The sequence below is a fragment of the Triticum aestivum genome, chromosome 6A (assembly GCF_018294505.1).
Source record: "Triticum aestivum cultivar Chinese Spring chromosome 6A, IWGSC CS RefSeq v2.1, whole genome shotgun sequence".
Lineage (NCBI taxonomy): Eukaryota > Viridiplantae > Streptophyta > Magnoliopsida > Poales > Poaceae > Triticum > Triticum aestivum.
This window is the reverse complement of record NC_057809.1, coordinates 607,639,164-607,710,239: the sequence shown is the minus strand read 5'-3', so window position 1 is coordinate 607,710,239 and position 71,076 is coordinate 607,639,164. Positions and strand designations below refer to the sequence as shown.

At 45.9% G+C, this 71,076-nt stretch overlaps 4 protein-coding genes across 4 annotated transcripts; 2 read left to right on the top strand and 2 right to left on the bottom strand.

The window, feature by feature from the left end:
- The first annotated feature begins 35,385 nt into the window (after positions 1-35,385).
- LOC123128973 (kinesin-like protein KIN-12A) lies at positions 35,386-40,023 on the top strand. The gene is made up of 13 exons (XM_044549094.1): positions 35,386-35,799; positions 35,891-36,034; positions 36,554-36,637; positions 36,735-36,857; positions 36,943-37,002; positions 37,093-37,146; positions 37,302-37,397; positions 37,547-37,642; positions 38,210-38,355; positions 38,614-38,766; positions 38,856-38,985; positions 39,079-39,399; positions 39,499-40,023. Exons 1-13 carry the CDS (start codon positions 35,509-35,511, stop codon positions 39,502-39,504), a joined length of 1,704 nt encoding a protein of 567 aa, XP_044405029.1. The 5' UTR covers positions 35,386-35,508; the 3' UTR covers positions 39,505-40,023.
- Positions 40,024-40,207: 184 nt separating this feature from the next.
- Positions 40,208-44,671, bottom strand: LOC123128972 (uncharacterized protein sll0005). Its single transcript, XM_044549093.1, has 13 exons — positions 44,315-44,671; positions 44,031-44,180; positions 43,672-43,839; positions 43,439-43,582; positions 43,213-43,318; positions 42,983-43,131; positions 42,775-42,900; positions 42,459-42,602; positions 42,227-42,314; positions 41,547-41,920; positions 40,984-41,310; positions 40,616-40,831; positions 40,208-40,515 (listed from the first exon to the last, which is right to left on the bottom strand). The coding sequence occupies exons 1-13, from the start codon at positions 44,534-44,536 to the stop codon at positions 40,381-40,383; spliced, it is 2,349 nt and encodes a 782-aa protein (XP_044405028.1). The 5' UTR covers positions 44,537-44,671; the 3' UTR covers positions 40,208-40,380.
- A 272-nt stretch (positions 44,672-44,943) lies between these two features.
- On the bottom strand, positions 44,944-47,026 carry LOC123128975 (uncharacterized). Its single transcript, XM_044549097.1, has 4 exons — positions 46,761-47,026; positions 46,321-46,391; positions 46,054-46,183; positions 44,944-45,350 (listed from the first exon to the last, which is right to left on the bottom strand). Exons 1-4 carry the CDS (start codon positions 47,017-47,019, stop codon positions 45,259-45,261), a joined length of 552 nt encoding a protein of 183 aa, XP_044405032.1. The 5' UTR covers positions 47,020-47,026; the 3' UTR covers positions 44,944-45,258.
- Positions 47,027-47,114: 88 nt separating this feature from the next.
- On the top strand, positions 47,115-51,148 carry LOC123128974 (NADH dehydrogenase [ubiquinone] 1 alpha subcomplex subunit 9, mitochondrial). The gene is made up of 12 exons (XM_044549096.1): positions 47,115-47,340; positions 47,463-47,568; positions 48,555-48,619; positions 48,734-48,819; positions 48,901-48,985; positions 49,057-49,127; positions 49,613-49,744; positions 49,887-50,002; positions 50,139-50,262; positions 50,345-50,413; positions 50,495-50,615; positions 50,708-51,148. The coding sequence occupies exons 1-12, from the start codon at positions 47,220-47,222 to the stop codon at positions 50,854-50,856; spliced, it is 1,245 nt and encodes a 414-aa protein (XP_044405031.1). The 5' UTR covers positions 47,115-47,219; the 3' UTR covers positions 50,857-51,148.
- Positions 51,149-71,076: the final 19,928 nt, after the last annotated feature.

Genomic DNA, 71,076 nt, shown 5'->3' with positions numbered 1-71,076 from the left:
AGATCGGGAGTTCCGCCGCTACAAGCCTCCAGAACCACCAAAAACCAATTGGGACCCTGTTCCGGCACCCTGCCGGAGGGGGGAACCCTCACCGGTGGCCATCTTCATCATCCCGGCGCTCTCCATGACAAGGAGGGAGTAGTTCTCCCTCGGGGCTGAGGGTATGTACCAGTAGCTATGTGTTTGATCTCTCCCTCTCTCTCTCTCTCGTGTTCTTGAGATGATACGATCTTGATGTATCGTGAGCTTTGCTATTATAGTTGGATCTTATGTTTCTCCTCCCCCTCTTCTCTCTTGTAATGAATTGAGTTTTCCCCTTGAAGTAATCTTATCGGATTGAGTCTTTAAAGACTTGAGAACACTTGATGTATGTCTTGCCGTGGATATCTGTGGTGACAATGGGATACCACGTGCCACTTGATGTATGTTTTGGTGACCAACTTGCGGGTTTCGTGACATTGGGAACCTATGCATAGGGGTTGGCACACGTTTTCGTCGTGATTCTCTGGTAGAACTTTGGGGCACTCTTTGAGGTCCTTTGTGTTGGATGAATAGATGAATCTGAGATTGTGTGACGCATATCGTATAATCATACCCACGGATACTTGAGGTGACATTGGAGTATCTAGGTGACATTAGGGTTTTGATTGATTTGTGTCTTAAGGTGTTATTCTAGTACGAACTCTAGGGCTGTTTGTGACACCTATAGGAATAGCCCAACGGATTGATTGGAAAGAATAACTTTGAGGTGGTTTCGTACCCTACCATAATCTCTTCGTTCGTTCTCCGCTATTAGTGACTTTGGACTGACTCTTTGTTGCATGTTGAGGGATAGTTATGTGATCCAATTATGTTAGTATTGTTGAGGGAACTTACACTACTGAAAGTGTGAACCCTAGGCCTTATTTCCACACATTGCAATACCGTTTACGCTCACTTTTATCATTAGTTACCTTGCTGTTTTTATATTTTCAGATTACAAATAATTATTATATACTATCCATATACCACTTGTATCACCATCTCTTTGCCGAACTAGTGCACCTATACAATTTACCATTGTATTGGGTGTGTTGGGGACACAAGAGACTCTTTGTTATTTGGTTGCAGGGTTGCTTGAGAGAGACCATCTTCATCCTACGCCTCCTACGGATTGATAAACCTTAGGTCATCCACTTGAGTGAAATTTGCTACTGTCCTACAAACCTATGCACTTGGAGGCCCAACAACGTCTACAAGAAGAAGGTTGTGTAGTAGACATCAAGCTCTTTTCTGGCGCCGTTGCCGGGGAGGTGAGTGCTTGAAGGTATATCTTTAGATCTTGCAACCGAGTCTTTTAGTTTCTTGTTTTATCACTAGTTTAGTCTATAAAAGAAAACTACAAAAAAATGGAATTGAGTTTGTCTCATACGCTTCATCTTTTTAATATCTTTTGTGAGTATGATGGAAAGGATAATTGTGCTCAAGTGCTAGAAGAAGAGATCTCTAAAATGTTTGGCACTAAATATTTGAATGATGAGCATGATTGCAATGTTGTTAGTATGAATTCTTTGAATATCCATGATGCTAATGATGATTGCACTAGTTATGATGAAAATGCCTCCTATAAACATGTCAATTTTTGTGGAGTAGACTGGGTTTGCAAGTACACACCAAATAGGGAAGATAGATATTGCAAGAGGCATAAGTACTTAGAAACCAAATTGTTGCAAGAAGAGCTAGATGAATGTGCTGAAAATTTATCTTTTCTTAGCCCTACTTGTGAACTTTGCAATGAACGTGATCATTTTAGTACCCAATGCAAATTGTTTCATGAGCGTACCATGTCCAAAAATTGTGATGACTTGATTTCCCTTGCACATCATAATGAACTTAGTTTGCTCTTGGGTTATGAAGAAATTAAACGTAGAACTAAGGATATTCCAAAAATTGCCCTTGATAAAGTTCTTCATTTTGATCTAGAGGAAATTTATATGTATTGCGCGGTGAATTGCATTGAAAATCCTTATATTGCCAATTACATAAAGAAAAGAAAACAAATAGAAGATGAAGAGAATGCTAACGAAAGGGAAGAGACTTCCCAATATTCTCCTATTATTTCTTATGATGAATCAGGTAATGAAGAGGAGCCCTCTACTCAACCAATCTCATTAATAAGGAGCTCCAAAAAGAGGATTGAACCCACACATGATGTGGTGAAGAAGAAGAAAAGAAAAATGAAGAGAGGTAAAAAGGTACCCCTCCCAAATAATGGTGCTCCTATTACTATTGTGCCTCATGAAAATATAATTGTGGAAGATAATGATACTTCTTATGATCTTGAAAATCTTTTTGGCACTTGCTTGGAAGAAAATGATAATTGCTATACTATTGGTGCTATCCGTACTATTAATTACAAGAGTGATTATGCTTATGATATGAAAAGGCCCAAGCTTGGGGATGCTATGTTTGATTAAGATGATGTTTTTGAGAATATATTTGCTGCAATTAATGTTTGTCCCAAGCTTGGGGATGCTACGTTTAATAAAGATGATATTTTTAGCCTCCCAAGTTTTGATATGCAAATTTATAATGATAATAGCATGCCTCCTACCTATGATGATTATTGTGATGATACTTATGCTATAAAAAGTAGTGATTATACTTATAAAACTTATCATTATTATGGTTACCCATTTTCTGAACATTACTCTTTTAATGTGGAAACAATTTATAGTATCCAAGTCTCTTATAATACTCCCACTATTATTCATGAGAAGAATTTTGCTTGTGTGGAGAGTAATAAAAATTCTATGCTTATGCATCATGAAAAGAATGCTTTAGGTGCTGGTTATATTGTTGAATTCATTCATGATGCTACTGAAAATTATTATGAGGGAGGAATATATGCTTGTAGGAATTGCAATAATATCAAGTTTCCTCTCTATGTGCTTAAAATTTTGAAGCTATGCTTGTTTTACCTTCCTATGCAAGTTAATTCTTGTTCCCACAAGTTGTTTGCTCACAAAATCCCTATGCATAGGAAGTATGTTAGACTTAAATTTGCTAGTAATATTCTTCATGATGCTCTCTTTATGTTTCAATTCTTATCTTTTATGTGAGCATCATTGAAATCATCATGCCTAGCTAGGGGCGTTAAACGATAGCGCTTGTTGGGAGGCAACCCAATTTTATTTTTGTTCCTTGCTTTTTATTCCGGTTTAGTAATAAATAATTCATCTAGCCTCTGTTTATATGTGGTTTTATGTGTTTAATTAGTGTTTGTGCCAAGTAGAACCTTTGGGAAGACTTGGGGAAAGTCTTGTTGACCATGCTGTCAAAAACAGAAACTTTAGCGCTCACGAGAATTGCTTCCATTTTTATTTGGAGAGTGCTATTTAGTTAATTCTTTCTGATGCTGATCAATAAAGAAATTGCCCAGGTCGTCTAATTTTGGTAGAATTTTTTGGGTTCCAGAAGTTTGCGTTAGTAACAGATTACTACAGACTGTTCTGTTTTTGACAGATTCTGTTTTGCGTGTGTTGTTTGCTTATTTTGATGAATATATGGCTAGTAAAATAGTTTATATACCATAGAGAAGTTGGAATACAGTAGGTTTAACACCAATACAAATAAAGAACAAGTTCACTACAGTACCTTAAAGTAGTCTTATGTTTTCTTTCTCTAACGGAGCTCACGAGATTTCTATTGAGTTTTGTGTTGTGAAGTTTTCATGTTTTGGGTGAATTCTTTTGATGGATTATGGAACAAGGAGTGGCAAGAGCCTAAGCTTGGGGATGCCCATGGCACCCCCAAGATAATCCAAGGACACCAAAAAGTCAAAGCTTGGGGATGCCCCGGAAGGCATCCCCTCTTTCGTCCACTTCCATCGGTAATTTACTTGGAGCTATATTTTTATTCACCACATGATATGTGTTTTGCTTGGAGCGTCTTGTATTATTTGTGTCTTTGCTTGTTAGTCTACCACAATCATCCTTGCTGTACACACCTTTTTAGAGATCCATGTATGAATTGAAATTTGTTAGAATACTCTATGTGCTTCACTTATATCTTTTGAGCTTGATAGTTTACTCTATGTGCTTCACTTATATCTTTTTGAGCGTGATAATTTTTGCTCTAGTGCTTCACTTAGATCTTTTAGAGCACGGTGGTGGTTTGTTTTAAAGAAACTTGATCTCTCATGCTTCACTTAGATTATTTTGAGAGTCGTTAATAGCATGGTAATTTGCTTAATGTTAATATACTTGGTATTCAAGATATGTGAAACTTTCTTTTTAGTGGGTTGAATACTAAGATAAGTTTGATGCTTGATAATTGTTTTGAGATATGGAGATGATAATATCATAGTCATGCTAGTTGAGTAGTTGTGAATTTGAGAAATACTTGTGTTGAAGTTAGCAAGTCCTGTAGCATGCACGTATGGTTAAAGTTGTGTAACAAATTTGAAGCATGAAGTGTACCTGGCTTGTGCATCCTTATGAGTGGCGGTCGGGGACGAGCGATGGTCTTTTCCTACCAATCTATCCCGCTAGGAGAATGCGCGTAGTACTTGATATTTGATGACTTCTAAATCTTTGCAATAAGTATATGAGTTCTTTTGACTAATGTTGAGTCCATGGATTATACACACTTTTACCTTTCCGCCATTTGCTAGCCTCTTCGGTACCGTGCATTACCCTTTCTCACATTGAGAGTTGGTGCAAACTTCTCCGGTGCATCCAAACCCCGTGATATGATACACTCTTTCACACATAAACCTCCCTATATATTCCTCAAAACAGCCACCATACCTACCTATCATTGCATTTCCATAGCCATTCCGAGATATATTGCCATGCAACTTCCATCATCATCATCATCATGACATGCTTTACTTTTGTCATATTGCCATTGCATGATCTTGTAGTTGACATCGTATTTGTGGCAAAGCCACCATGCATTATTTTTCATACATGTCACTCTTGATTCATTGCACCATCCCGGTACACCGCCGGAGGCATTCATATAGAGTCATATCTTGTTCTAGTATCGAGTTGTAATCATTATGTTGTAATCAATAGAAGTGTGATGATCATCATTATTAGAGCATTGCCCAATCAAAAAAAAGAGAGAAAGGCCAAAAAGAAAAAAAGAAAGGCCCAAAAAAAGAGAAAATAAAAAGGGCAATGCTACTATCTCTTTTTCCACACTTGTGCTTCAAAGTAGCACCTTGTTCTTCATGTAGTGAGTCTAATATTGTGCTTCAAAGTAGCACCATGATTTCATATAGTGAGTCTCATAAGTTGTCTTGTTCATACTAGTGGGAATTTTTCATTATAGAACTTGGCTTGTATATTCCAACGATGGGCTTCCTCAAAATGCCCTAGGTCTTCATGAGCAAGCAAGTTAGATGCACATCCACTAGTTTTCTTTTGTTGAGCATTCTTGGCTCTAGTGCATCTGTTGCATGGCAATCCCTACTCCTTGCATTAACATCAATTGATGGTCATCTCCATAGCTCATTGATTAGCCTCGTTTATGTGAGACTTTCTCTTTTTTTGTCTTCTCCACACAATTCCCATCATCATATTCTATACCACCCATAGTGCTATGTCCATGGCTCGCGCTCATGTATTGCGTGAAGGTTGAAAAAGTTTGAGATTATTTGAGTATGAAACAATTGCTTGGCTTGTCATCGGGGGTATAGAAGTTGGGAACATCTTTGTGTGACAAAAATGAAGCATAGCCTAACTATATGATTTTGTAGGGATGAACTTCCTTTGGCCATGTTATTTTGAGATGACATAATTGTTTGATTAGTATGCTTGAAGTATTATCATTTTTATGTCAATATGAACTTTTGTCTTGAACCTTTCAGATCTGAATATTCATACCATGATTAAGAAGATTTACATTGAAATTATGCCAAAGTATCACTCCACATCAAAAATTCTCTTTTTATCATTTACCTACTCGAGGACAAGCAGGAATTAAGCTTGGGGATGTCTGATACGTCTCCAACATATCTATAATTTTTGATTGCTCCATGCTACTTTATCTACTGTTTTGGACTATATTGGGCTTTATTTTCCACTTTTATATTATTTTTGGGACTAACCTATTAATCAGAGGCCCAGCCCAGAATTGATGTTTTTTGCCTATTTCAGTATTCCGAGGAAACAGAATATCAAACGGAGTCCAAACGGAATGAAACCTTCGGGAACGTGATCTTCTCACCGAACGTGATCCAGGAGACTTGGACCCTACTCCAAGAAGTTTCCGGGGAGGTCATGAGAGTGGAGGGCTATCATCAATGTACCTGCAACATCCATCATGCCCATTGTAAAATATGTTAGTTTCAGATAAGAAAAGAATTGAACTCTGAACATATGATGTTATCTAAATCCTTACTTTATGGAGTCAAGATTCGATGTCATCGGCAGCAAAAAAAGGAAATGTATTTCACTGATTTTGGTGTTGCAACAACGTATATAATGATAAAAGTTTATTATTCATGCTAGAAGGAAATATGCCCTAGAGGCAATAATAAAGTTATTATTTATTTCCTTATATCATGATAAAAGTTTATTATTCATGCTAGAATTGTATTAACCGAAAACATAATACATGTGTGAATACATAGACAAACAGAGTGTCACTAGTATGCCTCTACTTGACTAGCTCGTTAATCAAAGATGGTTATGTTTCCTAACCATGGACAAAGAGATGTCATTTGATTAACGGGATCACATCATTAGTTGAATGATCTGATTGACATGACCCATTCCATTAGCTTAGCACCCGGTCGTTTAATATGTTGCTATTGCTTTCTTCATGACTTATACATGTTCCTATGACTATGAGATTATGTAACTCCCGTGTGCCGGAGGAACACTTTGTGTGCTACCAAACGTCACAACGTAACTGGGTGATTATAAAGGTGCTCTACAGGTGTCTCCAAAGGTACATGTTGGGTTGACGTATTTCAAGATTAGGATTTGTCACTCCGATCGTCGGAGAGGTATCTCTGGGCCCTCTCGGTAATGCACATCACTTAAGCCTTGCAAGCATTTCAACTAATGAGTTAGTTGCGGGATGATGTATTACGGAACGAGTAAAGAGACTTGCCGGTAACGAGATTGAACTAGGTATTGGATACCGACGATCGAATCTCGGGCAAGTAACATACCGATGACAAAGGAACAACGTATGTTGTTATGCGGTCTGACCGATAAAAGATCTTCGTAGAATATGTAGGAACCAATATGGGCATCCAGGTCCCGCTATTGGTTATTGACCGGAGACATGTCTCGGTCATGTCTACATTGTTCTCGAACCGTAGGGTCCGCACGCTTAACGTTACGATGACAGTTTCATTATGAGTTTATGTATTTTGATGTACCGAAGGTTGTTCGGAGTCCCAGATGTGATCATGGACATGACGAGGAGTCTCTAAATGGTCGAGACATAAAGATCGATATATTGGAAGCCTATATTTGGATATCGGAATCGTTTCGGGTGAAATCGGGATTTTACCGGAGTACCGGGGGGTTACCGGACCCCCCCCCCCGGGGGGGGGGGGGGTTATTGGGCCTACATGGGCCCTAAGGGAGAAGAGGAAAGGAGGCAAGAGGTGGCCGCGCACCCCTCCCCTCCCTAGTCTGAATAGGACAAGGAGAGGGGGCGGCGCCCCCCCTTTCCTTTCCCTCTTCCTCCTCTTTCCCCCCTTCTCCTTCTCCAACTAGGAAAGAAGGGAGTCCTACTCCCAGTGGGAGTAGGACTCCCCCTTGGCGCGTCCCTCCTTGGACGGCCGCCCCCTCCCCTTGGCTCCTTTATATACGGGGGCAGGGGGCACCCTAGAACACACAAGTTGATCTTCATGATCGTTCCATAGCCGTGTGCGGTGCCCCCCTCCACGATATTACACCTCGGTCATATTATAGCGGTGCTTAGGCGAAGCCCTACGATGGTTGAACATCAAGATCGTCACCACGCCGTCGTGCTGACAGAACTCCTCCCCGAAGCTTTGCTGGATCGGAGCCCGGGGAGCGTCATCGAGCTGAACGTGTGCCAAGAACTCGGAGGTGCCGGAGTAACGGTGCTTGGATCGGTTGGACCGGGAAGACGTACGACTACTTCCTCTATGTTGCGTCAACGCTTCCGCTTCGGTCTACGAGGGTACGTAGACAACACTCTCCCCTCTCGTTGCTATGCATCACCATGATCTTGCGTGTGCGTAGGAAATTTTTTGAAATTACTACGTTCCGCAACAGTGGCATCCGAGCCAGGTTTTATGGTTTGATGTTATATGCACGAGTAGAACACAAGTGAGTTGTGGGCGATATAAGTCATACTGCTTACCAGCATGTCATACTTTGGTTCGGCGGTATTGTTGGACGAAGCGGCCCGGACCGACATTACGCGTACGCTTACGCGAGACTGGTTCTACCGCCGTGCTTTGCACACAGGTGGCTGGCAGGTGTCAGTTTCTCCAACTTTAGTTGAACCGAGTGTGGCTACGCCCGGTCCTTGCGAAGGTTAAAACAGCACCAACTTGACAAACTATCGTTGTGGTTTTGATGCGTAGGTAAGATTGGTTCTTGCTTAAGCCCGTAGCAGCCACGTAAAATTGCAACAACAGAGTAGAGGACGTCTAACTTGTTTTTGCAGGGCATGCTATGATGTGATATGGTCAAGACATGATGCTAAATTTTATTGTATGAGATGATCATGTTTTGTAACCAAGTTATCGGCAACTGGCAGGAGCCATATGGTTGTCGCTTTATTGTATGCAATGCAATCGCGCTGTAATGCTTTACTTTATCACTAAGCGGTAGCGATAGTCGTGGAAGCATAAGATTGGTGAGACGACAACAATACTACGATGGAGATCAAGGTGTCGCGCCGGTGACGATGGTGATCACGACGGTGCTTCAAAGATGGAGATCACAAGCACAAGATGATGATGGCCATATCATATCACTTATATTATTGCATGTGATGTTTATCTTTTATGCATCTTATCTTGCTTTGATTGACGGTAGCATTATAAGATGATCCCTCACTAAATTATCATAGTAAAAGTGTTCTCCCTGAGTATGCACCGTTGCAAAAGTTCTTCGTGCTGAGACACCACGTGATGATCGGGTGTGATAGGCTCTACGTTCAAATACAACGGGTGCAAAACAGTTGCACATGCGGAATACTCAGGTTATACTTGACGAGCCAAGCATATACAGATATGGCCTCGGAACACGGAGACCGAAAGGTCGAGCGTGAATCATATAGTAGATATGATCAACATAGTGATGTTCACCATTGAAAACTACTCCATCTCACGTGATGATCAGACATGGTTTAGTTGATTTGGATCACGTGATCACTTAGATGATTAGAGGGATGTCTATCTAAGTGGGAGTTCTTAAGTAATATGATTAATTGAACTTAAATTTATCATGAACTTAGTCCTGGTAGTATTAGCGTATCTATGTTGTAGATCAATAGCTCGCGTTGTTGCTTCCCTATGTTTGTTTTGATATGTTCCTAGAGAAAAACTATGTTGAAAGATGTTAGTAGCAATGATGCGGATTGGATCCGTGATATGAGGTTTATCCTCATTGCTGCACAGAAAAAATTAGGTCTTTGATGCACCGCTAGGTGACAGACCTATTGCAGGAGTAGATGCAGACGTTATGAACGTTTGGCTAGCTCAATATGATGACTACTTGATAGTTTAGTGCACCATGCCTAACGGCTTAGAATCGGGACTTCAAAGACGTTTTGAACGTCATGGACCATATGAGATGTTCCAGGAGTTGAAGTTAATATTTCAAGCAAATACCCGAGTTGAGAGATATGAAGTCTCCAACAAGTTCTATAGCTACAAGATGGAGGAGAATCGCTCAAGCAATGAGCATGTACTCAGATTGTCTGGGTACTACAATCGCTTGAATCAAGTGGGAGTTAATCTTCCAGATAAGATAGTGATTGACAGAATTCTCTAGTCACCATCACTAAGTTAGTAGAACTTCGTGATGAACTATAATATGCAAGGGATAACGGAAACAACTCCCAAGCTCTTCGTGATGCTGAAATCAACGAAGGTAGAAATCAAGAAAACATCAAGTGTTGATGGTTGACAAGACCACTAGTTTCAAGAAAAGGGCAAAGGGAAGAAGGGGAACTTCAAGAAGAACGACAAGCAAGTTGCTGCTCAAGTGAAGAAACCCAAGTCTGGTCCTAAGCCTGAGACAAAGTGCTTCTATTGCAAAGGGATTGGTCACTGGAAGCAGAACTACCCAAGTATTTGGCGGATAAGAAAGGATGGCAAAGTAAACAAAGGTATATTTGATATACATGTTATTGATGTGTACTTTACTAGTGTTCATAGCAACCCCTCAGTATTTGGTACTAGTTCAGTTGCTAAGATTAGTAACTTGAATCGGGAGTTGCAGAATGAACAGAGACTAGTTAAGGGTGAAGTGACGATGTGTGTTGGAAGTGGTTCCAAGATTGATATGATCATCATCACACACTCCCTATACTTTTGGGATCAGTGTTGAACCTAAATAAGTGTTATTTTGTGTTTGCGTTGAGCATGAATATGATATAATCATGTTTATTGCAATACGGTTATTCATTTAAGTTGGAGAACAATTGTTGTTCTGTTTACATGAATAAAACCTTATATGGTTACACACCCAATGAAAATGGTTCATTGGATCTCGATCGTAGTGATACACATATTCATAATATTGAAGCCAAAAGATGCAAAGTTAATAATGATAGTGCAACTTATTTGTGGCACTGCCGTTTAGGTTATATTGGTGTAAAGCGCATGAAGAAACTCCATGCTGATGGACTTTTGGAATCACTTGATTATGAATCACTTGATACTTGCGAACCATGCCTCATGGGCAAGATGACTAAGACTCCGTTCTCCGGAACAATGGAGCGAGCAACTGACTTATTGGAAATAATACATACTGATGTATGCGATCTGATGAGTGTTGAAGCTCGCGGCGGGTATCGTTATTTTCTGACCTTCACATATGATTTAAGCAGATATGGGTATATCTGCTTGATGAAACATAAGTCTGAAACGTTTGAAAAGTTCAAAGAATTTCAGAGTGAAGTGGAAAATCATCGCGACAAGAAAATAAAGTTTCTACGATCTGATCGCGAAGACGAATATTTGAGTTACAAGTTTGGTCTTCAATTAAAACAATGTGAAGTAGTTTCACAAACTCATGCCACTTGGAACACCACAGCATAATGGTGCGTCCGAACGTCATAACCGTACTTTATTGGATATAGTACAATCTATGATGTTTCTTACCGATTTACCAATATCGTTTTGGGATCATGCATTAGAGACAGTTGCATTCACGTTAAAAGGGGCACCATCTAAGTCCGTTGAGACGACACAAATATGAACTATGGTTTGGCAAGAAACCAAAGTTGTCGTTTCTTAAAGTTTGGGGTTGCGATGCTTATAAGAAAAAGTTTCATCATGATAAGCTCAAACCCAAATCGGAGAAATGTGTCTTCATAGGATACCCAAAGGAGACAGTTGGGTACACCTTCTATCATAGATCCGAAGGCAAGACATTCGTTGCTGAGAATGGATATTTTCTAGAGAAGAAGTTTCTCTCGAAAGAAGTGAGTGGGAGGAAAGTAGAACTTGATAAGGTAATTGTACCTTCTCCCGAATTGGAAAGTAGTTCATCACAGAAATCAGTTCCAGTGATGCCTACACCGATTAGTGAGGAAGTTAATGATGATGATCATGAAACTTTGTATCAAGTTACTACCGAACCTCGTAGGTCAACCACAATAAGATCTGCACCAGAGTGGTACGGTAATCCTGTTTTGGAGGTTATGTTACTAGACCATGACGAACCTACGAACTATGAAGAAGCGATGGTGAGCCCAGATTCCGTGAAATGGCTTGAGGCCATGAAATCTGAGATGAGATCCATGTATGAGAACAAAGTATGGACTTTGATTGACTTGCCCGATGATCGGCAAGTAAATGGATCTTCAAGAGGAAGACGGACGTTGATAGTAGTGTTACTATCCACAAAGCTAGACTTGTCGAAAAAGGTTTTTGACAAAGTTCAAGGTGTTGACTACGATGAGAGTTTCTCTCTCGTATCTATGCTTGAGTCTGTCCGAATCATGTTAGCAATTGCCGCATTTTATGAAATCCAGCAAATGGATAAACAAAACTGCATTCCTTAATGGATTTATTAAAGAAGAGTTGTATACGATGCAACTAGAAGGTTTTGTCAATCCTAAAGGTGTTAACAAAATATGCAAGCTCCAGCGATCCAACAATGGACTGGTGCAAGCATCTCGGAGTTGGAATATACGCTTTGATAGGTTGATCGAAGCATATAGTTTTATACAGACTTGCGGTGAAGCCTGTATTTACAAGAAAGTGAGTGGGAGCACTACAACATTTCTGATAAGTATATGTGAGTGACATATTGTTGATCGGAAATAATGTAGAATTATTCTGCAAAGCATAAAGGAGTGTTTGAAAGGAGTTTTTCAAAGAAAGACCTCGGTGAAGCTGCTTACATATTAAGCATCAAGACCTATAGAGATAGATCAAGACGCTTGATAAGATTTTTCAATAAGTACATACCTTGACAAGATTTTGAAGTAGTTCAAAATGGAACAGTCAAAGAAAGAGTTCTTGCTTGTGTTACAAGGTGTAAAGTTGAGTAAGACTCAAAATCGGACCACGGCAGAAGATAGAAAGAGAATGAAAGTCATTCCCTATGCCTTGGCCATAGGTTCTATAAAGTATGCCATGCTGTGTACCAGATCTATTGTATACCCTACACTGATTTTGGCAAGGGAATACAATAGTGATCTAGGAGTAGATCACTGGACAACGGTCAAAATTATCCTTAGTGGAATAAGGATATGTTTCTCGATTATGGAGGTGAAAAAAGGTTCGTCGTAAAAGGGTTACGTCAATACAAGTTTTGGCACTGATCCGGATGTCTCTAAGTCTTCATCTGGATACATATTAAAAGTGGGAGCAATTAGCTAAAGTAGCTCCGTGCAGAGCATTGTAGGCATAGAAATTTGAAAAATACTTACGGATCTGAATATGGCAGACCCGTTGACTAAACTTCTCTCACAAGCAAAACATGATCACACCTTAGTACTCTTTGGGTGTTAATCACATAGAGATGTGAACTAGATTACTGACTCTAGTAAACCCTTTGAGTGTTGGTCACATGATGATGTGAACTATGGGTGTTAATCACATGATGATGTGAACTATTGATGTTAAATCACATGGTGATGTGATCTAGATTATTGACTCTAGTGCAAGTGGGAGACTGAAGGAAATATGCCCTAGAGGCAATAATAAAGTTATTATTTATTTCCTTATATCATGATAAAAGTTTATTATTCATGCTAGAATTGTATTAACCGGAAACATAATACATGTGTGAATACATAGACAAACAGAGTGTCACTAGTATGCCTCTACTTGACTAGCTCGTTAATCGAAGATGGTTATGTTTCCTAACCATGGACAAAGAGATGCCATTTGATTAACGGGATCACATCATTAGTTGAATGATCTGATTGACATGACCCATTCCATTAGCTTAGCACCCGATCGTTTAGTATGTTGCTATTGCTTTCTTCATGACTTATACATGTTCATATGACTATGAGATTATGTAACTCCCGTGTGCCGGAGGAACACTTTGTGTGCTACCAAATGTCACAACGTAACTGGGTGATTATAAAGGTGCTCTACAGGTGTCTCCAAAGGTACATGTTGGGTTGACGTATTTCGAGATTAGGATTTGTCACTCCGATCGTCGGAGAGGTATCTCTGGGCCCTCTCGGTAATGCACATCACTTAAGCCTTGCAAGCATTTCAACTAATGAGTTAGTTGTGGGATGATGTATTACGGAACGAGTAAAGAGACTTGCCGGTAACAAGATTGAACTAGGTATTGGATACCGACGATCGAATCTCGGGCAAGTAACATACCGATGACAAAGGAACAACATATGTTGTTATGCGGTCTGATCGATAAAAGATCTTCATAGAATATGTAGGAACCAATATGGGCATCCAGGTCCTGCTATTGGTTATTGACCGGAGACATGTCTCGGTCATGTCTACATTGTTCTCGAACCGTAGGGTCCGCACGCTTAACGTTACGATGATAGTTTCATTATGAGTTTATGTATTTTGATGTACCGAAGGTTGTTCGGAGTCCCGGATGTGATCATGGACATGACGAGGAGTCTCAAAATGGTCGAGACATACAGATCGATATATTGGAAGCCTATATTTGGATATCGGAATCGTTCCGGGTGAAATCAGGATTTTACCGGAGTACCGGGGGGTTACCGGAACCCCCCCGAGGGTTATTGGGCCTACATGGGCCCTAAGGGAGAAGAGGAAAGGAGGCAAGAGGTGGCCGCGCGCCCCTCCCCTCCCTAGTCCGAATAGGACAAGGAGAGGGGGGCGGCGCCCCCCCCCCCCTTTCCTTTCCCTCTTCCTCCTCTTTCCCTCTTCTCCTTCTCCAACTTGGAAAGAAGGGAGTCCTACTCCCGGTGGGAGTAGGACTCCCCCTTGGTGCACCCCTCCTTGGCCGGCCGCCCCCTCCCCTTGGCTCCTTTATATACGGGGGCAGGGGGCACCCTAGAACACACAAGTTGATCTTCGTGGTCGTTCCTTAGCCGTGTGCGGTGCCCCCCTCCACGATATTACACCTCGGTCATATTGTAGCGGTGCTTAGGCGAAGCCCTGCGACGGTTGAACATCAAGATCGTCACCACGCCGTCGTGCTGACAGAACTCCTCCCCGAAGCTTTGCTGGATCGGAGCCCGGGGAGCGTCATCGAGCTGAACATGTGCCAAGAACTCGGAGGTGCCGGAGTAACGGTGCTTGGATCGGTTGGACCGGGAAGACGTACGACTACTTCCTCTACGTTGCGTCAATGCTTCCGCTTCGGTCTACGAGGGTACGTAGACAACACTCTCCCCTCTCGTTGCTATGCATCACCATGATCTTGCATGTGCGTAGGAATTTTTTTGAAATTACTACGTTCCCCAACATGAGCAACAAATTCTCATCCTCACTTGAGTGACCAATGCACAAGATTAACAGTTAGCTACAAACAGCAATGCAGATATAAAAGAAAAAGGCACCGAACGATTGTCATTATAAATGCAACTACAGAAGCTATAATGGCTTGATCCATTGAAATGCAAACGAGCACATTTGATTTCAAATTCAACAATTCTAGTGGTTCAGTAGGCACGATGGAGCGCGTGAGAGTGGTTGACCCAGGAAACAAAATTCAGATCAGTACCCATTAGAGCAGAATCACACTAAACTGGATCCTAATGAGCCCTTGTAAGCATGAGCGTTGTAAATGCTAGATTTGCTGCCAATCTGCCTGGTTGCTAGTCGTAAACGTGTACCCCTAATCTACAAAGTTCCGATCCTAACTAGCTGAAAAAGATTCAATTGAGAAGAAGCAGAGGAGGAGGAGCTGACTGTCAGTCAGACTCAGAGCGTGGCGGTACCTCGGCCGAGGGTGAACCTGAACGGGGCGTCTCGATCCCGGCTGGAGTCGAACTTGGTGCCATCCGCCAGCATCCCCGTGTAGTGCACTGCGGGACAAACGATGAATCAAGTCAACGCCCAAGTCAACCCAATCGAACCCATCCACGCCGGAGAAGCAGCGAGTGAGGAGGGCGCGTTACCTTTGACCTCGTCGCCGAGGCCGGGGAGCTGCGGCCCCTCCCCCTCCCTGACCAGCCTCTTCCGCAGCCCCTCCTTCCCGATCCCCCTCTCCTCCCCCGCCTTCATCGCCGCGACGACATACCCCTCGTCGACCTCCTCCTCCTCTTCCGTGGGGGCGGGGGCCGCGCCGGCATAGAGGCTCTTCATGAACTCCCTGTCCTCGTCGTTGCCGGATCCGGCCATGGTGTCGTAGCCGCCGGCCCCTGGGAAGCTAGCCATGGCATTTGGAGAGGAGAGGGGGTGGAAGGAGGCCGCGGTGGAGGGGATCTGGATCGGGGCCTCGGTGGAATTTTTTTTGAGATAAACGAGGGTGGGTTGACGGTGGAGTGGGACGGTTGGTGGGGTGGGAGATACTAGTAGCGCGGCTACCTCACCTGCGCTACAACTATCCACATAGTAGTAGCACAGGTTTTAGAACCTGCGCTACTACTATGGTCTGTTCGTGGGGCATGGTTGGAGATATTTACTAGTAGCGTGTTTTTTTGGGCCACGCGCTACCAGTAAATATTACTAGTAGTGCGGTTCAATATAGCACGCTACTACTAAGTAGCAGTAGCGCGGGGCAATATAGAGCGCTACTAGTAAGCGTCTATCTATAAGCTTTTCCCTAGTAGTGTATATGGAATTGCAGGAACAATATGATTTTTAACAGACAACATATTTTAACTTTCTTGCAGGTCATTTTCAGAGGTACATCATGGATCCGTATGTGGTCCTCACTCACTTCTACGGATTCCAGGGAGTCATTGGTTATTGGGTGCAACCAATGCGAGATGGTAGCACAGGCTATATTCAACCGGTTTGGATGGCGGTCATATAACAGGAGTGGAGTCTAGGGAGCTTGTCCTTCTGTTGTCATACCGGTTGTGATATTGAGCATTTTTATTTTTTCTCTTTGCTCCGCTTGCGAGCTGTAATACTTTTATGACTTTTTGATACTTTGAGACTTTTTAATAAGATAGCTGCATGCATCGTTCAGATGCAGAACCCGGGGGCAAGCCTCCTTTTCAAAAAACAATTGTGTTGAGGGTGTTGTGATATTAAACGATGCTCTAGAAAACAACTGCTATTATGTGCCTGCGACGCGAGGATCTGGGGATGTTTCCAAAGTATGTCTTGGCTGATGCATGACCTGCATCAAGAGTCAGTTTTCCAACAGATGACCCTTACCATTGCGCGAGGTTACGTCGTTTATTAAGAATAAACAATCACATAAAGCATTGGTTGTTCAATGACTACACCTAATTCTTCCCCAAGGAATTGCTTTGTGCTACCGTATTAACCACTTCTCTCACTGTTGTTCGGGATAATGTTCCATGTCAACCTCGACATTTACCTTCTCTTGGTCGATCTACGGGATCCTGGATACCTGCAGGGCCTTAGAAAAAAAATACAAGAGAGAACTCCACTGCAATCAGACATACACGTTCTTGCATTGTGATCAAACAATCCTTCAAACAATCTTTGCAACTAGATTTCATCAACCGATTTTTTTGCTCATCAATGGGTTCGACACTCTTACTCATAAAAAAGGCTACAATAGATCCAATGATATATGATCAAATTTCCTTTTGAACATAGTACAGACGCAAGCGCTCATATATACGCGCATAGACTCACCTCTATGAACGCACACACGCACACCCTGCCCCTATGCACCTCCGATATTTTTAACATAGTACAGACGCAAGGGCTCATATATATGTGCATATACTCACTCCTATGAACGCACACACGCACACTCTACCCCACCAGGATTTGAACGCTAGTGGACTGGAGATACCACTGTCTTCCTAACCATCCAACCACATGTTGGTTCACAATACAGAGTCGAATTAGTTGACTACGGGGAGATGACGCCGACTGGTATGACCGCTAGTACGAGCAGGTGCACTCTTACCGGGTTCTATATTCTCTTCGGGATGACTGTATGGAAAAGAATTCTATGAGACCAGGTCTCACGCGAGACCTATCCTGATGGATGACACGTGGCATTCACAAATCACAAAGCACCCCCCACCCCCACTTAAAATCACGGGGGAGAGAGATTAGATGTTTTGTGATTTGTGAATGCCACATGTCATCCATCAGGACGGGTCTCACCTGCTAACCGTGAGACCTGGTCTCATATAATTTTTTTCCTGACTATATAGAGCAATGCTCCGGGCCTCACAGGAACCATGCTGAAAATTAGGGTGGGATTTCTTACCCCAAAAGACCAAGCAATTTGTAGCAATTCACTACTAGAATTAGCTTATTTGTCGTCTGTCAATTCTTTGTCGTCAGCCAGCGGACGGCAAAGAAGGTCTTTGCCATCCGCTTACAGAAAACGGACGGCAAAGAACTGGCTGATGGAAAGATTCTTTGCCGTCCGCTAGCAGACGGCAAAGAACTGGCTGATGGCAAAGAAGGTCTTTGCCATCAGCCAGTTCTTTGCCGTCTGCTAGCGGACGGCAAAGAATCTTTACCGTTAGCTGGCAAACGGCAAAGAGAGAGGTGGCCCCCACTAACGAGCTGATTAGAAAAAACTTAATGGTCCCCCTCTTTGCCGTCTGCTAGCGGACGACAAAGAATCTTTGCCGTCAGCTGGCAGACGGCAAAGAACTAACCTAAATAATGGCCGAGCCCCACCCCGCCCCTTCCTCTCTCTGTTTCTCTCCCTCTCTCCTCCCCGACGACCAGATCCACCAACCGCCGCCCCCGCCGCCCGCCGCCGCGGCCGCCACCCGCAGCCGCTTGCCACGTCGCCCCACCACCCCGCCGCCCCACCCGCCGACGCCCCGTCGCCCCACCACCCCGCCGCCCCACCATGTTGCCACCCGACCGCCCCAAGGCCCCGCCGCCCCCACCACCCGCCCACCACCCCGGCCCCATCGCCCCACCTCCCTGCCGGCTCAGCGCCGCCGCTCACCGCCCCCCCCCCCCTGAGCTCCACCGCCCCGGAGCCCTGCGGCCCCCGTCGCCACCGCCACCCTGCCGCTGTGAAACCCTGCCCCCATTGGCCCCGGTGAGTTATTTTTTTCTGTTTTTTTCCTTTTTGCTTTTTAATTGTTAGTGTTAGATTTAGTGCTAGATATGTGTTAGTGTTAGATTTAGTGCATGGGTTTTAGATAATTAGTCATATTATTAAAAGAAGTAGAAAAAAGAAGAAGAAGAAAAGAAGAATATGTAGAAGGGGAAGAAGAAGAAGAAGAAGAAGAAGAAGAGGGGAGAAGAAGAAAAAGAGGAGAAGATGAGAAGAAGAAGAGGAAAAAGGAAAATAAGGAAGAAATAAAAGAAGAAGAAGAAGAAGAAGAAGAAGAAGAAGAAGAAGAAGAAGAAGAAGAAGAAGAAGAAGAAGAAGAAGAAGAAGAAGAAGAAGAAGAAGAAGAAGAAGAAGAAGAAGAAGGAGAAGAAGAAGGAGAAGAAGAAGGAGAAGAAGAAGGAGAAGAAGAAGGAGAAGAAGGAGAAGAAGAAGGAGAAGAAGAAGGAGAAGAAGGAGAAGAAGAAGAAGAAGAAGAAGAAGAAGAGAAGGAAAGAAGAAGAAGAAGAAGGATAGAAGGAAACACCCCGACCCCCTGACCCCGACACCCCGACCCCACACCCCGACCCCGACACCACGACCCTGAAACAGCACCCAACCCCGACACCGACACGACACCCCGACCCCCGACACCTCCCGAAAAGGTGCTCTTTGGCCTTCCAGAGGCCGACGGGGTCATATATTTGTGAATTATGAGTTAGGTCATATATTTTTCGATTTTGTTATGAAAAACATCATATATAATTGTGTTGATCGATCGGGTAGATTTAAATGTGCAGTTCTTTCGTCGCTGCGAGGTTTGGTGTTCGACGACCTCCCTGTGCGTTTGACGAGTTCTGCCCCTTCGTTCGTGGGTGAGCACAAATGACATGTCCTCCCCCCTTAATTATTTGTGTTGTTCCGGTGTTCATGCCGATGAAACTTGCTAGCTGGCTATATATGTGTCTTGAATCATCAGTATGCGTAACCAATATGTGTCTCTCGTTCGAAAGGGTTCGTCGTTATAAATATGCATGCATTTGCATATTTATAGCCGTGATTCTTTTGAATTGTCCAACGCTATCCATGGACAGCCCGAGTATGTGTAGATTGGGTTCGTTTTCCCATATGCTTTGCTCCGGATCCAACGCATAAATTTCGTCAGTGCCTCCCCTGTTGTTCTCCGGGTACACATCCTCTTTGTTTATTGCAGAGACGTGTATCAGGAGAACAGCGGGGAGGTGCTGCCAAAATTTTGCGTCGGATTGGAGCATAGCATGGGAAAACGAACTCAATCTACACATACTCGGGTGGGATTAGGACCTATCGTTACCTATTAGAGTGTAGGTTGCATGGACGTAATAAAATTGACAAACTAGATCAACTGATGAATATATACATGATGAATTATATATATATATATATATTTGTTGTGTGTCCAGTGGCTCTGAAAGTCAAGATGAGTGATCGTGCGTGGATGTACAGCGGTCACACTGGTCAGAACAAATGGAGCACTAAATGGTTCACAAAAGCCAAGGGGTTTGTGCAAGCCGCATTTGCAAATGGCCAGAGGAAAAGCTGGTGCCCTTGTTTCTGGTGCGACAATTGGGAAAAGAGGACAGAGGCTGAACTGGGCAAACAACTGCAGAAGAGTGGTTTTACGCCCAATTATACGGTGTGGACATTTCACGGTGAGTCTGCCCAACGTGACCGAGCTGAGGTGGTTCATCGTCGCACCGACGAGCATGGTACCGGGATGGAAAACATGGTGCAAGACTTGGATGATGCTCGGGATTCGGACGAGGAGATGGAGGAATCTGCAAAGGCCTTCAATGAAATGTTGGAGTCTTCAAAACGTCCGCTCCACAAGCACACTAAGCTTTGTCAGTTGGATGTCATCTCACAAGTAATGGCTCTGAAGGCTCATTTCAACTTGGGCAGAGAATGCTACGATGCAATGATGACAGTATTTGGACGCTTTCTACCCAAAGGCCATGTAATGCCTGCAAACCTGTACCAGTCCGACAAAATCCTCCATGCACTAAAGATGCCCTATGAGAAGATACATGCCTGTGAGAAAGGATGTGCCTTATTTAGGCTTGAATATGCGGACTTGAACTATTGTCCCATTTGCAAGTCTTCCAGGTATGTTGTGGTAGACAACGGTATGGGTGAGAAGGCGCACACCAAAATCACCGTTAGTGTTCTTCGGTATATGCCAATCGTACCAAGACTTCAACATCTTTTCATGGTCGAAGAGACGGCCAGACAGATGACATGGCACAAAACGGGCAAAAGAACCGAACTAGATGCATATGGGAATCTGATGATGGTACACACATCGGATGGTGTTGCGTGGAAGAAGTTTGATGAATTACATGATGACAAAGCGGCAGATCTGAGGCATCCTCGAGTCGGCGTTGACACGGATGGGAGCAGTGTGTTTGGTTTGACGGCAACCCAATACAGTTGTTGGCCCGTATTTGTCTTTCCACTCAATCTCCCCCACGGACAGACTATGCAAAGAAAGAACATTTTCCTGACGTTGATAATTCCAGGGCCCAACTATCCGGGGAAAAATATGAATGTGTACATGCAGCCGCTTAAGGACGAATTGCAAGAAGCCTGGGATAATGGGTTCAAGACATACGACGCCTACAGCAAACGGAACTTCATAATGCATGTCTGGTACATGTACTTGACGCATGACTTGCCGGCGTATGCGCTATTCGTTGGCTGGCGTGTGCATGGAAGGTTCCTGTGCCCCACATGCAAGGGAGCTCTTGAGTTTTGTTGGCTTCAGACCGGTCGCAAGTTTTCTTGCTTCGACATGCATAGACAATTCCTGGATCCTCGCCTAAGTTCAGGAAAGACAAGAAGAACTTCATTAGAGGTAGAGTTGTCAAAAACTCTGCACCACCTGCGTTGACAGGCCAACAGACCCTGGATCAGTTAAATGCTCTCGAGCTAGATCCAGAGCGTCTAGGGTACTTCAAGGGGTATAATTCTAAACACGCCTGGACTCACAAGACATGCTTATGGGATCTGCCTTACTTCGAAGACCTCCTTTGCCCACACAACATCGACGTGATGCACACTGAGAAGAATATCGCCGAGGCACTTTTCGGTACATTGTTCGGCATAGATGGGAATTCAAAGGATAATACTAAGGCTAGAGTCGATCTGGAGGCGCTATGTGATAGGCCGTTACAAAACATGAAAGAACCAAAAGGAAAGCAGAACTGGACGAAGCCAAAGGCATGGTTCAATCTTGGAAGGCCAGCTATGAGGGAAATTATCTTGTGGGTGAAAATGTAGTTGATGTTCCCCGATGGGTATGCAGCGAATCTAAAGAGGAGAGCGAGTCTTGATAAACTGAAGATATTTGGTCTCAAGAGTCATGATTGGCACATATGGATTGAGCGGGTAATGCCAGTGATGTTGTGTGGCTTCATCCCTGAGGATGAATGGCTAGTACTGGCAAAAGAACTATCGCCTGGTGTGCTAGAAGAAATGGAAGAGTTGGCGCCGGAGTTAATCTGCAAGTTAGAGAAGATCTTTCCATCGGGTTTCTTTAATCCAATGCAGTATTTGATTTTGCATCTCCCGACCGAGTCAAGATTGGGGGGCCCGTGCAAAATCGTTGGTGCTACCCAACTGAGAGGATGCAGAAGACGCTTCGAGAAAAATGTAAAAATAAACAAAGAATCAAAGCATCGATGTCTGAGGCATTCATCACTGAGGAGGCCACAAACTTTGTGACAACACACTATGAAGCCAAAAATCATCATTTGCATAATCTGAAGCCTCGGTACAATGCTGACGACCCTAAAAAGGGTGGATCCAACCTCAGCCTATTCAAAGGGAATCTCGCACCAGCCAGTGGTTCAAAGCCAGTATCTTTGGATAACGAAGAATGGCGGACCATTTTGTTGTATATCTTCAACAACCTGATAGAAGTGCGGCCGTACATCGAGTAAGTTCTCGGTACATTGTTTCGCAACTTCTATTTCCTTTGAACTGCTCTTATTCCTGGATATTTCATACAGTCGATACGTCGCCATATTCTCGTATGGAGTGGTGATCCAAAAGGATTCCGTCGTCGAGTATGAGCTTTTCGCAAAGCAAGGAGGCGGCTATCCCGGTTTCATCTCTTGGTTCAAACAAACGGTAATTTCTATTAAACTTGTAGGCTAATTCAGAGTCTATGGACGCTGAATTGAGACAAGTCGCTAATGGTTCTGACTATAAGGTCCATTCATTTGACAAATACGACATCAACGGGTATCGCTTTCGTACCTATGGCAAAGAGCTATCTATGGCCGACCGAAAGTCTACAAATTGTTGTGTATCTGCTATCGGCGAAGGAGGTACCGAGTATTATGGGAGAGTTGAAGCAATTTATGACCTTCTATTCTATGGTGAAAACCCACCGAATGTCGTAGTCTTCAAATGTTATTGGTTTCAGACGAAGGAGACTAGAAGGACTCATGAACATATAGGGCTAGTTGAAATCAAACAAAGCACCCATTTAGATGTTCCTGATGTCTATATTACGGCTCAACAGGCAACCCAAGTATTCTATCTACCATGGGCCTACCAAACTAATCCAAATATGAAAGGTTGGAATGTCGTTTATGAAGTGCCACCACATGCTAGACTATCTCCCCCAAAGAAAGAGGATTATGAACCTCACACTAACCCAGACACATATGAAGGAGAATTCTTCCACGAGACACGTCTTTCCAAAAAGTGTTTCAAGAACCGCTATACTTCACCCCAAAACATTGAAGTAGACAGCGACAGTGAATCCGGCATGACCCCAGAGGAGGAACAAGAAGAGCCGGAACAAGAAGAGGTTACTGTTGCGGATGACCTATCAATGTTTGACTGATTATGTCAAGGTGGCCTTCCACATGTTGACGCGGCTGAACCCTATGAGCACGTCATTGATGATAGTGATGATGATGATTATGCATTTATTGATGATAGTGATCGAGATTATTAGTAGTTCATGTCAGGTATTCAATTTTTTTATGTTGTACTTGATGATGATACACTTAAGTGATATACATATTATTATTCATGTCGGTATTTTTGTTATGTTATAGTAATTTCGTTTACTCTTTGTCATGGCAGGTGTTGAAAGATGGTGGGCGCTGGTCGGGAGCGCTCCGAGGCCCCTTCTTCGTCGGCGCGTGGTGGGAGGTCTTCCATTCCACATGCACCTCTTCGCCGAGTGTTCCTGGACAGTATGGCGACACCGACATGCCCTTCTTCATCGACCGCGGTGCCCAGCAGGGGACGAGGTAAGGGAGGGAAGAAGAGAGGAGTTGGAGCACGTGGTCGCGGGAGAGGAGGTAGGGTGACTGCTAGGGTGCCTTCCTCGCCGCCACCCCCAGCTGTTTCACCCGAGCACGTGACTACTAGGGTGGACTTGTCCGAGGAGGAGGTTACACAGACTCCGGTCCACGAGTCTCCGGTCCACGGGCCTTCGGCCCATGAGACCCCGGAGGAGCACACGTCTGGATGGGGTACCAGGCCGGATCAGCCCGAGGGGCCGAGTGGCCATGCTGATGATGGCGGGGAGCCGACTGATATTGAGGAGGAGGGGGGCACCGTCTACCAGCGTGGTTGTACACGGCTCTCGTCCGTGCCGGCGACCCACGAGCAGAGGTGGTTGATTTTCCCTGATGGGGAGAGGTAAGTGCATTTAATATTTTTGTACCTTCTGCATTCACGTTTCTTCAAATATCTAATGCGTTGGCCTTGTCATGCTGCAGGGGTTGGGACCACCATCAGAGTGTCCGCCGGCCCAACTCCGTCCTTGGAGTTCTTTATCGGCAAAACTTCTCGGGGTTTGTCACGTTGCCTAGTGAGGGTCGGCTTCCAGAGCTTGGATTGAGCTGGGAGCACTACTTGGCTGCCCCGGCCCTGCCGGGTGAGATTACCGACGGTGTCTTGTGCGAGACGAGGGCACACGTGGTGATCAGAAGGTTCTGGGTAATTTCTCCTTTACACAATTAAAAATCTTCAACTAGCTAGTTATTAACTGTACTAATCAATATTGTCTCATTGGATTGCAGACATTCTACAGGTGTGAGGAGGGATACGAGGAGGACGCGAAAAATGTTATCGATAACATCTGCAAGCGCCTACTACAGAACTTACGGCACGAGGCTCGGGTGCAGGCTGTTCGAGACTACTACGCCTTGCGTGGTATCAAGAAGACCAAGCCGGCGTGCCGCGAGAAGTTCCTAAGTAAGGAGCATTACATGAAGGTAATTCTTAAGGCCTTGTACTTAGTTCCTTCATTTAGTAATTCATAGCCGTAGCGCTCAAGTTTCTATTTGCTAACTTAGGCGCCTCTGAGATAGTGTGCGGATCGGATGGATTGTTGGGAGGTGTTGGTCAATGAGTGGTGCTCAAAAGAATGGCTAGCCGTCCACAACGAGGCCAAGGACAAACGTGCCCAAATGGAAGGTGTGCCACACCATCAAGGCAGCTCCAACTTATATCAGTTCGGGCGGAACTGGGTATGTGGTTTGCTTCATGATTCATGCAATTCATTCATCATGCTAGCTTGAGCCCTTTAATTACTAATTTACTTTGTTTCTCTCTTTCAGGCACGCTACAATAAGGCGGATAAGGTGCTAGAGGTGTACGACCTGTATGACATGGCCCACACCGCCTCTTACAAGAAAGTCAAGGCATTCTCCCTGTCTGACCTCGATGATCCAAACAACTTCACCAACATCTCCTCCCACGACAAGCTCGTGAGATATAGAGATCAGGGGAAGGCGAGGAAAGGGGAGGACTTTAAACCGAGCCAGGGTCCCATTGATCCAGAGCTGGTGATGATAGCTGGTGGCGGGATGTCCCATGGCTCGATAGCCATTGGAGATGGACTTATCCGTTGTCCTAGCACTCTCCCGGAGATCAACGTGCGCCAGTCGAGCTCCGCTCCTGAGATAAGGCCTCGTGAATGGCCAGTCCAACTCCCCTTCAAGGTTAGTTATACGTACTCAACTACCTTTCTCCATTACATTGTGTGCGCTTCCATCAATGATTACAAATGCTAACGAGGAGTGGTGTTGCAGGCTGCTATACAGAGTGAGAGAGATAGAACGGAGAAACTTCTGGCGGAGAGGCGGCGGGAGTTGGAGGAGAGGACGACAAAGATGTTGGAGGAGGAGAGGGCACGAAATGACATGCAGGCAAGGGCCATGTACGCACTCCTTGTGGTAAGTTTCTTCTGCAGATTAGCCAAAACATTCATGTAGTGTTTGTCTCATTACTAACTAGTATGACTGAGTCGTCAAAACCAAATGTGCAGTCTATGTGCGAGAAGGCCGGTCAGACCGCTCCGCCGATGCCAGAGATTGCTCCTGGGACCACGGTGAGTTTAATTTGAATGGACATTACTTGCTAATCTTAACATTTGAGTGTCATCATGCTAACGATACATAGGAAATGATCTTTGGTGCAGCGTAACTCCAGACAAGCATCGCACGATCCTTCTCCAGCTACCGGCACGAGCCAGCCTGCTCCTACACCTCCATGATCACGGTAAGTTTCTCTAGTGTTTTGCTTAACACATGCATAAAGACCTATACTTAGCTTTATTTTCTCCAATATGCTTACCATAATGACCTAGAGTTAGCTTCTTTTCCTCCAAAATGACTTAATAAGCTTACTGACCTCCAAAACCATCCATTTTACCTAAGTTAGCTCTAAAACGATCTATACTTAGCTTTGTTTCCTCCAAAATGACATAAGTTAGCTCTAATATGCTTAGTCAACTAGGTTGATAATGACATGTACTTAGCTTACTTATGTCAAAAATGGCATAATTAGCTTAGTTAGCTCATAAATGATCCATTTTATCTAAGTTAGCTCTAAGATGACCCATTTTACCTTAGTTAGCTCATAAATGACCCATTTTGCCCAAGTTAGCTCTAAAATGACCCATTTTACCTAGATTAGCTCCAAAATGATCCATTTTACCTAGGTTAGCTCTAAAAATGACCCATTTTACCTAGGTTAGCTACAAAATGACCCATCTTACCTAGGTTAGCTCTAAAATGATGCATTTTACCTAAGTTAGCTCATAAACGATCCATTTCACCTAGGTTAGCTCTAAAATGACCCATGTTACCTAGGTTAGCTCCAAAATGACCCATCTTACCTATGTTAGCTCTAAAATGATGCGGTTTACCTAAGTTAGCTCATAAACGATCCATTTCACCTAGGTTAGCTCATAAACGATCCATTTCACTTAAGTTAGCTCATAAACGATCCATTTTACCTAGGTTAGCTCCAAAATGACCCATCTTACCTAGGTTAGCTCTAAAATGATGCATTATACCTAAATTAGCTCATAAACGATCCATTTCACCTAAGTTAGCTCATAAATGATCCATTTCACCTTAGTTAGCTCATAAACGATCCATTTCAACTAAGTTAGCTCATAAATGATCCATTTCACCTTAGTTAGCTCATAAACGATCCATTTCAACTAAGTTAGCTCATAAATGATCCATTTCACCTAAGTTAGCTTATAAATGACATATACTTCTTCTAGTCACCCTTTTCTAACTTTCTTATTTACTATTTTGCATATTTCATTCACTTCACGGAAGCTAGCTTGCTATGATGGAGTGCTTGTTTTTTCTTTCATTCTCTTCTAGTATTCTTCTAGCTTGCTATGATGGAACTTGCTATCTTAATGAAACTTTGCATTATAATATGTATGGATGGAACAATGTGTATGTGCAACTTGCTATGATTGAATGGATATGTACGATGAAACTTATGTGCTGGATATGTCATATGTTTGCTGTTAAATAGCCCTGTGAAATATATATATATATATATATATATGTGTGTGTGTGTGTGTGTGTGTGTGTGTGTGTGTGTCATATATATTTGCTGTGAAAATTGTTGGATTTTGAAAAAACAGCAAAAAAAGAGGCAATGCAGGCTCTTTGCCGTCTGCCACCGACGGCAAAGGGCTCTTTGTCGTCAGCCGCGGACAGCAAAGAAGCCACGTGGCAGCCACCTGTGCTTCCTAGGAGCTGACCCATTTGGTTAGTTTGCCTACAGTGGCATACGACAAAGCCTTTGCCTATAGTGGCAGACGGCAAAGGATCACCACATTTGCCTAAAGTGGCGGGCGGCAAAGCCTCGGTGGGCAGTGACGTCCAGCTGACGTCATTTGGCCGACGGCAAAGTCCTAATGCTCTTTGCCATCAGCTGGCGGATGACAAAGACTGTCGTTAGCCACCTAACGGACTAACGGCGAAATTATTGCCGTCGGCTTTCTTTGCCATCAGCTGCTGATGGCAAAGGCCCCTTTGTCGTCCGCTTCAAAAAGCAGACGCCAAAGAAGGTCTTTACCGATCCTATCTTTGCCGGAGCCTTTTGCCGTTCGCGGTAGACGGCAAAGGCCTTTGCCGTCCGCCATCTTGGCGGACGGCAAAGTAGCTGATTCTTGTAGTGCTTGCTTGCTTGAAACCATGTCGATGGCTTTCACAATCTGCACCATACATCAGAATAAGAGGGATCAACACATAAGCACTTGACTGAACTAGACTAAAGATACATTTCCTTTGTTCGGTAAATCACTGCACTAAGCATGAACTGATCCAGCGACTCCAACGACGATGGTGGTGGAAACATAGCAGGGCATGGTTTCGAGGGCGGAGCAGGATGGGGTGGTGCCGACGGAGTGGACGAGGAGCACATGGCCAAATCTGTCTGGGAGAGGTTGGTGAACGAGAGTCATAGCTGTGATAGCGATTAAGTTTTTTTTTTAAATTTCTATGCAATCTAGTTTAAACTTCATTTAAGTTATGTAAAATAGTTTATGCAAGTGGTTGACTCGAGTTCGAATCAAATTTTATGAAGTTGTTTGAATAAAATTTGCACCAAAATTTTGAGTTAAGTTTAAGAGTTCGGTTAGAAAGGACACATATTTAGTGGAGCAAATGTCTCCTCTAATGTATACTCGGCCGTATTCTTCTCTAAATATTATAGGAGATCGGTTAGAGATGCTCTTAGCTGCGTCGTTTATCTAATATAAGAAACATATATTCATACTAGTATAACGCCCGTGCGTTGCCACGGGCTCTTCAAAATTTATAATCAGTATCTTTTATTTATCATCCCCTCATATTGGGTGATTATGGGGTGCTCTAATTAGAAACACAACAATCAAATATTAGGAAATTTCACCGAACGAACAACAACGAATAATACGATATCTATCAAACGAATAAAATGAGGTCATATTTTTGGTCCGTCATGCACTTCTGTTGAAAAGTGCCTATCCCTTTTAGAATCAACCCACTGTTTGCTCGCACGCAAAAAAATACATCTCTAAAGTGGGGAACCGATCGGTACCAAAAAGAACTCAAACTCCTATCCAATCTCGACTTCGTGCTCTTCCACTTCCATTGATAAAGATGGGACGTCAAGGATTTCATCATGATGACCTCGAGCAGCCGCCGACATCCCTCCCCACATCTACCCCTACCCCCTGCTGCCGCTTGCACTGTCCTTGCTCCTCGAGGGAGCTAGGGACACAATGTTCTCTAGGATGGGCATGACCAGATCCACGAGGAGGCCACATTCTTCCATGGGAACCCAACCAAGCACACCACCCTCCGCAACCATCCAATCCCAGCCTAACAAAGTCAAGACCCGCCATCGATCCACAAATCAGGCTCGCCGCATCCAGGTTCACTACAAGTCTGCGACGAGTCTGTAGTCGACATCTTGACTTTGGCTATCCCCACGGAAGAATCATCGGATCCTGCTTACTTTTACCATCACTTCGTCTCTTCCCAAGGCAGCGACACCACCCAGCCAATCACCACCACCGCTTGCGGCTTGCCTACATAAAATCATATGAGAAATCCCCACGGCGGTGCTGTAAGATCACCTTGGCGACCTCGACAGTGACCGACTGGTCTAAGATCTAAGCTAGCCGCTCTTTGTAGAAACCAATAGAAGTAGGCATGTGACTCAGATTTGTTCTTTGGTGTGCATGCGTTTCTTGCTGCCCACCAGCTCTTGTCTACAACTCGCCTATATCTGTACCAGCTCTTGGTCTACAACTCGCCTATCTCCATGCTCGAGAATCTGGAGTGTAGTAGTTAAAAAAAGACCAACTTTATACTCATTTGATAATTCAACGTGCATGGGCATGCACCGGATGGAATTCACGCTCTATGTAAAATCTGGAGTGTAATGACCGTGGTTGATGAATGAAAGTCTTATTTCCGCAAAAAAAGAAGTTAAAAGTGAATATATTCCTCATGTGTAGAGTACAAACAGAGCATATAGTGGTGACCTAGTTTCTTTTGATTGAGGTGAATACATGCCAGTACTAAAATCTTCTAATTTCTTTTGATTGAATCCAAGTTGTCTCTTTTCTTTCGATTCAGCAAAGCTAGTTCGAATAAATAGGATTGTCTATATCTTAACTCCTTTGCCAATTAAGCTTCAAAATTGCAGTCTGATTCAGAAACAACCGAAGATTGTGTCGTTAACTCCAGGAGATTCTCGTTAGATCTTAGGAACGCTGCAAGCCATCATATCATATAAGAATAAGATCGACAATTGATATGGACAGATCTTACTACAATCATATTACTACTACTTGCACACTGATATGGACAGATCATACAAGATTGAAGGTACGTAAGACAAGGTCCTCTAGATTACGAAAAACTGTTTGCTTCGCCTCATGTGAGACGGACCCCGAGCTATTCTTCAATGGCGCACCGCGCGCACATATTTGGCGGCGAAGTAACTCGTTATCCTAAGGACGTCCCCGTCAAGCCCGTCGACAGCGTCACCCTTTTCCATCTGCCCGGCTGGACCTCGCCGAGTTTCCACCGTCGACGGCCTGCCGCCGCCGCATTCTGCTGCACGAAGGAGATCAACGACGGTTTAGACGTGCACGGGTGCAGCAGAGCAGATCGACCGACGGATCGGTTGACAACACGTACCGTCGCAGGCCGCGTGGCCGTGGTGGGAGGCGGCGGCGCTCAAGGTGCCCTGCGCCTCGCATTCGCAGGGCGAGACGGCGCTCGTGGCGCTGGTGCCGATCTCCTCCTCCGGACGAACGAGGAGCCAGCCGTCCAAGCTGGGCGAGGGAGCCAATGGCGGCCTGCAGCGCTGCCGGCTCAACTCCTTGCAGCTGTGTTTTGATTTTCGGTTTGAGCTTTTTTTCGCCCTAGGCCGAGATGGCCGAATTTCGGCCATTTTCAAAAATTTTGGCTGAAATTTGATCAAACTTTAACTGCGATTTGACTTAAATTTGACCAAAATTTACCAAATTTGAGCAATTTCGGCCTAAATATACTTTTCGCCCCAGGCCGAGATGGCCGAAATTCGGCCGAAATCCATTTTTTTCGGCCGAAAATCAAAACACAGCCTTGCAGTAGGCGATCGCGCTCGCGACGGCCTCCTCCCTCGCTCGGGCGGTGCCGTCCTCGCCGGCGGCGACCCTCCCGTCCGGCTTCGTCGCCCGGCCCTTCCGTCTCCCGCGCCCGTCTGGCCGCTCGTCCGCAGCACCGGCGCGCTGCAGATTTCTGGCGAACCTGCGCAGGCACCGCCTTAGCGCGTGGCCCTTCCGTGCGGCCGTGTCACCGCCCTCCCTCACCGGTGAGCGCGCGCTGTTCGACGAGCTGCTTCGGGTGCCGAGCAAGGAGGAGGAGGTGGACGACCTCGACGCGGGGGAGGAGCCCGGGTCGGAGGCCACCTTAGCGTCGCCAGGGCCGAACGCCGGCGACGAGGAGCTGCCCTGCTCAACGCTCGAAGCGCCGTCCGTGGTCGTTGCCGTCGCCACGGCCAGCGCCATCGCCGCCCACACGGCGCACGGGGACATCCACGCCATGACGACCTGGAAGAAATGCATGGTGATCAGGAGCACTGGGGTTTGCTTGCAGGCCCTTGTGCACGTAGTACGTCCTTGTATATATATACACGTCGCGATTGCGATCGCGTTCGCCTCCGACTCCGGCGGTGGTTGCAGGGGGGAGGGGGCACGGCGGCGTCTGCGGGCGCGTGATTTCCGAAATCCGAGATGCCACAGCGAGATTGCCAAAATCCTGTGGCTAATCTATGGAATACTCCGGCGGTTCCTTCCATATACGGAGGGAGTACTAATTACTGCACGGTTTAATTACTCGATCGCTGATTTATCAGATGAGCTAGTAATGCGGACGGATCGCTGATTTATTACCATATTCGATATTTCCCGAGTTATGGCCTTACCATACCTGGATTGATAGCCTTTGGGGTAATTTAAATTTATTACCATATAATTACCATATTCAAAATTTCCTGAGTTATGACCTTACCATACCTGGATTGATTTATTACTATACGTGGATTAATTATGATTTATTACTATATGATTTATTACTATACGTGGATAGCCTTACCATACCTGGTGGTAATTTAAATTTATTACCATATTCGATATTTCCCGAGTTATGGCCTTACCATATCTAGATTGATAGCCTTTGGGGTAATTTAAATTTATTACCATATAATTGCCATATTCAAAATTTCCTGAGTTATGACCTTACCATACCTGGATTGATTTATTACTATACATGGATTAATTATGATTGATTACCATAAATACGTTGGGTATTGCCGGTCAGACGAGAAAAGAGAAAAACCGGTGGGAGGGGCTGGTGGGAGGTGGGACGAAGAAAAATCGGTTGAAAATAAACCGGTTGAAAGTGGGGGGGACTATTCAACCAATTCGTCCATTAGGAGTAGAGATTTTTATACGAATCTCTACTCCTAATGGAGCAGTTGGTAGTCTCGCTTCCAGGTTTTTTTTCGTCCCACCACTTTCGTCCGGTTTTTTTCCGTAGGTTAACCGTCGTAGATTTTTTTCGATGATGGTTTTTTATTCACCGGTTTATTTACCCCTCAGCTCTTTCCTTGCAAATCAGGACTTTCCAAACGTGCACGCAATCACGGATCTAAATTTACTAACTTATCCAAATCAACCGATACCTTCCATTATTGCAAATTTCTTTAGGAAACAAATAATAGATTTTAAGGAAACAAATAAAAGATTTTAAAGACACATCATACTTTACTAATAATCACTAAAATTCAAATCTAAATTAATTAACCTTACCTTAAATCACTCAATCACTTTAATTAGAAAACATTTTCTTTCCTAACTGCACCTCGCTTAGTGTGCACATAACAATCCGAAGTAATTAGAGTCACATGATTGAATCCATTTATTTAGAGTGACATGATTGCGTTCCGGGATGGAGGCCATGATTTCGTCGAGGTCGTTGCTGCCTCCTACACTCAGGGTGTGTCGCCGAGATCGAGGCGAGCATGAGGAGCTGTGGCCACCGCCATGATCACCTCATCGCAGGGGATGGAGCACGCCGTCGGCCTACAGCTTGTGGAGATCAGCACTTTCCAAACGTGCACGCAATCATGGATTTAAATTTACTAACTTATCCAAATCAACCGATATCTTCCATTATTGCAAATTTCTTTAGGAAACAAATAATATATTTTAAGAAAACAAATAAAAGATTTTAAAGACGCATCGTACTTTACTAACACTAAAAATCAAATCTAAATTAATTAACCTTACCTTAAATCACTCAATCACTTTAATTAGAGAACATTTTCTTTCCTAACTGCACCCCGCTTAGTGTGCACATAACAATCCGAAGTAATTAGAGTCACATGATTGAATCCATTTATTTAGAGCGACATGATTGCGTTCCGGGATGGAGGCCATGATTTCGTCGAGGTCGTTGCTGCCTCCTACACTCAGGGTGTGTCGCCAAGATCGAGGCGAGCATGAGGAGCTGTGGCCACCGCCATGGTCACCCCATCGCAGGGGATGGAGCACGCCGTCGGCCTACAGCTTGTGGAGATCACTGTCGCTCTTCAGGTCACGTGGTGACCGGATCTTGCCGATGTGTCCCTCCCCGACGACCTCCTCTTCGCCCGGTTGGCCGGCATGGATCTCGCCACTACTGCCCTCAACTTCTCTGCCTCGAGCTCGACGGTCAGCCACCATAGATCCCCCAGCTGGAGGGTCACGTGAACCAGCCGTCCTCCCATGCTGCAGCGGCGAGAAGGTGACATGGCTCTCCGTACACGAAGAGTGGAGTGTGGAGTTCGGTCAAGTACTTATATACTTGGCCTCTACTGCTGATCCATGTACATGGAGAAGAACAGACAACCGCTCATTCATGCTTCGTTCCACTCCTTTGCGCTACATTACTGGAGATGACATTTTCCTATCTCTCTATGTTGTAACAAGCCTGTTGCCTGCATAGTTAATGAATTTTTTATTTAAATTTATCGCTGCTTAGTGCTTTGTTGCAATTGTTCACGCAAGATTCTTATATATAATCTGAGCGTATGTAGGCATCTTAGCTTTGCTATTCCATTTTTTTGGCGTATAAAAATAAGAGTATTGTCCAGGTTAGGTATTCAATTGAGTATGGTATTTGGATTGCTATTAGAATGTCTTTTCTATGCATGTGATTTCTCACATCTGGTTATAATATTTGTGAAGGCATGCATTGCACGTGCACTTGGAAGCGGGCCCGTGGCCCACGCTGGACGGCGCCGACGCCGACCCGAGCCACCTCGTCCGCGTATTCTTGGAGCTGTGGCTGGTCGATTTACATGAAATTAATTCCCTCAGTTCTGGTGGCAAATATAATACACATAATCCATATTGTTATGCACTAGCGTGTATGTGTGAAATAGATGGATTATGGTCCCGTACCCAATAAGATGGATATGTGTGTGTGTTAGAGAGAGAGGGAGAGGGGGATAGAGAGTGAGGAAACGGAGGAAGAGTGTGTGTCTGTGTGTGTGAGGATTTGATGGTAAAAAAGGTCGCCAATGTCGTAATATTGAACTCTTAAAGTTAATGTGGCCCCGTTGCAACGCACGGGCGTTCTTCTAGTGCTTTTGTAGCATATGAATGTTATTATTTTAGCCGGTTTTAAGAATGCTACGTTGAGACTAGATGTATCATGGTGTTTTATCTATTGCTTGATCATTATGTCCAGCGGGGATGAAGAGCCTGCGAGGTAGGGATGTAAACTAGGCCCCGTTTAATTGTATTTAAACCCACTTAAGTTTTATAACAGTTCAATAAAAAAATCACATGAAAAATGAACTACCGAGCTAGCTAAAACTAACTAAACAAAGACTTACGGGCACCATTTATTTGCCATTTACATCCACACTGTGAGGGTAGGAGTTGTTAAATTTGTGGGCTCTCTTCAAATCTTGACACTTAGTGTGTCAATCAAATATCAAATGGAAGCAACTAGCCATTTCTTGGCGCGATGACTCCGACCTCTTCTTTCGAGTTGTTCAGCGGCATTGTCCGGTTTCTTCAACCATGGAGTTAAGATTAAATAAGAAATTTCCTAGTAGTACAATATAATGTGAATAAAATTACGGATGATTTTAGAGTGTTCAAATTTGAAGTTTTTTCAAGTTTTGAATATTAAAAAAAAAGAGGGAATAAAAGGACCCGCACCCACGGCCCGGCCCGCCAGCACTGCCCGACAGGCGTCGTCTCTTTCCATTTCTGTCTGTCGGCCGTCCCCTTCCTCCCGAAGCCTCCCCAAGAAGAAGAAAAAAAATCCCTCGCCACCGCCCGTGCCGAGCTCGCCCCGCCGCCCCAGCCATGAGGTCGCTCATCTCCGAGCACGCGCGCCACTCCCCCGCGCGGCCTCCGCCCTTCTCCGGCGGCGAGACCCCGTCGCGGCGCCGCATTCCCAAGGAGAACGTCTACTCGGGGACTGCGCCGCCGTCCGGGGACCCCTACCGCTCCCCTTCCTCCGCCGCCAAGCCGCTCGGGGACATCACGCCCACACTCAACCGTGCCCTCCCGCCGCGGCCCCTCAAGCGGAAGCTCGACGTCTCCCCCGCCGTGGGCCCGCGGCCGGAAGCGGAAGCTGCCGACTCCGGGGTCCAGGTACCGTACGTGCCGCCTAGGGTTTAGGGTTAGGATCTACCTGCTGATCTGGTCTAACCTCGTCTGCTTTGCTTCGGTTACATTATCACAGGTTGTGGTGAGGATACGGCCCCCGTGCTCGGTGGAGGGGGAGGAGGCACCTGACACGTGCCTCTGCAAAACGTCGGCCAACTCTGTCGCCATTCAAGGCCAGGGCTTCACCTTCGACGCCATCGCCGACGCAGCCTCTACGCAGGTGAGCTTGGGGTCAATGTCAAATCTGGGGCTTAAGCCTTCTGCGTGGGGAAGGAAAATTGATTTGGTGGGCTCTTTTAGATGAGGGGTTAGCTCAAATTTTGCTGGTTTTCAGTCTAGCACAATCGTGGTCGTTACAGGTTATTAGCTCTGATCTGGGTGCTTATGAATGAATGGAAGTGAGATTTGAAGAGACAGTTGATACTTGATACCACAGTGATGTAATTGGGTTGGTCATTTCGTTGAGCCGAATTTCTTATTAAAGACGAATGTCTTTAACCAGCACATTTATGGGTGTGGTTCTAGTGGAAATTGCTATGCGTGTTACCGCACTAAGTAGTTTCCATCAAAATGTGGAAATTGCTATGCTTATTAATTATTTGGTCCACCTACAATGTTTGGTAAATCCCACTTCAGCTATGGTTAACTTTATTCTGTTGTTTTGTTAGTTAATAGTTTGATCACATCCGTTGTTGTTTGGTGCACTGAAGTTTTTTCTTTTCTGTTCTGGAATTGATAGGAAGAGTTTTTCACACCTGTTGGGCCACCACTCGTCGAGAATTGTTTGGCGGGGTTGAACAGCTCGATTTTTACCTATGGCCAGGTGACTTTTACCTAAGTTTAATATTTATAAACCTTCTTGTAACTAACTATTCGGAACATACTGAGTAAGCTCTCATTTTCATTTGATCATGGAAAAGACTGGGAGTGGAAAGACATACACTATGTGGGGCCCTCTCTCTGCAACTTCAGGTGACTCAATGGCCTGCGAGAGGGGACTGGCACCCCTTGTTTTTGAGCACTTGTTCTCCCGCATTAAACAAGTAAGTCACCGGAGTCCCTAGCTGTTTTTTTTTAATGTTATACAAAGTCTTCCAACTTGAAGCATACTTGCTCTTACATTTGCAGGAACAGCAGAAGCACAAAGACAAGGAGCTAATTTACAGTTGCACCTGCGCTTTTCTCGATGTAATTTTTATGCTTAGTACCTGAACGTATTTGTAGTTGTTGTTTATGTTGGCGATAGAAAATCTGATCCATCTTGTTTAATATGTGCAGATCTACAACGAACAGATAACTGATTTGCTAGACCCCATGCAAAAGAATCTTCAGGTGAAAACAAATTGCGAAATATAGTACTCCCTCCGATCCATATTAATTGTCGCTGATTTAGTACAAAGTTGTACTAAATCAGCGATAATTAAAAAGGATTGGAGGGAGTAGCATTTTTTCACTTACTTTTACTAATACGACCTATCCGTTGGCAGATAAGAGAGGATGTTAAAACTGCTTGTGTTTATGTTGAATCGTTGACAAAGGAGTCTGTTTTCGCTATGAAGGATGTAGCTCAGCTGTTGGTGAAGGTGAAGATTTGCTGATATCTATTTGATCTATATATTTGTGGTGATCAGTATTTGGATAGAACTCCAAAAGGAGTTGTGTCTACTGCTTACCACTCTAAAATATGATTTTGAACCCCATTGCCTTAGTTTGATTTTGAACTTTTGTGCAGGGGTTGGCAAACCGGAGAACAGAGTCAACAAGTGCCAATGCAGACAGTTCACGCTCTCATTGTGTTTTCACATGTGTCATCAAATCTGAATCAAAGGTAGTTCTCAAAGCGGGGCTTGTCTTACATTATTGTTTCATCATTAGTCATACCTGTGACATACAGTAGTTTTATGTGCAGTAAATGTTCCTGACTTTTGATGTTCTGATTGTGTTTTTACATCTGTCATAATTGGAACCAAAAGTAGTTGTTGAATTTGGGCTTATTACATTATACTTCCATTTATCATATCTGTTGGGTACAATTATGTTACCTGCAGTAAGTATCCTGTCTATTCGGTGGTGATGCTCTTATATTCTCTTGTGTTGCTTCTACTATAAGTGATATTTGTTCTGATTCCGCGTTTACTGCTTCAGCTATGTCCTGGTCTAAAGTTTTATAAATTGTGTTAATGGAGGTCGCATTTCTGGTACAAACATAAGAGCAACGAGGTGGTGATGGACCAACTTATTCTCTTGCAGAAATAGAGAAAACTTGTTTAAACATAGTAATGTTGAAACATGTTTGTCCACAAACTAACTTCCCAATAATTGTTATCTTCAATCTTTGCTGGTTTCAGTTTAGATACATCTGTTACTTCATTAATGGTTTGTTATTGTTCTGTAGAATCTCGAAGATGGCTCAAACAGCATTAGAATGAGCAGGATGAATTTAGTAGATCTTGCTGGATCTGAGCGGCAAAAGCTAACCCATGCAGCTGGGGATCGCCTAAAAGAAGCAGGAAATATAAACCGGTCACTTTCAGCACTTGGGTATGGTTTTATTTATTTTTAAGTAGCGAAGTTAAAGAATTTATGTCAGGTCTTCGCTAATTGCTTTCTCTAGGCATACGCTATGTTGGTATATTTGTGAGACCTTTTTTCGCTAGACTCGGACCACTTAATGTATTTTAGCAGAGTAGATAGATATCATTAATCGCTGTACCAAAAGAATCGCCTTGTACATTTTGTCATGATATGTTAATAGGCGTGGAATTAAAGTTCTGATAAATATGTTTTTCATCACTGCAGAAACTTGATTAATATACTAGCAGAAATTTCACAATCTGGAAAACAAAGACAGCATGTTCCGTATCGCAATTCAAAGTTGAAATTTCTATTACAAGAATCCCTGGGTGGTAATGCAATGCTTGCAATGATTTGTACTGTTTCGCCGTCAGAAAGGTATTATCCAAGTTGAACCAAAAGTTATTTCTTTTTGCCCTCTTCTTCTGATGTTGTTTCATCACTATATTTTCTGTGTTTCTATGCAGCTGTAAGAGTGAAACCTTGAGCACTCTAAGGTTTGCCCAACGCGCCAAGGCTGTAAAAAACAGGGCAGTTGTCAATGAAGAAAAAGAGGACGATGTCAATGCACTGCATGTTCGGATGAAGCTTTTAAAGGTTCTATCTATTGCGTTGATATTGAAAACACAATTTCTCCATCATATTGTTTTACTCTTTGACTCAAGTTTGACCGCTAATATTTTGTTGCAGGATAACATTGTGGATGCTGCTGATTGGGCAGAGGCTGAGAGTAAATGGATGGCTCTGGCAGATGAGCTGAGGGCCGAGCTTGAAGCAAGCAAATCCCTTGTTGGGAGGTTGCGGTCGGAATTGGAGTCAGAGAAGAAATGCTCGAAGGAGGCACTGGAAGCAGCAATGCAGGCATATTCCAGAATCTTGGTACAATATGCTGAGCTTGAAGAAAAGTATATTCTTGATGGGGTCGAGGGCCAGCTGAAGGATACATCTGAAGGTCCTGGCGAATTGTTAGTCCGATTGAAGGAGGCTGAGGAGGCGACAAGAATTGCCGAGGTACGAATATCCTACATTCTCAGCAGATTGAACAGCATTTCGGTAGACAAAGCAGCAAGGTATTAAAGGTAGACACTATAACTTGTCTGTTGCATGCAGCACTGAGCCTTGTTGGCAGAGCAGAAGACCGACAGGCTGATCGAGGAAAACGTTGCGCTCACTCAACGGCTGACAGAGAAGTCGGAGCACAGAACGCTGGAGGTGACGAAGAGCACAGACCTCCTCTTGCGGTTCTCCAGTTACGGCAGAGGCAACATCTGAAGATCGATGCCGGCACCATGTAGTGCACCAGCTTAAAGAGGAAGAAATGGGTAGTGGCTACAGCTTGCAATAAGTTGATAATCCCACTCTGCTCTAGCAACTGCAGCACGCAGATAACAGGCTACAGTTTTCTTCTGCCTTGCCCTTGTCCTTGACTTAGTAGTTTACTGTTGGTTTTACTTTGGTACAGGAATATTAGCTAGGAGTATAGCCTCACTTCTGCTGTAGATAAGTGTTGAAAATACAGGGGGCACACCTACTAGTTACTGCAAATTTTTGTACAGAGTTTGCACTTCTGCTATATTGTGATGACAAGTTAGATAAGCTTGCTGCTGTCAAGATGACAAGGACTTTGCGACTTGACTGAATGTTCTCTACTTGTGTGATTGCTATCATACTAGAAGAGCATCTACGGCACAAGTATACATTATGCTTTTCTGAGCAAGATTATTACTTTTGTTTTAAAGTCACTCTATGTGAGACTGCCCCCAAGCTATATGTTTGCTATGTCCATGCCACACGCAAGACTCCACAAGAAAAGCCAGAATTGCTGGTTAAACATTGGTTAATCTGCATATATGCAGGCATAGATTATATACATCATGTTTCTGTACATCATTCTATCATCTTGTATGTGTGTGTTGTTTGCATGAAAGGAAAAGGAGAAATAACTCTTTAATTTCCTGTCAAAAGAAGAAGAAAACAAAAACTAAAAGCGCTTCACAAAAATGATTCCCGGATCACCCGTGCGAATACACGTGATGACAACCGGCTCAAGACATCTGGTAGGATCTTCGACGTGATGCTCGGCAACACGGGTAGAAGCTCTTGCACCAGAGACACGACATTTACGTCCTGCCATCGAAAAAAGAATGTGTATCAACATCAGTAACATTCCAGGTTAGCCTTTTGTGTTGCCTAGGAAAGAAAAGTGATAACAGTTTAGCAAGCATACCCCGTTGACTGTTGGATTTGCCGTCCCAGCCGATAGAAACTTGACGACCTTCTCGACATTGTTCAAGATGATCCTGTCTTCCTCTGTGATTGTAGGAAGCAATGCTCCGGACCTCACAGGAACCATGCCGAAAACCGGGACGGGATTTCTGACCCCGAAAGATGAAGCAATTTGTAGCAACTGCTCCCTTGAAACCGCGTCGATGGCTTTCACAATCTGCGTCATACAGAAGAATAAAAGGGATCAATACAGCATAAGCACTTGACCGAATGGTCTAAAGGTACATTTCCACCATTCAGTAAATTGCTCCACTGAGTGCAAAGGGTACTCCTTAGATCTTTGTTAGCTCTTGTGACTTGAGAGCTCACCTCGTCAAGAATGAACTCCCGGAAGAAGTCACCCCTGTCAGAGAGTAGAAAAGAGAGAGCCGCCCGAGCTTTGATTGGGTTCTCCGGTTGGGAGATGGCCATTGGGAATGCAGGAACTAAACTGGTGCTAGGTTGGAATCCTATAGCACCCAGCTCAGCCATGTTACCCTTCATGTCCTCCCCACCACCGCTCTTTGCTGCACTAATGAAATTCTCGAAAGCTTGCATCACGTCAATGAACCTCTCTGCGTCAAAGACACCTGTTTTGCCGTATATTGTGTAACGCAAGGCACTCCTTAGTCGAGGTGATTCATCCGTTAGCAGCCTCTGTTATAGGCAGCCAAAACCACAAATCAGTGATTCCAAAACTCATATCAACATCACAAACAGATCAAAGGAAGCAGTTCTCTTTTCGAAAACTGAAGAAGGAATGTTTTAATAGCTGTATGTGTGTCTTGTGTCTTCTTCCTTAGATATATTATTACTACTAAGAACACGGTCCTTGGAAAACATAGAAACATGAGGTGATGGCATGAAAATGAATAAAAGGTTGAGATGCTGACCTGTGCAATATATGGATATGCTTCATCCACAATGGCAAATTCAGGGTCTCCCACCAAAGCAATACCTTCTAGTACTCCAATTGCTCTAATAATCAAAGCAAAATACGGAGGTATCTTGAATGGGTAATCAAATGTTATCTGTGCTAGATCCGCTGCCAACTCCTGAAAGTTAATATTCTTCGCACCACCTCCTTCAAGTGCCTGATCAAAAACTTTAGCCAGCACAGGTAAGATTGGATCCAAGTTAACTCCCTCAGGGATAAAACCAAGCTTCACAAAGTCCTTCACGATTGCATCATAATCACGATGAATAAGGTGAGCTATTGCTTCAATCATTCCGTACTTCTGATCATCTGTCAATTTTGTCACAAGCCCTGCAGTAAAGAAGGTCAAATTTATTATCTATTTTCAGGTGTATTATACAAACAGGCTGACACATGCAAATGAAAAGCTTCAATGGTTTGCACATGTTATGTTTAGTCTACTGTACGACACACTAATTAGTAAAGCAGGGTGAGAAAAAACTCTGAGTACACGGCATCATACTGCTAGTAAGCTAGATCAAATTCTTAAGTCATTTGAATGACTACACCACATAATGGTTTTACCACTTCATAAGGAACATAGTAAAACTGTAGGTTGTACATGAGAAGCATAGACTGTCCATGCTCTTGACTTACCAAAATCAAGAATACAAAGCTTTCCATCTGGTGTCCTAATCATATTTCCAGGATGAGGGTCAGCATGGAAGAATCCAGTATCAAGTAACTGCAATACATAACATGACCAAAAACTTCTTTGAGAAAATGGTTTTGAGGGAATAAACATTTCTTCCCATCAGCAGGTGAGTGTGCAATGGACAAATTCAGAATAACATGAGTAAACGTACATCAAAGAAGAAGAAAAACGAACCTGCTTTAGATAGCATATAACACCAACATTAACCAATGACCCAACATCATCCTCAGTACTTTGTGAAAGCTTCTCACCATCTACCCACCCTGTGGTAAGAACTTTTCTGGACGTATATTCAGGGTATGTCTTTGGTACAACAACCTGTAGGATTGTTGAATAAGTTAAGAAGTTAACAGCCTGAATGTGAAGCTATCAAGCATATCTGTAGCAAATTCTGAATGCAAAATTCCAACTCTCCAACAATACAAAAAGTGTACCATTCAGTAAAACCATATCATTGCACTGCTTCTACCAGACTATCAAAGCAATTTACCTGAGGAAGATCTTCTCTCATCATTTCAGCGAAGAGGGTGCCATTTTCCCCTTCGTTGACATAATCGAGTTCTTCAAAAAACCGGGCAGCCCACTCATCTACTAGGCCAACAACATCAAGGGCAACCTGGCAGCATTCAGCGATTTCAGTGTGAGCTAATAAAGACAGTTTGTCCGTCATTTTTCATCAAGAAGAGGGAAACACTCACCTGTGGAAATCTCTTGAGAACCAACCCCAAATTTCTAATGATGAATAGATCTATGGTGACAGTCTCAAGTACAAATGGCCTCTGCACTTTCACAGCTACCAGTTCTCCAGTGTCTTTCAACCGGCCTTTGTATACCTGTCCCAGAGATGCTGCAGCACGATACACAATTAGTTCAGACTTAACTGATCAGCGCAGCAAGCGGCTAATACCAAGATTTCTAGTATAGTTACCTGCGGCGATTGGTGAGGGAGACAGTTCTGAGTATATGTCTTGCCATGGCCGGCCAAGCTCTTCTTCCAGGAGAGCCATCGCGATATCGTCAGGGAACGAAGGAACCTTGCCATAGCAGCGCATAACCCAGTTAGTAAAGTTGAGCTACATTGGACTTCAAACAGCATGCCTATGCTTTGCGTGGTAACAAGGCCAACATAACTAGTATGTAATAGCAATGCTCACCTTGTCACATAGCTTCTGCAGCTCAGTCATCGCTGCAGGGGACAGAATGTCCGGCCGGATGCTCAGCGCCTGGCCGAGCTTGATGTAAGCAGGGCCCAAAGACGTGACGATCTCCCTCAGCTCGATCGCGCGTGTCACTTCGTTCTGTTCAAAAGAGAAGGTCCGTCCGTCAGCAGATGATTTCACGGGTTCTGAAGAAAAATAACAGCAGAGCTTTGGCAATCGATCGCTACCTCCTTGATTTTGTCGGTGATGAGGTCCGATATGATGTGGGAGATAAAACCACCAGCCACAGACAAGAGCTGCACGGCTCGGGTGGCGACGGCGCCCGGGCGTTTGCCCCAGTAGGCCGAAATGATCTCGGGGCTGTACACAAGAGGCAGCCCCTCGGTGTTGGTCACCTAGAAAAGCAGCAGAATTCAGACGACAGCCAAATTCAGACTTTAATAGGAGAGCAGCCGGTTAAACTGCCCAATTCATTCCATGGGTTTGGTGATTTGTGAAAGGAACTATGCGGGAATGGAATTCTGTGGAGTGGAAGTGATTTGTGGTGGAGGTGGGGATGGACATGGTCACATGGGCATGGACGTACCTCGACGAGTCGCATGGTGACGTCTTTGTCGGCGAACTGGTCGTCGCGGAGGTTCTGGCCGCGGAGGCCGCGCATGAGGGAGGCCAGCTGCTCGTCCTCCTCCATCTGCTTCCGCACCCGCTTGATCTCCTTGGACACGTCCCCGAACCTCTGCATAGCATATCCATGTCCGTCCAGAGCAGAGAACGCAGCGCGTGCCATGTCAGTCAGCGAGATCATCGTCGTCAGAAGTAAGTAATTAAGAAGGCGCGGCTGAGGAGACCCTGTGGCAGTAGGGGGCTTACGGTGGACTGGATGGTGTTAGCCCTGGTCCTGCCGGGGCGGGGCGGGGCCGGCGGCGAGGGAGGGGGTAGCCTGGGCTCGGTGGCGATGGCGAGCACGCGGCGGAGGCGGCGCTGGTGTTGGTGCGTGGAGCGGCGCGGGAGCGGGGAGACGAGCCCGGCCACGACCCGGCCCCGGCCGAACCCCCCGCACTGCAGCAGGTGCGGCGCCGTGGCGGCCTCCATGGGCGGGAGTGAGACCCCGAGACGCGGAGGTAGAAGAGAAGGAAGAGGGGAGAGAGTAGCAGTGGAGGTAAGTGGTAACCGATGGAGCGGTGGAAAAAGCGCGGCAGGCGGTCGTCGCTCCTCCAGTCCCCTCCCCTCCTCTCTTTGTGCCTTTGCGGGTGACGGGGAGGGTGCGAGCGGGTGGGCTGGGGCGCATCCACGCGCGCGGGCGGCGCTTGTGGCTGTCCCGTCCCACGGCGAACGCATGGACGGACGGCGCAAAGACTCGTGGCGCGCGATGTGTCCGCGCCTGATTCGAACGTTTTAGGCAGGCACCCAACCACAACTCGCCTGCCAAAGCCAAGCACCAGCAGAGGACAATGCCACTGCTCCACACAGAGGCTGCCAAAAATCCACGGCAACGTAGCTTTCCCATGAACAACTAGTCACTTCTCTTCCACTGCCATAATCTAACAACACAGCACCACACCACACAGCGATTTGCCTTCTTTTCTGTTATAGTACGTACTAGCTAAACTTCGTTCATTTCGTCTCCAACACAGCAGCGTGTGTTACAGGTGATTTTACATGGATGACAGAAGATCGTGCGGCTACTGTCCCTTCAACAGACCGATGAACATCGTAGTTATTTACCGCCGCGGCAACCCCGGGGGCTAAGCAGGAGAAGAAGAATACCAGTGCCGCCCCCGTGTTCTGGAACGCTTGTAGCACACGTATACGCTTCAAGGTGTTTTTGCACCGGGCATCATCCCGTCCTTCTCGATCGCCCGCTGCCTCGCCCGCTCCATCTTCCGCTTGCGCCACTCCTCCAGGGCTGCACATGTTTGTACGGAAATAATCAGTTTCTACAGACTATATACCAAGTAAGGTACACAAGATGATGTCAAAACAAAAAAAGCAGTCCATGCCTTACAAACCACATAGCAGTAGTGCCCAAGAGTATGCATCTTGAAAAAAACATTACTTCCTGCTGAGAACAACATAAATGTATGCATAATTTTGCATCAATCATGTGTTCATGCGTTTGCCTTTACAGCCGTTGACAGGCTAGAATGGAATGCAAGACCAGCCTAGGATTAATGATAGTAAAGCATTGCAGATGTTAATTACAATGTTCCACATTGTGGGTGCTGTGATGAAGCGCTCTAACCTCTAAGTATTTGCAGATTCAGTTTGGCTGACAATTCTACTGTGCAACCAGTCTTCTATTCCATTCCATAGAGTGTGGATGTCATGCTGAGCCACAATAATGGCCAGCAAATGTAAACAGAGAAAAATCGTTGTCCTGTGGATCCGGTGCCTTGGTAAATAAACAAGATTATTCTTAAAACATGTGAGCTTGCAGCAAGCTGCTGGACCAATATGGGTAGACAGCTATATAATGCCATTTCAAAGCAGTTACATGTAAAACCAAGTACCAAAGCGTCAAGGTTCAAACAATACAGATTATTCTGCCGACTGTTCAGTGTGCCCCTAAATATGCAGCAAAGACAAGAGACTTCGATGGGTCAAATAACCTCTTTGGCTGCTGCCGTCATTCCCTTGCCGTAAATCTTTCAACCTTTTCGATAAGTCAACAGCAGCCGTCCCTTCTTGCGTTGTTGACATGCCAGGCTCTCCATAAGCTTCTTGCTCAATTTCCTTCACCTATGTCATAATGTTGTGATCAATGAGAATTACCAATCGAGTCTATTTCTTCTTTTCTTTTGGTTTAGCAATGCAGTGCATATTCTTTCTTTCTTCATATCATGAGAAACGGAGGAACAAACTGTACATTTACTTACTCTCCTAATCAAATCCACAGGCTCCATAGCACGGCGCAACTCTTCAGACTCCCATATGTACCGTAGCTGAGCTGCCAAAGAGTAGCACCCGGTCTTCCCACTCAGCTGAATAATCAAGGGATAGTGAAGTATTTGCAGCTGCATGATCTACTTTCTAGTACAAAGGAAGTTATCACCCATGATATGAATCTATCATTTGTAGTGTTTGCAACGAGCAGACCCACATTTCGTTTTTCTTAGCGTTAATCCAAAGTTCATACCCTACAATTACTTGGACTGAAGAGAAATGCTCGCGATTTGCACAGATTTACCGCGCCGGGTGGCCACTGGATCGCGCTAAATTTGGTACCAAATCGACCGGATTTCTCCACCCTGGCGGTTCCACCGGCGGACCAGGTTCTCCTACGGTGTGAAATAAGCTGGGGATCACGAACCCGTACCTGAATCGAACCGGTGGCCGCCGGCGATCCGCGGCCAGGACGAGAAGTGGCTGCGGAGGAGGAGCGCCACCGCGAGGACATTGATGGCGCACAGGGCGACGGTGGCGTTCCTGTAGGACAGCCTCGAGGCCGCCGTCATCCCGCCGACGGCACCGGTGGCGCAGAGCTCGCCGGAGAAGAAGGACCAGAAGAGGAGGAAGCGGACGAGGAGGCCCACCCCACCAACCGGAGCACGGTGGTTCGCTTTAGAGATGCGCATCACCAAATGGGCTCCGGCCCAGTAAAGATCCAATCCCGCGGGGCCCTTCTGGCCCATATAAGTTGAGCTCAGTTGGGCCAGCAACAACTAGATTCCGACCCAGCCTACGTCTCTCTCACCACACACCACAGCTCTCGGGTCTCGGCCTCCTCTTCCCTCCCCTCGTCCGACTCCGACGACCACCACCGACGGCGGCGACGATGCAGGCGGCGGCGGCGGCGACGCGGCGCCACCTCCTCGACCAGCACCACCTCTCCCCGGCCTCCTCGGCCGCCATCGCCGCCTTCAGATCCGCCGCCCAGCCGGCGCTCGGGCCCCAAGGTACGTACGCATCGGCCGAGATGCGCGCGGCCCGGGGAGGGATCTCCCCGTGGCCACCCGTCGGCCTCCCCGCGCGTGGCATGGGAGGGCGGATCTCACCGGTGGTTCGGTTTGGATTGCAGGGTTGGGCGGGGCGGATGGCGCGAGGTACATGTCCGCGCGGGCGCCGGCCGTCAAGGGCGCCGGGCATCTCGTCCGCAAGGGCACCGGAGGGAGGTCGTCCGTGAGGTGACAGCTTAACCATTTCTCCTCGGAACTCTGATTGAATGCGTTGGGGTATTCCATTGTTGTACTGGTGGTAGGCGTTTGACGCTCTAGGTTTGGCCTGCCGATTTCATTTCTGTGTTTGTTGGATTACGTTGATGTGTCGATCTCTTCGTGCGGCCATAGTAGAGAGGTGGTGCGCAATGCGGTGATGCCATGACCGCAGCCTTGATGCTTAGTTTTTCAGATCATGTATCTCGCATGTTGCATTTGCCTACTGGTGTCTAATTAAGTTGTCCGAATGATCGATGCCCTGCCTACTGGTCATACTGTGCAACTCGACATCTTAAATATTTAGTGATTATAAGGATTCAAAGAGCACTCATGGGTTGTTTACTCACGGACCTTTGTGAATTGGCGCATCCCAACTTTTAGTCCAGCCTCTACCGCTGCAACCCTGTTGTGACCTGTACACAGCTTGACCTGAAAATCTCTGAAAGTGCGGTTTTAGCTAAGTTGAGGTGAATTAGTGTTTTGCACACCATAGTAGGTAAAGTAGTGACTACTATCTCTTATGTGTACTCCCTCCGTCCGGAAATACTTGTCATCAAAATGGATAAAAGGAGGTGTATCTAGACGTATTTTAGTTCTAGATACATCTTTTTTTATCCATTTTGATGACAAGTATTTTCGGACGGAGGGGGTAGGTATTAACACTGAAAGGCATGGTGTTGAGCAAGAATACAATATATGAACCTTTGCAAATGTTGTTCGTTATTCTTCCATGCTACAGCACCATTTCCTTTCTTGTCCTGATATGTGGCAAACATGTGAAATTTGGCACCTGATATTGTAGTGTGTGGTGTGCAATGTGCCGATGTTTTCTGACCCATCATGTTCATTGCATCTTTGGATCGAAATCGGCTGATGACTTAATTTGTTAGGATAGCCTTACTCTGTCAGTGTTTCCCAGCTCTAACACGAGAAACCATTGTGGCTTTTCTTGACAGTGGAATCGTCGCTACGGTGTTTGGAGCTACTGGATTTCTTGGACGCTATGTCGTTCAACAACTTGGTGAGATGATAAGACTTGTGCTATATCAACTTAGTTGTCACTTAAAGAGTAATTTTGTAGAGAGAGTACCAGAGTGGTTTAGAAGGATTACTCAAAAATGTTATTTTTATTCAGCGAAGATGGGATCTCAGGTTCTTGTCCCATTCAGAGGTTGTGAGGATTCTCACCGCCACCTGAAATTAATGGGTGACTTGGGTCAGGTACAAGAACTGTTAACAAATAGTGTTCATCATTAACCCCATTTCCTCTTTCCCTCTTATGTATTTCCATCTTTCTGGCAGATTGTTCCAATGAACTACAACCCAAGAGATGTGAATTCTATTAAGACTGCCGTGGCCAAGTCAAATGTGGTCATTAACCTCATTGGTATTTTTTCTTGAGACACATTATATTCATATTCATATCTCATTCTGCTTATATCAACTCAATTTCAACAGGACGGGAGTATGAAACAAGAAACTATGGGTTTGAAGAAGTAAACCATCAAATGGCTGAACAACTTGCAATGGTATGTCTTGTGTACACATCCATTTTTCTTCCTGCTGCATGCTTGCTATCCAACTATGTAGACTATTGCTGCAAGGGCCATTGAGTATTAGGAGTAGATCCCTTCCAACCATAGGAACTAACTTGAATTCTTCTCCTCTATACTCTGGCCGACATATCCAACCTGAGATCTCATTCATACACGAGGCAACTGTTCTGCTGGTTTGTTGCATTTGAGAGCTACCTTTAGCTTGGCATAATAAATGTGGTCTGGCAAGAGTATGTCATCCATAATGAATGCTGGTTATTCCAAACTGTAGATGTTCAAATTGACCTTGGCTTGGTTTCATCCAGCATTGTTCCAGAGCACAAGATAGTCTAACTTGCTACTTTGGCATGTGGTCTGGCCAAAGATATTCTGTTAAATTCTACTTTATGTAACATGTGATCTCACATTAATAATTTCATATAGCGACCAGCTACTAACGAATTCTAGATTTTATGCAGATATCCAAGGAGCATGGGGGTATCGTGAGATTTATCCAGGTTTCTGCTTTAGGGGCATCAGCCTCTTCACCTTCTAGATTGCTTAGGGCGAAGGCTGCTGGAGAGGAATCTGTGTTGAAAGAATTTCCTGAAGTAATAATCTTTTCTCAACTTCAATAAACTATAGTTGGCAATGATAATTCTTTTTTCTGTACTACCCGAACTTAGCAGTTGAATATTTTCCATTCATCTAGTCAATGACTGCAATGCAAAATTTTCTTTTATCCATCAACAGGCTACAATTATGAGGCCGGCAACCCTTATTGGCACAGAAGATCGGATTTTGAACAGATGGGCAATGTATGCCAAAAATTGGGGTTTCCTCCCACTTTTTGGCGGTGGATCTACAAAGTAATGAGTTAGCATCTTCACTCCTATCATATTTCCTTGGCTTTAAAATTGAGCCTAGAGCATGGAATGATGTGCTCCTATAGATATCTTGGATGCTTTCACCAGCAGCTGAATTACTTGATGCAACATTTTGCAGGTTTCAGCCTGTTTATGTTGTGGATGTTGCGGCTGCCATTGTCAACTCCCTCAAGGATGATGGCACCAGCATGGGAAAGACCTATGAGCTTGGTGGACCAGATATTTACACTGTTCATGACCTGGTAATTATCAAACACAACTGCTATGCAACAATAAATACTAAAATTGTATACGCAAAGATGATGATTTTGTTGGATGTTACAGGCTGAAATGATGTTTGAAACAATACGCGAATATCCAAGATACGTGAATCTTCCTTTCCCTATTGCAAAGGTACGTATATAAATAGCAGCCCTATTAGGTTAAGACAACCTGAGGATGTGGTGGCCTACATATTGACTTCTTGTTTTGCAGGCTATGGCTTCTCCAAGGGAAATGCTGCTAAACAAAGTGCCTTTTCCTCTACCGACTCCTTCCATTTTCAATCTTGATCAGATCAAGGCACTCACCGTAGACAACCTAGTGTCTGAGAATGGTAAGCATACCGCCCACAAGTAATACAACGGTCGGTCTTGTTCGTCGTTACTCTTGGCTTTGGCTCACATTGTTTTCTGAAACTCGGTGCAGCTCTCAGTTTTGCGGACCTGGAAATCAAGCCTCACAAGTTGAAGGGTTACCCTACTGAGTTCCTTGTCTGCTACAGGAAGGGCGGGCCATCTTTTGGTTCTACTGTCAGTGAGAAGATGGGGAGCGCGGATGTGGCCCCCCGGTTCTGAAGACGACGTAGAATTAATGGTCATTTAGTTTTGAAGATAAAATTGTTGTTGTGTTTTGTTTTCTTGCCATCTGCCGCTGATGCCAGATGCCTCACCCCTGGGCAGGACCAGATTTGATGCAAACCCTGCCCTTATTTCCCCTATCAATAAGAAAAGGCACGATGTATTGTGAACGTTCTTGAGTTGGAAATGCAAAGTAAATCGGATCGTTGCTAGGGTGACAACAATTGCAGAATATAAATCTCATCGCTCATGTGGCTGAGCAATAAAATTGTTTCAAATTCTGTTGAAAGGTTTTGTTTACTGCTGAGTATTTTAGATTGATATAAAATATATCAATGCCTGAGGTGACATCTTTACAAAGGTCAAATATCCAGTTGACCTTGATGCCACTTTTTTTTTGAACCGAGCTACCCTATTTCCATTTACTTGAATAACGGAAATACAAAGTTCCTCAAACCGCCAGAGATTGGGGGAAGACATGAAAAGAGAAGTAGCGAGCTCGGAGCAACACCAGAAACACCACTACATACATGTGTCTGCCATCACAACACTGGTCATGGGGCAAAAACCCGGTGTCACCCAACCTACCCACTAAAGGCATCTCCAATGCTGACCCTCAAACCGTCCGCATATGTCCGTCCGGATCCTGGAAGTCATCCAACCCGGCCTTGTGTTGATCCACCGAGCGGTTTGGACCACGTTTTTCCTACAAATTGGAACCAAACGTGGGGGTCTTTGCGGGAGTCCGGACACGAGACACGTCAGACTCTTACACCCATGGCCCACCCAAAAGGAAGGCGGAGCCCGCCCTTTTGTAGAATCCTATCCTCTTTCCGCGCCAAAATCCCCCGCTCTCTTCTTCCATCCCGCCACTCTCCACCCAATTTTTGCCCTTTTCTTCCCCTTTCTTCTTTTGTTGTCGCTGTTGATGCATGGAACCGGAAGATGACTTGCCGAAGATGGAGGTGGTAGAGGTGCAGGAGGATCCGAGCATCACCCTCACTCGGAAGATCAACTCGGCAATGCGGCAAAATTGCCGTGTCAAAGTGAACGCAGCAAAGGAGGAAACTCTCAAGAAGCGGAAGGCCGGCGGAGGGCGTGTTGATGGTGTCCATGGCGGTGGGCGTGCTGGTCGCGACCAGGGCCGCGAAGCCTCGATGGTGTCGTCCACCGTCCAGATGCCGCCATGCCCGGAGCATTACAAGGCTCCGTACTACTACGATGTCAAGCAGCTAGGTAGGCAGTCCACGGCAACCGCCGCCGGGCAAGTGCCTTACATCGTCGACGTAAATGCGGCGCCGCTGCTCTTTTTGGAGTCTGCTTATTCACTGCTCATCCGGGTGCGGACGGCGGGCGGGGAGCACATGGGTGCCTGCATGTTGTTCGCTACTATGCCTAAAGCGGGGGAGAAGGTGTGACGACGCTGAACATGAAGATGTTCGACATCATCCACAACATAGGGGAGGAGGAGGTGGCTATGAGGTGGAAGACTCGGATCCTACCAAGTTCGGCAACTACACCCACACGCAGCAGGGCTACACCCACACCAGCACGCAATAGACCTACACCCACACCGGAATGGGCACACAACAGTAGGATTGGGCCACTGGACATGCGGGGGAGAAGGAGGATGAGGACGGCGAGGACGATGATCCAGATGATTTTGCCGGCGATCCGAAGAAGAAGTGTAGAGGACAAGTTGTTGTGCGATGCATGGTTGGCCCAACCGACCCAACAAATAAACCACCCAAGAAGGTTAGAAGAGGGTTTCGGGGAAAGAAGTGGGAAAGGGTGAAGCGAGAAGGTGTAGCCGTCAAGATGACGGAGAGGTTCCTGGGCATCTTGTCCAAGAAGGAGGCATACGTCAAGCACTCAGATATCAAGGAAGGGAAAAGGCGGGGAGGTTCAAATTGTTGATGGAGACTATCGAGAAGAAGCTAGCGCTCTAAAAGAAGAGGGCCTTGATCGAAGAGAAGAAGGCGATGCTCGAAGAAAAGAAGGTGAAGATCGCAGCCGATGCGAAGGATGGCAAGATGTTGCCCTTGAAGGTAGAGTCTTTGGATGTCGACGCAAGAATGATCATGCAAGCCGTCCGCTACAAGATATTGCAGCGGCAGAAAGATGAGTTGGAAGCGGCGGACAAGTAGTAGTAGTAGGAGGAGGAGGCGGAGAAGGAGGCAGAGGCGAAGGCTGCATACGCGGCGGCGATGGCACCTTGAGTATGGAGGAGGCTCAGATTGCCGATCCAGTAGGGCAGAAAATCTCAAATTTTTACACGGACTGCCGAAATGATTCTTCTATCGAACATGTTAAAACTTAAATATACTTGCCTCTTTTAGTTGCGATGGGACAATGCGATCGGGCGCTACTATTGATACAACGCATGCTATGGATCGGACTATTGTTTGAATTTGAAATTGCTCTCCACTGACGAACATATAAAGGATAATATTGGATGGCCGGCTTTTGCATTCATGTCCACGAACTGATCCCTTCTATGTGCGTACTAATGTTGAAGCAAATTTACGGATTGACATTGCAGATATCCTGAGACAGAAAACCTAAATAACTAAATAAATAACAAGTACGACAAATATTACAGGGGACACTTCACGGTCCCAACCAACTGCAGAGCTCAAGAAACAGAGACTAACAGCACCGAAACAGAGCATCAAAATGAAAAGGTCACATCTTCTCAGCGAGTTGCATCGCTGAGTATTAGAGCATCTACAGCCGGATCTCTCAAATCCGCTTCATACATCTGGAAAGGCTATCTGGTCACTTTTTTGATTTAGACGGTCCCCTCAAACGGTTCTCAAACGCCCGGGCTGACCGGCACCCCTCATATCTAGCCCAAATATGGGGCGGATATGGGGCACTCGGGTACGCTCATGCACGCCCGCCACGTCAGACCCGATCCACATTGGCCTACCCGACCTCACATAAATTCCTTTCCATCCGCTCATCGGACTAAACCCTAGCCACTTTACTCCCCTCCCCTCCGCTCTCCTTCGCCACCCAAACTCGTCTCCGGCTCCTTCCGGCCGTCTCCGGCATTGCGGACAGCGGATCCGAGTCTTTCACCTCCAGATCGGTCGATCCTAAGCTCATCCCACGCGGCCCCGAGGAGGAGATGACCGTCCGGCTTGCGCTCCGTCGCTCCCGTGAGGAGGCCTATGCGAGGCAGCGCTCGGACTCCTTCCGTTGGAAATCCATTGCGTCCGCCCAAATGGCGCATGGATCTGGCGCTAGGCCAGCCGTAGCTACCTCGCCGGAGGCCTTGCGGCCCGTCTGGCGTCTGAACGCACTGGCGGACGCGCAACCCCTTCGTTGGCGCGCGGAGCATGGGGACGCACCATGGGCCTCGTCCGACGAAAATTCAATTCGATGCTCAGACTCATCTACACCCGGTGAACAGTACAATAAAAAAATAGCGAAAAAATTCAAATAAATCTCATTTTTTTCGTGGTGCAGAATAACCGCATCCCAAGTCCAAGCATAATATTGCCAAATAGAGTTAGGGCAAAGATTAGTTCCTAGCATCGACCCCGCTGTCCTCCAAACAACTCTTGCTACATGACGTAGGAAAAACAAGTGTCGAGACGTTTCCAACTGCTTACAAAAGGAACATCTTGGATTAGCAGGCCAAAGCCTTTTTTTTCATGTTATCTCTAGTAAGAACATCATTCTGAAAAAATTGCCACAAGAAAATCTGAATATTTTCGTTATCCTTTAAAGCATGAATAAAATACGTGTATGTTGTCGAAACATGAGTATACTATATTAGATAGACTTCTAAGTATGCTACAAGCCTACAACACGCACTAGATATTCAAACAAGCTTTTTAGACAAAAGTTACTCACATAAGTATTGTAAAATGATGTTTGTGTGATCATGAGGCAAACATTGTTCAAGTGAGATCTAAGTTGGTTAGTTTTGAGTTCCAACTATGGCTAAAGTCTGTATTAAGTAAGCAAATTACAGATGGCAACACAAGCAATAGGCACATGGTAGACCTTGACTTGTTGAGTACTAAGGTTATCATGGTTTACTTACTGTTTTATTTTTGAGTATTGTTATGATCATCCTCTTGGAGTTCGTAGTGTTATTTAGTATATTGTTGCCGCGAGCCCGAGGTGGATAGGCCTGGGGTTCTGGTGCCTCCTCGGACCTGCGCGACAGTGATTCGGTTCTGGTTGGCTCTTGTCGTATCTCCCTGGTGGGCCTGCTGGAGGAGGACAGGTGCAACTTTTCTGGAGATTCCTGGGCCCTGGACTCACGGTCCCATCTGGTGGACAGCGACATGTGCGAGTGTGGACAAAACAAACAAGTGGAAGCTATGGAGACTTTCCAAGTGTGCCTATCGGACATGAGTTGCACCCATGCAACATGCATGGTACGTAGCGTGGAACAGGGGAGTGTGCCAGTGCATGCGCCATCTACTATGGATGAGCCTGAAGATGGGCAGCTCCAGGACACGCCAGACCATGTAGCAGTATCTGCTGCTGATGATGAGCTGGTCCAAGCCACGCCGCCGTGGTCTGGTGGTGGCATGCTGTTGCAAGGTGACTTCGTGAGCATGCGCGCTGAGATGTGCAGAACTCTCTCCCCTATCCTGCCGCTCCCGATCACCCGCGCGCCTGCGGTGCAGACACGTAACTCAAGGAAGAAAAGAAGACTGGACGTAACACCAAGGAGGAGTGCGAGGCTGGCAAAGCAAGGGGCATCCAAGCAACAGCAGGTGCTCATTAGGAAACTCTGTTTGGCGCATGAAAGGGAGGTCATCTCGGAAGAAGCCCTTAGGATGTATGTGGACCTATTTTCCCGCCCGCTTTCGGACGTGCATATAGCTGTTGTGCTTGTGACGCCCCCGATTTAATCGTACACTAATCATGCACACAAACGTGTACGATCAACATCACGGACTCACGGGAAGATATCGCAACACAACTCTAAAACATAAATAAGTCATACAAGCATCATAATACAAGCCAGGGGCCTCGAGGGCTCGAATACAAGTGCTCGATCATAGACGAGTCAGCGGAAGCAACAATATCTGAGTACAGACATAAGTTAAACAAGTTTGCCTTAAGAAGGCTAGCACAAACTGGGATACAGATCGAAAGAGGCGCAGGCCTCCTGCCTGGGATCCTCCTAAACTACTCCTGGTCGTCCTCAGCGGCCTGCACGTAGTAGTAGGCACCTCCAGTGTAGAAGGAGTCGTCGTCAACATGGCGTCTGGATCCTGGGCTCCAACATCTGGTTGCGACAACCAGGTAGAAGGGATAGGGGGAAAGAAGGAGAAAGCAACTGTGAGTACTCATCCAAAGTACTCGCAAGCAAGGAGCTACACTACATATGCATGGGTATATGTGTAAAGGGCCATATCGGTGGACTGAACTGCAGAATGCCAGAATAAGTGGGGGATAGCTAATCCTGTCGAAGACTACGCTTCTGGCAGCCTCCGTCCTGCAGCATGTAGAAGAGAGTAGACTGAAGTCCTCCAAGTAGCATCGCACCGCATAATCCTACCTGGCGATCCCCTCCTCGTCGCCCTGTTAGAGAGCGATCACCGGGTTGTATCTGGCACTTGGAAGAGTGTGTTTTATTAAGTATCCGGTTCTAGTTGTCATAAGGTCAAGGTACAACTCCAAGTCGTCCTGTTACCGAAGATCACGACTATTCGAATAGATTAACTTCCCTGCAGGGGTGTACCACATTACCCGACACGCTCGATCCCATTTGGCCGGACACACTTTCCTGGGTCATGCTCGGCCTCGGAAGATCAACACGTTGCAGCCCCACCTAAGCACAACAGAGAGGTCAGCACGCTGGTCTAAACCTAAGCGCACAGGAGTCAGGGCCCATCGCCCTTAGCACACCTCCACGTTGCGTGGGCGGCTGGAAGTAGACCTAGCCTAACAGGGGTTCCAGTCCAATCCGGCATGCACCTCTCAGTCGCTGACGTCACGAAATGCTTCGGCTAATACCATGACGCCGGTTGCCCATATCTTGTCCCACATGGCGGTTAGTGCGTATAAGGTCAACGAGCCAACTCAGATCAAATACCAAGATCTCGTTAAGCGTGTTAAGTACCCGCGAACGCCGAACAGGGCCAGGCCCACCTCTCGCCTAGGTGGTCTCAACCTGCCCTGTCGCTCCGCCTCAAAGATCCACACAGAGGGCCGTTGGGACAAAGGTCCTTTCAGCCCCCAATCTGTGAATCACTCGCGGGTGCTCCACGAGCCGACCCGACTTTATTCACCACATGTATCATGTATACAGTATATAGCATATACCCGTGGCCACCTCCCTAGTGATCACGGCCCGATAGTATTGTTGGAAATATGCCCTAGAGGCAATAATAAAAGATTGTTATATTTCCTTGTTCATGATAATTGTCTATTGTTCATGCTATAATTGTATTGTCTGGAAATCGTAATACATGTGTGAATACATAAGACCACAATGTGTCCCTAGTGAGCCTCTAGTTGACTAGCTCGTTGATCAACAGATAGTCATGGTTTCCTGACTATGGACATGGGGATGTCATTGATAACGGGATCACATCATTAGGAGAATGATGTGATGGACAAGACCCAAACCTAAGCATAGCACAAAGATCGTGTAGTTCGTTTGCTAGAGCTTTTCTAATGTCAAGTATCATTTCCTTAGACCATGAGATTGTGCAACTCCGGGATACCGTAGGAATGCTTTGGGTGTATCAAACGTCACAACGTAACTGGGTGGCTATAAAGGTGCAATACGGGTATCTCCGAAAGTGTCTGTTGGGTTGGCACGAATCGAGACTGGGATTTGTCACTCCGTATGACAGAGAGGTATCTCTTGGGCCCACTCGGTAATGCATCATCATAATGAGCTCAATGTGACCAAGGGGTTGGTCACGGGATCATGCATTACGGTACGAGTAAAGTGACTTGCTGGTAACGAGATTGAACAAGGTATTGGGATACCGACGATCGAGTCTCGGGCAAGTAACGTACCGCTTGACAAAGGGAATTGAATACGGGATTGATTAAGTCCTCGGCATCGTGGTTCATCCGATGAGATCATCGAGGAGCATGTGGGAGCCAACATGGGTATCCAGATCCCGCTGTTGGTTATTGACCGGAGAGGCGTCTCGGTCATGTCTGCGTGTCTCCCGAACCCGTAGGGTCTACACACTTAAGGTTCGGTGACGCCAGGGTTGTAGAGATATTAGTATGCAGCAACCCGAAAGTTGTTCGGAGTCCCGGATGAGATCCCGGACGTCACGAGGAGTTTTGGAATGGTCTGGAGGTAAAGATTTATATATAGGAAGTCCAGTTTCGGCCACCGAGAAGGTTTCGGGGGTCACCGGTATTGTACCGGGACCACCGGAAGGGTCCCGGGGGTCCACCGGGTGGGGCCACCTATCCCGGAGGGCCCCATGGGCTGAAGTGGGAAGGGAACCAGCCCCTGGTGGGCTGGTGCGCCCCCCCTTGGGCCCCCCTGCGCCTAGGGTTGGGAAACCCTAGGAGTGGGGGCGCCCCCCACTTGGCTTGGGGGGGAAGGCACCCCCTTGGCCGCCGCCCCCTTGGAGATCAGATCTCCTAGGGCCGGCGCCCCCAAGGCCCCTATATAAAGAGGGGGGAGGAAGGTCAGCCGCACCCCTGACTCCTGGCGCCTCCCTCTACCTCCGTAACACCTCTCCTCCCCGCTTGTGCTTGGCGAAGCCCTGCCGGGATCCTGCTGCATCCACCACCACGCCGTCATGCTGCTGGATCTTCATCAACCTCTCCTTCCCCCTTGCTGGATCAAGAAGGAGGAGATGTCTTCCCGACCGTACGTGTGTTGAACACGGAGGTGCTGTCCGTTCGGCACTTGGTCATCGGTGATTTGGATCACGGCGAGTACGACTCCATCATCCCCGTTCACTTGAACGCTTCCGCTCGCGATCTACAAGGGTATGATGCACTCCTATTCCCCTCGTTGCTAGAATACTCCATAGATTGATCTTGGTGATGCGTAGGAAAATTTTAATTTCTGCTATGATCCCCAACAGTGGTATCAGAGCTAGGTCTATGCGTAGTTTCTATGCACGAGTAGAACACAAAGTAGTTGTGGGCGTCGATATTGTCAATTATCTTGCCGTTACTAGTCTTATCTTGATTCGGCGGTATTGTGGGATGAAGCGGCCCGGACCAACCTTACACGTACGCTTACGTGAGACCGGTTCCACCGACTGACATGCACTAGTTGCATAAGGTGGCTGGCGGGTGTCTGTCTCTCCCACTTTAGTCGGATCGGATTCGATGAACATGGTCCTTATGAAGGGTAAATATAAATTGGCAATTCACGTTGTGGTTTTGGCGTAGGTAAGAAACGTTCTTGCTAGAAACCTATAGCAGCCACGTAAAAACTTGCAACAACAATTAGAGGACGTCTAACTTGTTTTTGCAGCAAGTGCTTTGTGATGTGATATGGCCAAAAGTTGTGATGAATGATATATGTGATGTATGAGATGTTCATGTTCTTGTAATAGGAATCACGACTTGCATGTCGATGAGTATGACAACCGGCAGGAGCCATAGGAGTTGTCTTAATTTATTTATGACCTGCGTGTCAACATTAAACGTCATGTAATTACTTTACTTTATTGCTAAAGCATTAGCCATAGTAGTAGAAGTAATAGTTGACGTGACAACTTCATGAAGACACGATGATGGAGATCATGATGATGGAGATCATGATGATGGAGATCATGGTGTCATGCCGGTGGCGACGATGATCATGGCGCCCCAAAGATGGAGATCAAAGGAGCGAAATGATATTGGCCATATCATGTCACTGTTTGATTGCATGTGATGTTTATCATGTTTTACATCTTATTTGCTTAGAACGACGGTAGCTTAAATAAGATGATCCCTCGAATTAATTTCAAGAAAGTGTTCCCCCTAACTGTGCACCGTTGCGAAGGTTCGTTGTTTCGAAGCACCACATGATGATCGGGTGTGATAGATTCTAACGTTCGAATACAACGGGTCTAAGCCAGATTTACACACGCAATACACTTAGGTTGACTTGACGAGCCTAGCATGTACAGACATGGCCTCGGAACATGAAGGACCGAAAGGTCGAGCATGAGTCGTATGGAAGATACGATCAACATGGAGATGTTCACCGATGTTGACTAGTCCGTCTCACGTGATGATCGGACACGGACTAGTTGCCTCGGATCATGTTTCACTTAGATGACTAGAGGGATGTCTGTCTGAGTGGGAATTCATTGAATAATTTGATTAGATGAACTTAATTATCATGAACTTAGTCTAAAATCTTTACAATGTGTCTTGTAGATCAAATGGCCCACGCTAATGTTGCCCTCAACTTCAACGCGTTCCTAGAGAAAACCAAGCTGAAAGATGATGGCAGCAACTATACGGACTGGGTCCGGAACCTGAGGATCATCCTCATAGCTGCCAAGAAAGATTATGTCCTAGAAGCACCGCTAGGTGAAGCACCATTCCCAGCAAACCAAGAAGTTATGAACGCCTATCAGTCACGTGCTGATGATTACTCCCTCGTTCAGTGCGGCATGCTTTACAGCTTAGAACCGGGGCTCCAAAAGCGTTTTGAGCAACACGGAGCATATGAGATGTTCGAGGAGCTGAAAATGGTTTTCCAAGCTCATGCCCGGGTCGAGAGATATGAAGTCTCCGACAAGTTCTTTAGTTGTAAGATGGAGGAAAATAGCTCTCTCAGTGAACACATACTCAAGATGTCTGGGTTGCACAACCGCTTGACTCAGCTGGGAGTTAATCTCTCGGATGACGCGGTCATTGACAAAATCCTTCAGTCGCTTCCACCAAGCTACAAGAGCTTTGTGATGAACTTCAATATGCAGGGGATGGAAAAGACCATTCCCGAGGTATATTCAATGCTGAAATCAGCGGAGGTGGAGATCAAAAAGGAACATCAAGTGTTGATGGTGAATAAAACCACTAAGTTCAAGAAAGGCAAGGGTAACAAGTGAAGGAAATATGCCCTAGAGGCAATAATAAAGTTATTATTTATTTCCTTATATCATGATAAATGTTTATTATTCATGCTAGAATTGTATTAACCGGAAACATAATACATGTGTGAATACATAGACAAACAGAGTGTCACTAGTATGCCTCTACTTGACTAGCTCGTTAATCGAAGATGGTTATGTTTCCTAGCCATAGACATGAGTTGTCATTTGATTAACGGGATCACATCATTAGGAGAATGATGTGATTGACATGACCCATTCCGTTAGCTTAGCACACGATCGTTTAGTATATTGCTATTGCTTTCTTCATGACTTATACATGTTCCTATGACTATGAGATTATGCAACTCCCGTTTGCCGGAGGAACACTTTGTGTGCTACCAAACGTCACAACGTAACTTGGTGATTATAAAGGTGCTCTACGGGTGTCTCCAAAGGTACATGTTGGGTTGGCATATTTCGAGATTAGGATTTGTCACTCCGATTGTGGAGAGGTATCTCTGGGCCCTCTCAGTAATGCACATCACTTAAGCCTTGCAAGCATTGCAACTAATGAGTTAGTTGCGGTATGATGTATTACAGAACGAGTAAAGAGACTTGCCGGTAACGAGATTGAACTAGGTATTGGATACCGACGATCGAATCTCGGGCAAGTAACATACCGATGACAAAGGGAACAACGTATGTTGTTATGCGGTCTGACCGATAAAGATCTTCGTAGAATATGTAGGAGCCAATATGGGCATCCAGGTCCCGCTATTGGTTATTGACCGGAGACGTGTCTCGGTCATGTCTACATTGTTCTCGAACCGTAGGGTCTGCACGCTTAAGGTTTCGATGACAGTTATATTATGAGTTTATGAGTTTTTATGTACCGGAGGAGTTCGGAATCCCGGATGAGATCGGGGACATGACGAGGAGTCTCAAAATGGTCGAGACGTAAAGATCGATATATTGTACGACTATATTCGTACATCGGAAAGGTTCCGAGTGGTTCGTGTATTTTTTGGAGTACCGGGGAGTTACGGGAATACGGGGGAAAAAGTATATGGGCCTTATTGGGATTTAAGGGAGAGGGAGAGGCAGGCCGCGCGCCCCCCATTGACTAGTCCGAATTGGACTAGGGGGAGGGGCGGCGCCCCCTCCTTCCTTCTCTTCCCTCTTCCCCTTCCTTGTCTCCTACTCCTAATACTTGGAAGGACTCCTAGTTGGACTAGGAAAGGGGGAATCCTACTCCCGGTGGGAGTAGGACTCCCCTAGGGCGCGCCATAGAGAGGGCCGGCCCTCCCCTCCTCCACTCCTTTATATACGGGGGCAGAGGGCACCCCATAGACACACAAGTTGATCTTTGTGATCGTTCCTTAGTCGTGTGCGGTGCCCCCCTCCACCATATTCCACCTCGGTCATATTGTAGCGGTGCTTAGGCGAAGCCCTGCGACGGTTGAACATCAAGATCATCACCACGCCGTCGTGCTGACAGAACTCCTCCCTGAAGTTTTACTGGATCGGAGCCCGGGGAGCGTCATCGAGATGAACGTGTGCCAAGAACTCGGAGGTGCCGGAGTAACGGTGCTTGGATCGGTTGGACCGGGAAGACGTACGACTACTTCCTCTACGTTGCGTCAACGCTTCCGCTTCGGTCTACGAGGGTACGTAGACAACACTCTCCCCTCTCGTTGCTATGTATCACCATGATCTTGCATGTGCGTAGGAATTTTTTTGAAATTACTACGTTCCCCAACAAGAAGAACTTCAAGAAGGACGGCAAGGAAGTTGCCGCGCCTGGTAAATCAGTTGCCAGGAAGAAGTCAAAGAATAGACCCAAGCCTGAAACTGAGTGCTTTTATTGCAAGGGAAGTGGTCACTGGAAGCGGAACTGCCCCAAATACTTAGCGGACAAGAAGGCCGGCAACACCAAAGGTATATGTGATATACATGTTATTGATGTGTACCTTACCAAAATTCGTAGTAGCTCCTGGGTATTTGATACCGGTGCGGTTGCTCATATTTGTAACTCAAAGCAGGAGCTGCGGAATAAGCGAAGACTGGCGAAGGACGAGGTGATGATGCGCATCGGGAATGGTTCCAAGGTCGATGTGATCGCCGTCGGCACGCTACCTCTACATTTTCCTACGGGATTAGTTTTAAACCTCAATAATTGTTATTTAGTTCCAGCTTTGAGCATGAACATTGTATCAGGATCTCGTTTAATTTGAGATGGCTACTCATTTAAATCCGAGAATAATGGTTGTTCTATTTATATGAGAGATATATTTTATGGTTATGCCCCGCTGGTGAATGGTTTATTCTTGATGAATCTCGAGCGTAATGCTACACATGTTCATAGTGTGAATACCAAAAAATGTAAAGTTGATAATGATAGTCCCACATACTTGTGGCACTGTCGCCTTGGTCACATAGGTGTCAAACACATGAAGAAGCTCCATGCAGATGGACTTTTAGAGTCTCTTGATTATGAATCATTTGACACGTGCGAACCATGCCTCATGGGTAAAATGACCAAGACTCCGTTCTCCGGAACAATGGAGCGAGCAACCAACTTATTGGAAATTATACATATTGATGTGTGCGGTCCAATGAGTGTTGAGGCTCGCGGTGGCTATCGTTATGTCCTCACTCTCACTGATGACTTGAGTAGATATGGGTATGTCTACTTAATGAAACACAAGTCTGAGACCTTTGAAAAGTTCAAGGAATATCAGAGTGAGGTTGAGAATCAACATGACCGAAAAATAAAGTTCTTACGATCAGATCATGGGGGAGAATATTTAAGTCACGAATTTGGCACACACTTAAGGAAATGTGGAATCGTTTCACAACTCACGCCGCCTGGAACACCTCAGCGTAACGGTGTGTCCGAACATCGTAATCGCACTCTATTGGATATGGTGCGATTTATGATGTCTCTTACCGATCTATCGCTCTCATTTTGGGGCTATGCTTTAGAGACTGCCACATTCACTTTAAATAGGGCTCCGTCGAAATCCGTTGAGACGACACCGTATGAATTATGGTTTGGGAAGAAACCTAAGCTGTCGTTTCTGAAAGTTTGGGGATGCGATGCTTATGTCAAGAAACTTCAACCTGAAAAGCTCGAACCCAAATCAGAAAAATGCGTCTTCATAGGATACCCTAAGGAAACCATTGGGTATACCTTCTACCTCAGATCCGAAGGCAAGATCTTTGTTGCCAGGAATGGATCCTTTCTAGAAAAAGAGTTTCTTTCGAAAGAAGTAAGTGGGAGGAAAGTAGAGCTTGATGAAGTACTACCTCTTGAAACGGAGAGTAGTGCAGCTCAGGAAAATATTCCTGTGGTGCCTGCACCGATTAGAGAGGAGGTTAATGATGATGATCAAGATACTTCGGATCAAGCTCCTACTGAACTTCATAGGTCCACAAGGACACGTTCCGCACCAGAGTGGTACGGCAACCCTGTCCTAGAGATCATGTTGTTAGACAACGGTGAACCTTCGAATTATGAAGAAGCGATGGCGGGCCCAGATTCCAACAAATGGCTAGAAGCCATGAAATCCGAGATAGAATCCATGTATGAAAACGAAGTATGGACTTTGACTGACTTGCACGATGATCGGCGAGCCATAGAAAATAAATGGATCTTTAAGAAGAAGACAGACGCAGATGGTAATGTGACCATCTATAAGGCTCGACTTGTCGCTAAGGGTTATCGACAAGTTCAGGGGGTTGACTACGATGAGACTTTCTCACCCGTAGCGAAGCTGAAGTCCGTCTGAATCATGTTAGCAATTGCTGCATTCTATGATTATGAGATATGGCAAATGGACGTCAAAACGGCATTCCTTAACGGCTTTCTTAAGGAAGAGTTGTATATGATGCAGCCAGAAGGTTTTGTCGATCCTAAGAATGCTAACAAGGTGTGCAAGCTCCAACGCTCAATCTATGGGCTGGTGCAAGCATCTCAGAGTTTGAACATTCGCTTTGATGAGATGATCAAATCGTTTGGGTTTATGCAGACTTATGGAGAAGCCTGCGTTTACAAGAAAGTGAGTGGGAGCTCTGTAGCATTTCTCATATTATATGTGGATGACATACTATTGATGGGAAATGATATAGAATTCTTGGAAAGCATAAAGGCCTATTTGAACAAGTGTTTTCCAATGAAGGACCTTGGAGAAGCTGCTTATATATTAGGCATCAAGATCTATAGAGATAGATCGAGATGCCTCATCGGTCTTTCACAAAGTACGTACCTTGACAAGATATTGAAGAAGTTCAATATGGATCAGTCCCAGAAGGGGTTCTTGCCTGCATTGCAAGGTGTGCGATTGAGCACGGCTCAATGCCCGACCACGGCAGAAGATATAGAAGAGATGAGTGTCATCCCCTATGCCTCAGCCATAGGGTCTATTATGTATGCCATGCTGTGTACCAGACCTGATGTAAACCTTGCCGTAAGTTTGGTAGGTAGGTACCAAAGTAATCCCGGCAAGGAACACTGGACAGCAGTCAAAAACATCCTAAAGTACCTGAAAAGGACCAAGGATATGTTTCTCATTTATGGAGGTGCCGAAGAGCTCGTCGTAAAGGGTTACGTCGACGCTAGCTTCGACACAGATCTGGATGACTCTAAGTCACAAACCGGATACGTGTATATTTTGAATGGTGGGGCAGTAAGCTGGTGCAGTTGCAAGCAAAGTGTCGTGGCGGGATCTACATGTGAAGCAGAGTATATGGCAGCCTCGGAGGCAGCACAAGAAGCAGTCTGGGTGAAGGAGTTCATTACCGACTAGGAGTCATACCCAATGTGTCGGACCCGATGACTCTCTTCTGTGACAACACTGGAGCTATTGCCCTCGCGAAGGAGCCCGGGTTTTATAGGAAGACCAGGCATATCAAGCGTCGCTTCAACTCCATTCGTGAAAGTGTTCAAAATGGAGACATAGAGATTTGTAAAGTACATACGGACCTGAATGTGGCAGATCCGTTGACTAAACCTCTCCCTAGAGTAAAACATGATCAACACCAAAATTCCATGGGTGTACGATTCATCACAATGTAACTAGACTATTGTCTCTAGTGCAAGTGGGAGACTGTTGGAAATATGCCCTAGAGGCAATAATAAAAGATTATTATATTTCCTTGTTCATGATAATTGTCTATTGTTCATGCTATAATTGTATTGTCCGGAAATCGTAATACATGTGTGAATACATAAGACCACAATGTGTCCCTAGTGAGCCTCTAGTTGACTAGCTCATTGATCAATAGATAGTCATGGTTTCCTGGCTATGGACATGGGGATGTCATTGATAACGGGATCACATCATTAGGAGAATGATGTGATGGACAAGACCCAAACCTAAGCATAGCACAAAGATCGTGTAGTTCGTTTGCTAGAGCTTTTCTAATGTCAAGTATCATTTCCTTAGACCATGAGATTGTGCAACTCCCGGATACCGTAGGAGTGCTTTGGGTGTATCAAACATCACAACGTAACTGGGTGGCTATAAAGGTGCACTACGGGTATCTCCGAAAGTGTTTGTTGGGTTGGCACGAATCAAGACTGGGATTTTTCACTCCGTATGACGGAGAGGTATCTCTTGGGCCCACTCGGTAATGCATCATCATAATGAGCTCAATGTGACCAAGGGGTTGGTCACTGGATCATGCATTACGGTACGAGTAAAGTGACTTGCCGGTAACGAGATTGAACAAGGTATTGGGATACCAACGATCGAGTCTCGGGCAAGTAACGTACCGCTTGACAAAGGGAATTGAATATTGGATTGATTAAGTCCTCGACATCATGGTTCACCCGATGAGATCATCGAGGAGCATGTGGGAGCCAACATGGGTATCCAGATCCCGCTGTTGGTTATTGACCGGAGAGGCGTCTCGGTCATGTCTGCGTGTCTCCCGAACCCGTAGGGTCTACACACTTAAGGTTCGGTGACGCTAGGGTTGTAGAGATATTAGTATGCAGCAACCCGAAAGTTGTTCGAAGTCTCGGATGAGATCCCGGACGTCATGAGGAGTTCCAGAATGGTCCGGAGGTAAAGATTTATATATAGGAAGTCCAGTTTCGGCCATCGAGAAGGTTTCGGGGGTCACCGGTATTGTACCGAGACCACCGGAAGGGTCCCGGGGGTCCACCGGGTGGGGCCACCTATCCCGGAGGGCCCCATGGGCTGAAGTGGGAGGGGAACCAGCCCCTGGTGGGCTGGTGCGCCCCCCCTTGGGCCCCCCTACGCCTAGGGTTGGGAAACCCTAGGGGTGGGGGCGCCCCCCACTTGGCTTGGCGGGGAAGGCACCCCTTGGCCGCCGCCCCCTTGGACATCAGATCTCCTAGGGCCGGCGCCCCCAATGCCCCTATATAAAGTGGGGGAGGGAGGGCAGCCGCACCCCTGACTCCTGGCGCCTCCCTCTCCCTCCGTAACACCTCTCCTCCCCGCTTGTGCTTGGCGAAGCCCTGCCGGGATCCTGCTGCATCCACCATCACGCCGTCGTGCTGCTGGATCTTCATCCACCTCTCCTTCCCACTTGCTGGATCAAGAAGGAGGAGACGTCTTCCCGACCGTACGTGTGTTGAACACGGAGGTGCTGTCCGTTCGGCACTTGGTCATCGGTGCTTTGGATCACGGCGAGTACGACTCCATCATCCCCGTTCACTTGAACGCTTCCGCTCGCGATCTACAAGGGTATGATGCACTCCTATTCCCCTCGTTGCTAGAATACTCCATAGATTGATCTTGGTGATGCGTAGGAAAATTTTAATTTCTGCTACGATCCCCAACAAGTATAGCATGGCAGACGGACAAGAATGTAGGGCCACTGATGGAATACTAGCATCCTAAACTAAGCATGTAGGATTGCAGGTAAAGGTAACAACAGTAGTAGCAAGGACAGGCTATGCATCAGGATATGATTAATGGAAAGCAGTAACATGCTACACTACTCTAATGCAAGCAGTATAGAGAAGAATAGGCGATATCTGGTGATCAAGGGGGGCTTGCCTGATTGCTCTGGCAAGAAGGAGGGGTCGTCAACACCGTAGTCGTACTGGGTAGCAGCGGCGTCGGTCTCGGTGTCTAGCGAGAGAAGAGGGGGAGAAACAATAAATACAATGCAAACAAATGCATGACGATGCATGACATGACAAAGCCCGGTGCTAAGTGTGCCCTAATCGCGGTAGTAGGTGATACCGGCGAAGGGGGGGGGGCATCCGGGAAAGTATTCCCGGTGTTTCGCGTTTTCGGACAGATGAATCAGAGGGTAAAAGTTGCGAGTTTGCTATGCTAGGGATGTGTGGCGGATGAACGGGCTGCATATCCAGATTCGTCTCGTCGTTCTGAGCAACTTTCATGTAGAAAGTATTTTCATCTGAGCTACGGTTTATTTTATATTAATTTTAAAAGATTTAAATCATTTTCTAAATTATATTTTAATTTGAAAATTAAATGTTAAATCGCTAAGTGCACACAGAAAGTGCACACAACATAGTGTATGCCAGGCTGACAGTGGGGCCAGAGGCTGAGTCAGCAGGTCAATGGTTGACCAGTTGACTGGTCAACATGGGGCCCACCTGTCATTGACTAGGGCAATCCCAGTCAGCATTTGACTGGTCAATGGGACCAGTGGGACCCCATTGTAAGTGACAGTTCTATTCATCAGAGTTTTGTTAACGTTTTAATTAATCTAATTAAGTAGTGGGGCCTACTGTCATTCTCACATTAGGCTAATTAGAAGTTAATTAGCTAACTAAGTTAATTAGCTAATTAAGTTAATTAACTAGTTAATAAATTCATTGGTTTTATTTATTATTTTCTTTTCTTTATGTTCTTTTCCATGGGGGCCCTGTGGTCAGAGGCACGGGCCAAGGGCGGGGCGCGTGCTCGCACATGAGCACCGTAGGAGCTGCGGGCGCAGCCGCAGCAGCGAACGCCGGCGAGGGGAGGTGGTGGCGCAGCAGGGCGCGCCGTAATGTGGCCACGACGGTCGGGCAAGGAGGACGGGCGGGGGACACAACAAGGTGTGCACGCGAGCGAGCGCTGGTGGGGCGCAACAGCAGCAGCAGTCGGCCGTGCGTGGCGGTGGCTGCACGGCGACTCATCTGGGGCGCGCGGCGAACGCGGTGAGCGCGCACGCACGGAGCGAAGCAGGGCCGCGGTGCGGCTAACGATGCATGACGGCGGAGGACAGAAGGGGAAGGAGGGAGGTGCGGTGCTTACGACGGGGCCGTAGGGAAAAGGCAGTGGGCTCGGGGTCGGCCGGTGAGGAGGAGACCGGGGACGGGGCAGCGCCGGCGTGGTCGAAGCAGAGGGCGACATGGTTCCGGGCAACGCGGACGGGGCCGCGTAGGGGATGGGCGCCAGCGTCATGGGCGCGGGGCGCGGTTGTCGGAGGCGCGAGGCGCGGTCGGGTAGGAGGAAGAGGAGGCGGTTCCGGCAACGGGGTGCCGTGGTGGCGTCTATCCAGTGGGAGGGGGCGACGATGTGGGCGGGATCGGGTGCTGGGGCCCTGATACAGACGGGATCGAGTGAGAGAAGGGGGAGCAGGGACCGTGCGGGGCGACGGGGATGGGCGTCGTGGGTTCGTTCCCCCGATCCAGATCTGGATCGGGGAGGGGGAGAGAGCGACGTGGGGGGGGGGTTGAGTGTGAGCGAGTGGGATGGGGAATTAGGGTTTCGGGGGGGGGGGGGGGGGGTGTTATGGAGGAAGTGGGTGGGCCGGCCTAGTCGGCCTGATTGGCCAGAGGCCAGCTGGGCCATGGCCTAGAGGGGGGTGGTTCTCCTTTTTTTTATTTTTCTATTTCTGTTTTATTTTACCTTCAATTTCTTTAGTTTTGTAAAATATGACAATAGTTCCTAAATTAATGTCTCTGAATAACCCACGGCCTTAAAAAGTTTGGTGACTACATAAACTAGTTTAACATTTGGTTATTAATTTAAAAGCATTCAAATAATTATTTCGCTACTGTTTTATTTAGTTAAGTGCATTTAAACTTTTTATAAAGACTTGGTTTATCCACCAATATTACTTACGAATTATTTGGCACAAACCGAACATTTTTGTTTTAATGTTTGAAAACTTTTGTTGTATGCCATATTTGGAATTTGAATTTGAATCGGTTTTTGAACTAATGAGGGATTAGCAACAGTAACGGAGGTGACGTGGCATCATTAGCAGAGTTTTACTGTAGCCTAATTATCCGGGCATCACAGTGCTCGCCTTATTCGGGTGGGAATCGCCGGTTGTGCCCATGGAGGGGGTGGAGGTGTGCTAGTGTACGCGCTAGTGGCTCGGTTGGCGCTTGCAATGAACGTGCAACCTTTGAGGATGATGGTGTGGAATGTCCGAGGGCTAAATGCGCCTGCTTGTCGGAACACGGTTTTCTAGGTGGTGAATCAGGCTTGTCCTGCCATTGTGTGTCTCCAGGAAACTAAATTGCATGATGTATCGCTAAACGTTGTACGACAATGCCTCGGTACTAAGTTTGAGAAGTTTTTTTATTTTCCTGCATCCGGAACGCATGGTGGGATCTTGGTGGCTTGGGATGCCACGATGACTCAACTCTCTAACCCGCACTATACCAGCCATACATTAACTGTGCTTGTCAGATGCCCTGAGGACGACCAGTCATGGTGGCTCACATGTGTATATGGGCCACAAGAGGAGGAAGAGAAGGTAGAGTTCCTACAAGATTTAGTGGATATTCGAGACCTGCACGCTGGGCCTTGTCTCGTGGCCGGAGATTTTAATCTCATCACTTGCAAGGAGGACAAGAACAATGCCTTGATTAACCGAAGAATGATAGGGAGGTTTCGGGCTAAGCTTAACGCCTTGGAACTAAAAGAGATATATTTGAACGGCAGAAGATACACATGGTCAAATGAACGAAGAGTGGCTACTTTGGAGAAGATTGATCACGTGTTTGCCTCAAACGACTGGGACGAGGCCTATCCAGCAAGTTTCCTTTCGGCGCTGGGCACGGCTGTGTCTGACCATTGCTCATTGGTGCTAGATATGAATGTGAGCATCAATATGAAGAGTCGTTTCAAGTTTGAGTCGTTCTGGATTCGAGCCGAGGGTTTCATGGATGTAGTCAAGCTGGCTTGGTCCACCACTCATGTGGCCACCAATGATTATCTCACGCTGCATAACAAGTTGAGGGCAACTGCTGTGAGCCTCCAAAAATGGA

Coding starts and splice junctions, on each gene's coding strand:
- LOC123128973 (XM_044549094.1), top strand. CDS start 35,509: ATGAGGTCGCTCATCTCCGAGCACGCGCGCCACTCCCCCGCGCGGCCT. Junction 38,356..38,613: donor CGGTCACTTTCAGCACTTGG/GTATGGTTTTAT, acceptor TCATCACTGCAG/AAACTTGATTAATATACTAG. Junction 38,767..38,855: donor ACTGTTTCGCCGTCAGAAAG/GTATTATCCAAG, acceptor GTTTCTATGCAG/CTGTAAGAGTGAAACCTTGA.
- LOC123128974 (XM_044549096.1), top strand. CDS start 47,220: ATGCAGGCGGCGGCGGCGGCGACGCGGCGCCACCTCCTCGACCAGCAC. Junction 48,820..48,900: donor TAATGGGTGACTTGGGTCAG/GTACAAGAACTG, acceptor TCTTTCTGGCAG/ATTGTTCCAATGAACTACAA. Junction 50,414..50,494: donor TTCCTTTCCCTATTGCAAAG/GTACGTATATAA, acceptor CTTGTTTTGCAG/GCTATGGCTTCTCCAAGGGA.
- LOC123128972 (XM_044549093.1), bottom strand. CDS start 44,536: ATGGAGGCCGCCACGGCGCCGCACCTGCTGCAGTGCGGGGGGTTCGGC. Junction 44,181..44,314: donor CTAACACCATCCAGTCCACC/GTAAGCCCCCTA, acceptor TATGCTATGCAG/AGGTTCGGGGACGTGTCCAA. Junction 41,311..41,546: donor CATATCCATATATTGCACAG/GTCAGCATCTCA, acceptor TGCCTATAACAG/AGGCTGCTAACGGATGAATC.
- LOC123128975 (XM_044549097.1), bottom strand. CDS start 47,019: ATGCGCATCTCTAAAGCGAACCACCGTGCTCCGGTTGGTGGGGTGGGC. Junction 46,184..46,320: donor CTGTGGATTTGATTAGGAGA/GTAAGTAAATGT, acceptor ATTATGACATAG/GTGAAGGAAATTGAGCAAGA. Junction 45,351..46,053: donor TGACGGCAGCAGCCAAAGAG/GTTATTTGACCC, acceptor AAACATGTGCAG/CCCTGGAGGAGTGGCGCAAG.